We start from the raw sequence: 60,948 nt of genomic DNA on the forward strand, positions 1-60,948 counted from the left end.
CGCAGTTAAATTATGACATTTACAAGAGCAGGTGTATAATACCATGAAATGATGTGGGCGTTTTCTGTTCGTTGCCGACATCCTTGACTTAGATCAATTCAACCGTTACGAACACAGGAAGTAAGATGGCTGACGACTGACGAAAATGTGTTTTCACTCAAAGGAGTTTTACGATTTCTAAATGGATAATGGCATCTTATGCAAAAAGGAACAAACATATAAAGAGACTAAGTAGAAAGTGATAACATGCAATGGATATAACCATTCACAAACGTGAGTAAGAAGTTGAATACATGCTTTAAGGATCAGTGTAATGAAATTTCGCGAGTCGTAATGTTACTTGCAATGAAAAGTCGGAACACAATCAAGCCCAGGATAAAATACATATTAAGCGTAAAATTGTGCTTATAAAATAATAAAATTTTGATAAGCACAGTTTATACGGGCAAAAGCCCGCGAAGCGGGCGTAGACCGTTCATACATATGGAAATTTAGACCATAAAATTACTTAAGAATACCATATAGGGATGCGTCTCAAAAAAATTGCCACGCGACATATATTTTCGCGATGCTAATTATGACCTTTAACAAATCAAAAACACTTTGACATATGCTAAATAACTTTTAAATACATACTTCAGGAAAAATTATATCGATGACATCATAATTGTGTAGCGAATTGCACTAAATATTCTCGCATTATTTGTTTTTCTTCGCAACCGTTCCAGAATTAAGTCATTAATCAATTATCTCCCCTGAATGCTCTTCTTCAATGGGTATAAGCCAAAGACTGGTTCACTACATATAGTGACAGTCTTTACCAAACACAATTTGGGTGAACATAAACCGTCTTTAATATATTGCAGAATCTCAGATTTCTGTCGAATTTATTTGCTTTGATCTTTTCGATATCTTATTGTTATTATTATCCTGACAAATCACAAACGCTTGTTAAAATATTATTTCTTTTAAACATTATAGTTGGCATCTCTATTCTTCCAGTATTCTCGCGGTATTTCAATAACGACACCCTACTGTGTATTTGTTAGAATTTGTGACGCATTTTCCATTCGCTCTCAGAAAGAAGTTTTACGTGTGATCATGAGAAATATTCTGGTAAGTTGTCGTTGTTATCGACCAGAAACACATTTATTCACAAAATTTAAAAATATTCCGATCTAACTTTTTAGTCTTTTAGCTTTAATTTTTAAAGTATTTACATCTCGTCTGCTCGCACTTTACCGATATCCCGAAAGGTAACATATCACTATAATTAGTTTAGGCCTAAAACCACAAAATCCGATACCGTTGGATTTTCGTACCACAATCTTACGTAAAAAATCTTCCAGATTTGAAATCGACAAAAACAAGACATTTATAAATTGTCTGCATTATTGATCAAATTTTAAGATATATGTTGGTTTTCCGTTTTTAGACGCTGTTCTGCCAAGGCAAGAGCTGGGCATCATACAAGCCATTCTATCCAGCAAAACTGACAGTTTTGGTTTACAGAAATCAACAAATGGGGATTCCTTAACAATCAAAATTTCCAGGCTATACACACATTTATTATCTGTGGTGATCTTTATTGGTTCTGTTTGTTTACTTGGATGGAACATGTGTGAACTTTTATAGAACTTTGAAGTCTATATATGTCTATCTATAAACAAAAATCAGCTATGGTATAATAAGATCAGATGTGCAAACAATATCAAAGGTTTGTTAAATTAACAATTTGAAGGCAATTATGCTGAAAATATATGAAAGTTCCCATGCAAATTTTGTCTGTATATCGACAAGTGTCTGCCGATAAATGTCAAACTAGTAATACAAAATTTGCCACAAGTATGTAAAAGCACTAAGTACCTGTGATCATTTTTAGTAAGATAGTGTAATTCTAAACAGTAGCAAATAGCTTGTTTAGTAAATGCATAATGCAATCAATATGATTTCCGTTCTATTGTGTAATTAATAAATTGGTTGTTACTTGTTAATCCATTATAAATGTGTTATGGCTAGTACAAAACCAGCAATGTTAATTTTGTAACAGGTAATACAATAACACCACTTTGTAATTTCATATACGTAAATATTCTTGAAATGTAGGTTGATGACAGTGTTTTAGTTTTACTTATTTTGTAACTATTATTTTATGTGCAAATAAATGATGTGAAGTGTTTTGTATCTCCACACAATCCCACATACCTTTTTATATATGTACTGTGCTATGTGTTATTTGAATGTTTAAATAAAAAAATATGGATGATATAACATGATGCATTCTAATATTTGCATTCAAATTGTAACTATAGAGCTAAGTGTATGCAGTTTAGACTGTGATTATAGAATTGCTACTAAATGGCTAGTTTTTTAGTGGCGACAAAATTTAAACTATTCAACAATAGTTTGCGAAAGAAAATTAGAAACCTGCAAGATACCTGTATTTTTTAAATATTTTAATTGCGAAACAAGTATGTTGTTATGCTGTTACACATTATTATACATTGATAATAAATAAGAAAACAATAAGTGGTGTTAACGTTTCCCAACAGTAGAAATCATTCTTCTGATGAAGTCAGTGATATACAGACGACAGCTCCAGGTATGGCTTTCAATACGTAGTGTGTGTTATTTGACAGTCTAAAACTTATTTGATTAAAGGGGCCTTTTCACAGATTTTGACATTTTTTTAACTTATTCATTAAATGCTTTATATTGATGAATGTAAACATTGGATCGTAAAAGCTCCAGTAAAAAATCAAGAATAAAATTTAAAAAAGGAAACGAACATTGCCCGGAGCAGGTTTCGAACCAGTGACCCCTGGAGTCCTGCCAGAGTCCTGAAGTAAAAACGCTTTAACCTACTGAGCTATTCCGCCGGGTACACATGCTCAACGTATTTTATACGTTATATAAGCAATCTTCGTAGTTTCACAAAATTTAACGACACAAACAGAACTGTCCAAATTATTCAATCGTTTCGCGTTGCAACGCTTTATTATTTTTAGGTTTTAAAATCGTCAAAAAATGCATATAATGGCTATATTAGAGCATGGTAAATGTTCAGTATTACTGTTTCCTCACAAATAACAAAACCAAAACGAAAATTTGCGAATCTGAAACAACTTTTTTTAATTTTGTCAATTTACCAAAGCGTGAAAAGATCCCTTTAAAAAAAATCCTGTCAAATTTGTCATTCAAAATTGATCTGACACATCACATGATTTTGATTATGTTAAATCAGTGTACTGTATGCTAAATGCAACTGCTTTAGCAAGCTGTCAAGTTGAATTGAGACATTTGATGAAACAAACTGTTTCCTGTGTAGGACCAGTACTTATTGTCTATATGACGTACCATGACGTCGAAAGTCTACAAGACCTACTAGGTAGAACGAGAAATGTACTTCGACGTACAATTTTCACCGACCCATGAGTGATAGCCAATCAGAAGACACCTTACGTCTGTTGCTTTTAGAGATATTTGACATTGAACATTATTATTATTTATATCGAATTAAGCGACTATCGACCGCTTACTCATAGATATTGTGCGTATTTATTAAACATTATTATTATTATAATTAATACCAAATTATGCGACTATCGACCGCTAACTCATAGATATTGTGCGTATTTCTTGACCTGGCGTGGCGGAATTAACCTCTGACTTTTGCAAGTTAGAGATATCACAAAATACGACCAACGGGGAGGTTATAATACATTATTTATCCCGTTAATGCTTGGAAACTGTTTGGTTACCGTTGGGAATTTCCTACACAGTAATGCGCTGGACGGTCGTGATACTCCGCCCCGCATGATCCATAAATACTCACAATATGCTGAATAATTTTAATTTTAAAAAGGTAACAATTGAGTCTTCTTCAAGTTTGTATATAATCTATTTACATGCATTAAGTACTTGAAACTTCTATGTGTTGTTTTTTTGCCATTCTGATATTTTTATTCATTTTGTCCTTAATTAAAAAAGAGATTTTAAACATTTATTATGAATAAATCTGAAGGCTCAAGAGACTAGTATTTTGATTGGCTGTTCAGAAAATGTGTACGTAGAAGTACAAACATGTTTGTCGAAGTACAAATTGTACTTTGACGTACAAATATATACTTCGAAGTGTATTTTATATTTATGTCGAGGTACAATTGTTATACTTCGACGTACATTTCTCTTTTTAACTTGTAGGTCTTCTTGACTTTCGACCCAAATGGTACGCCATAGAATGTCTTTAGGGTTATCTAAAAAATGCTCCCACTTAAGGGATCAATACAGATCCCTCCCAGTGACTAAGCCAGTTAGCAGACACCCCATATACTATACCACAGACACCGAACTAGCTATAAATTCCTGTGGCTAGAAAAAAAGTATATAAGATGCTAGATCTTTAGGCTTGGAACATGTAACTCGTTTTAAGATTGATTTTTTTGGATGCATTACTTAATTATTGCAACAATTTTATAATATTTTGAACACAATCATGTCCATATATTTATTAAAAATACATGGTTATGAAAAAAAATAATTAAAAAGCTTTTACCCGTATATTAGGTAGCACCTATAATCATATTACAAAACAACGTTGGACATGACTACTCGCGGTGGGTGCCTGTTTAAGATGACAAAACAACAACATCAAAAAGGTAAGAATTGTTAAAACAAACATCTTCAAAGTCATTCAGAAATGCTGGGGCATTTCAATATTATATTGACGTTATTTATAAAGAATGACCATACGTCCCTGATCTTAGCTTATTAAAATGGTTCAAAAACCTGTTTGTTTACGATTGTTTTTGGCAATAAATAAAAATATGTCGATGTTCTTGAGATCCCTTCTGAAAACGGAAGACATAATTAAGTGTGCTCAAATGAACGGAAGACATAATTAAGTGTGCTCAAATGAACGGAAGACATAATTAAGTGTGCTCAAATGAACAATCGAGACGATCCATTTAGCACCCTAACAAGTGATTGCTAGTTTTATGTGCATTCTGATACAGTTGCGTGTACATGCTGACGCGTAAATCAAACATTGACTATATGATGCGCGTTATGCAAAAATGGGTCTTGTGTTACGTGCGGACAGCTTAGTACCAGACCAGCCTGCGCATTCGCACAGCTAATCAGCGACGACACTCCCGCTTTCAGAGCTCAAGATAAGGTTTTGTGAAATTCTAAACGTTACTACCAGATTTTCGAAATAATGCTTAACTCTGAAATTTTATTCTTAACGTTACTACTAAGTTTTGGAAAATAATTCTTAACTTTTCTAAATGACCTAAAAATAAAAAATAATGCAAAAAATCAAAATAAACATACTATCAACTTAATTTAAACGAGTTCAACAGTGTCTATTCAGTATTATACAATTTTATTATTCAAATACCTTCATATGCCCAAACTGTGCTTAGATTGCATGCCTTCGATGAAATTTTACATATTTCACAATTAAAACGGGTCTCCCCTTCTTTTCAACGATTGGCCACGGGAATGGTCCCTTCGACTCGTTCAATGTTTTTTTGTTTAAGTTTGGACCCGTCGTGTCGCGTTTTTTTAGCTATTGCAACTGTTTCGGCAACTGAACATACAGCTTCGTATAGGATCTTTTCTATAATGTCTGTCTTAACATTCAACTTCGGCTCACTTTGCGTACAATATGTTAAAAGCGTGTTTTTGCACGCTTTGTAGTTTTTTAGGACGCTCTCTGGGCGCCGCCATTGTTTTTTGACAGATAGACTGAACACGCCGCTTTTATTGGAAAAAATGCGCTTTGTTAAACAAACCCGATAACCATTTTATATAAGCACCGAAAAGATCTTTAGTACGCGAAAAGAACTCAATAAAATCAATACGAACCGATGTAAAAATAACTTGGTTTTGTAATTCTTAATGGTACGACAAGATTTTAAAATAAATACATAACGGACTTGAAAATAATTCTTAATTACGAAAAAACGAGCCTTATCTGGAGCTCTGCCGCTTTCATTTTAATTTTCGTTTAAGGAAGACTCTGCTTAGCGAAAATCCAGTGAAAGCGGAAATTGACGTCACTGATAAGGCAGAGCGGACTGCATATGCTAAGCTCGGAGGGCACTTTACCCATATGCATTAAACCCCGTTTTACCAGAAATCTTACCAGAACGAGGCTTAACCACTGTCAGGCTGTCAAGCGGTTATTCTTTTTCATAGTTTTTCCTACTTTTTAATCAGGATCCTACTTTTTCCTTTTTTTTTTACCAAATCTTCCTACTATTCCAAATTTTTATTTTCAATGGAGATTTGTTTAAGAGTTAATTTAGTAAACTTGCAGGATCAATGAATCTATGGCATGACTGTATCCCTATTACGGCGCAATCATCTAGATGAGACGACAACCCATGCTGACTGTCTGCTAGCACCTCTTCGGGAAGCTTAGATATTTATTTTTACGTAACTTTTGAAATTATTGACAAAAGTGTTTTTTTTTTAATTAACAATTGTGCCTTGTTTACTTCCTTAGCATTTTTTCACTGCAGACTTCACTATCTTGCACAGTTCCCAGTGATGCAAGAGCTGAGGGAACCCATTGTTTATTCCAGTTTTATTTTGTTTCCATTGACAACAATTTGACCAAAACTTATGCATGTTTACATGATATTTCTGTTTGGAATGTAGAGATATAGAGATACATGTATTGTATGAGTGGTTATGTAATATGGAATTTATTACACAAGTTATTTGAAAGCTTTGCCGAGTTTTTATCGTATTACATGACAACGGATATGATGTTCTATTGATATCATAGGTACATCATCTTTAGTAATTAAAGATAAATGCACAGAGCCTTAATGCCCTGATACATTTTAAGCTCATCTATTAAAAAAACCATTATGAGCTATTATCATCACATTGGCGTCTGCGTCGGCGTCCGGTTAAGTTTTGTGTTTAGGTCCACTTTTCTCGTAAAGTATCAAAGCTATTGTATTCAAACTCGGTACACTTACTTACAGTTACTATTTTGAGGGGACAGGGCAGGCAAAGTAAGATAACTCTGGCGTGCATTTTGACAGAATTATGTACCCTCTTTTTATTCTTAGAAAATTGAAAATTTGGTTAAGTTTTGTGTTTAGGTCCACTTTACTAGTATTCCTAAAGTACCAAAGCTATCGCTTTCATACTTGCCACACTTACTAACTATCATAAGGGGACTGTGCAGGCAGAGTTATGTAACTCTGACTAGCATTTTGACAGAATTATGGTCCCTTTATACTAAGAAAATTGAAAATTTCGTTAAGTTTTGTGTTTTGGTCCACTTTACTGCTTAAGAATCATAGCTATTGCTTTCAGACTTGAAACACTCGCAGACTATCATAAGGGGACTGTACAAGACAAGTTGCATAACTCTGGTTGTCATTTTGATGGAATTATGGCCTTTTTCACTTAGTAATTTTGAATATATGGTTAAATGGTGTGTTTAAATCCACTTTACTTCTAAAGTATCAAGGCAATTGCTTTCAAACTTCAAATACTTTCATACTAACATGAGGGTACTGTACCTGGCAAGTTGAAATTTACCTTGACCTTTGAATGACCTTGACTCTCAAGTTCAAATATTTTAATTTTGCTTAAATAACCATGTTATTTATTATCAGATTTGATTGATACTTTGATAAAACAACTCTGGACACTCATGCTACAATAGACCCCACCCAAACTATCCCCCATGCCATCCCCCCCCCCCCCCCCGAATCACCCCTCCCCCCAAAAAAAGGGTAATTTTGCTTTTTCATTTTATTTATTTTTGAAAGATCATCTTATAAATGACCACAGCCTCACACATATTGATTAAAAATGGTTAAACGGTGTCAATGGGGATTATGTAACTCGGACAATCGATATCCTGACAGATTAGTTGGTGACATTGAATTTATTTCGCTTCAAAAGCCGAAGTGTAATAGATGGATGAAGGCATGCGGTTGTCACCACGAACAACTGAACATCAACATTGTCAACGACAAATGACATGACGCCGCCTGTCAATCAAGTTCTTATCTAAGAACTGTTCTACCAATCAGCGATCGATTCATCGGGCGCGTAGTTAGCAACGAACTGTCCGCCATTTTCTAAACAATCTATGTATAGGTTCACGTTTATTAAAGCGAGTTTCTTTTGTTTTCCTCTTTAAAAAAAGGAGATTAAAAATGGTAAAACGGTGTCGATGGGGACTATGTAACTCGGACAATCGATATCCTGAAAGATTAGTTGGTGACATTTAATTTATATCGTTTCCAAAGCCGAAAAGAGATCTTGAGAAGTGTAAGAGATGTATAAATGCATGCGGTCGTCACCACGAACAACTGAACGTCAACACTGTCAAAGACAATTATAATATATTTTTATCGGATATACTAGCAGATTTAAATAGTTTATGTTATCGATCTGATTATCACATAATATTTCACGTTTTTTAAAAATAGTTTTATCAGTTACTAGGTCATTAATAAACAGAAGCGAGGTTCATCTACATTACTTAAAGAGAAATAAAACCCAGCATGAAGCCTAATTTGTGCTGTGTTTTATTACTCTGATAGTAATGCACTTTATTGCCATTATACATGTTATTAGAAGGTGACACGTGATATATTTTATTAATAACGGTATCTACACATGTGCCGACATGTGATGTCACCAATGAACGCTTTTAATCCACCTTTGAGATCGAATACCTAGTTCTCATTTTTTTCAACGAGTTTCGTTTGATTTTTTCGGAAAAAAAGCGGAAATGAAATAAGGCAAAAACGGTGTGAATAGGTTTTATGTAACTCTCACATTCATTATCCATAAGTTAGATTAATTAAATATATACCATTTCAAACGCGGAAATGCGGTCTTGACAAGAGCAAGTGGAAGCTTCAATGTGTAGAATTACCGAGATCACCCTTATGGAGCATTTTTTTATTTAAAAAAAACTGGAAATGTTATGTTAGAAATAACTACGCATTATTAAGTATGAATTATATCACGTGTGCTTGTAGAATAATAGAGAAGATTGGTACCAACTTTGCGTAACTTAACGAAATCCCCGTTATAAATCGAGTTTTGTGTGTGTCAGAAACAAGTGAAAACGATTATATGTTTCTATTTAAATAGAATCGAATTGATAAATGCCACATAATAAGATTTATTATTACTGATATAACCAATAAATGCCGAACTTGGGAGAAGTCGGTACCTGCGCCAGCGTCTGATACAGGTAGCTTTACTGAATTCCCCTTCATACAGCGCTACTTTATATATGACAATGACCAAACTTATTGTGCTGTTTTGCACTCTCAATTAAAATGATTGATAAATGTTCCATAAGCAATGTTTAATAGTATTAATATAACTTTTATACGTAATAACAAGTAGGATTTTGGTACACTCGGTGTCAGAAAGCGTGTAAAACTTCACCGAAATCCCAGTTTAAAGAGCTATTTCGTGTCAAATACACGGGTGGAAATGTTTCGTAAATAACATGGGTAAATGCCGTTGAAGAAGTGTTAGTTTATTGCTAATACCAACATCACACGTAATAACACGTTCGATTTCGGTCAGCGCGCAAGCGTTTGAGAGCGTTATTCATGTACCGAAAAACCCGTTATAATTAGCTGATGTTCTCTTTAAACGTATATTTATTGCATTCGCAGAATAACTAAATGACACAAACCCCTTATACAAGTGTCATACTGTGTCAAAAAGTCCATAAAAATAATACGGAATATCGCGTTAATCTACATATGCAGTATATAGGCAATGAAGCCATTTTGGTGTTAGCTTGTCTAGGTTTGCTACCCGCTGAGCCACGTGATTAAGTGGGCGGAGCGATCATGTTCATTTTAATTGCTGATCATTGATCAGAAATAAACATTTTAAAATAATATTATATCAAAAGATATATATACGACATGATGCACATGCTTGATGACGTGAAATCACCCTTTTTTGTCTCCCCTGATTTTTTTTGAAAACCTGACTGGACAGGCGATATTATTACAGCGATCATAGATAAGGCGTCATTTTAATTAGACGGTATTTTTGTTGCTGGTATTGTTTTACCTTTTAAATACCTTTTATGATGATTTATCAAATAAATTATCGGCATAAATAAAAATGCATACAGTGCAAACAACAATTTTATAATATTCATATTGGCTGACAAAACCGCTTTTGAAGGGCGAAAACCGTTTGTTTCATATTGCTTTACAGGGTTCAAGATATAATATAAATGTCTATTAATGATTATATTCAGATAAAGTTCACACTTTTACTTTTGTTAATGTTAAATATGATTTAAACAAAAGCACGTAATGCACGTTGAATCGTAGAATCGAACAACTAATAGTTTAACCTTGCGAACTCAGTCTTATATTCAAAATCGTTATTCCAAGCGATTTTCCTATCATCAAATATACGTTAAAATAAAATATTTATGTAGTTTTAGATCTATATTTATGGCCAGATTGAAGTATAAGAAGCGAATAGCTTGCTATATCAATCATATACATTTTAATTGCTGATCACTGATCAGAAATAGACATTTTAAAATGATATTATATCAAAAGATATATATACGACATGATGCACATGCTCGATGACGTGAAATCATCCCTTTTTGTCTCCCCTGATTTTTTTGAAAACCTGAGAGTGGACAGACGATATTAATACAGCGATATTTTAACAGTACAAATATCGTGCGTCGCCGCGACTGTCAAGAAAAATATCGAGTATCGCTTCGTGTGTCTAGTGTCGCGGTCTAAAATTAGACCGCAATACACGAGATTCGGATAATATGGGAGATATTTGAAAAATAAAATACCGTGCGTCGCCGCGACTGTTAGATATTTTTCTAGACAGTCGCGGCGATACTTGATATTTTTCTTTACAGACGCGGCGACGCACGATATATTTAACACTATATATCGCGTTTTTGGCTACGTACACAAGGGCGATATTTCGTGTTAAATATATCGTGCGTCGCCGCGACTGTCAAGAAAAATATCAAGTATCACCGCGACTGTCAAGAAAAAATATCGTGCGTCGCAGCGACTGTAAAGAAAAAGATCAAGTATCGCTTCGTGTGTCTAGTGTCGCCCTTGATGAAAGAAGTGCGAGATTATAGATGGCACTTTCCGGATTCCGTATGATACAGACTCGTAAATCATCACATTGACTATATAGGCTATGATGCGCGTCATGCAAATTATGTCTTGTGTCACATGCGACCAGCTTAGCACCAGACTAGCCTGCGCATTCGCGTAGCTAATCAGCGACAACGCTCCCGCTTTCATATGAATTTTCTTTTAAGGTTCAAACCGTAGCCAAGTCAATAAATTATACTACCCTTACCTATTCGAAGCTCATTTAATTTATCGCACTATATATTGCATGATGTTGACAGTCAAACGAATATATATGTTGTGGGGAAAACTTTAAAAAGCTAATCACATTCTATATTTCTTCAATATTTTCAAAAACGTTAGGTATTAACGCAACCTCGGAAGTATATTAAAAATCGTTTTTATAGATGCATCTCAATAAGGAGGTGGAGCCAGTGATTAATTGGCCGTATTCTGCGTTTGGCTATCTTATCATGCTCAATTTTATTTTTGAAATGACGTCATATTTGTGATGATATGACGTCACATTTGTGTTCATTTTTAATTTCAAAATGGCGCCCATGTTAAAGTTCTGTATTTTTATGTTCACACTTCAGACAGTAATTTCAAAAGGTAAGAACAACTTGTTAGTTCATTTGCATTACATTTGTAATAAGGCAGATTGTTGTTGCGCTTAAGAATATATTTATCGAAAACATATAAAAGTATTGTAAATGCTGTTATATCTAATATTTTACACAAGTGACAAGGTCAAAACTTACAATTTCACAAATTCATTTATCATAACTCATTTAGACATGTTTATTTGTCATAGATGATTTTCATATGCACAATACATTATAAATTTCTGATTCTTTGTTTAAATGGTGGTATATTTTTACTTTTCCAAATGAATACGGATTTCGATAGAAAGTCAAAATAATTATATTAATTACTGAGTACTGTTCTAAATAATCAGAGTCGACAGAGACAATCATAACTGCATAAGGCATAACAACATTTGTTAAAATACCGTATAAGATATTTCTAATTCATGTAAACTTATCTAATCACATTATCATCATCAAAATTCATCATAATTATGTATTCATGTCATCATCATAAGCAGCAATGAAATAACCGTTATAACGGACATTTTATCTGAAAAATAACTTGCTGATGTTTGGTAGGTTACAAAAACAGCCGTCAATAGCTGTGTCTTTTGCATAAATATTGTACTCACTTGTCATCATAATCCACGATGTGTTTCATTATATATATTATGTAATAATTGATGCTATTGTTTAATACAGACTCAATTCCTATAGCTTATATTCAGGAAATCATGATATCAAAAGTGGGTTTCCCAATTTTAAAAAAGCAAATTCACATAGGTCTCTTTTTTATTTGGGGAAAGGGCCTTCTATTTTGGGAAAAAAATATTAACAAAACTAAATAATGGGAATACATTTCCCAAAGTCAGCTTGAACTTTGGGGAAAATTTCATCATTTTAAAGAAATTTTCTTACAAAAAAATGACATTTCTCGCGGGGAAGGGGCCTAACGGTATATAAGGTTGTCGCTAAAGAAGGAAAAATCCTTGATACAGATAATATTGCTGTTAACTGCATACATGTAAATCAATTTGATTTAAAGTGAATTTAGTCTTGTAAGTGTTTCTGAATTAGAGTATACCTTTGGATGTTTGTATATCAATTTAAAATAGACATATAACTTGGTTTCAATGGCTTTTCAATATTAAAATATTTTTTATTAATTATTCAAATCGATGTCATTAGCATTTTCAGAAATAAAATCAAGTTCAAGAAGTAAGTTTGTTTTTAAATATACATCTCAAATGGAGAAAAATATGCGATACTTACGAACAATTACGTACAATTCAAGGGTATTTGACAAAGAAAAACGCATCATTGAGTAAAACTTAAGAAAAACTGTTTTGTACACTTTTCCAACAAAGGCGAAATATATCCCACCATAGAACAGAAACACATATAAAAAGGTAAATCATTTTCAATTTAAGTTATTCATGCATAATCACAAGCAAACGCGCTTTGTTTAAGATCCACTGAATACTGACGTTGACAGACTCGCACAAGATAGTAATGAAATTCAACACTTAAAATATGAATTGCTGCAATTGGAGAAGGCAAAACGTCGAATCAAAGACGAGATCGCAATGGACAGACGAGACATCATGAACATCAGAAACTCTCAAAGAAATCCTTCTACTAATTTGCATCACAAACACGGCCAGTATCATCAGAAAAGATTTCTGAATACACCACATGAGTTACAAAGATATCGTTCCAGAGAAAATTCTTTTCGTAAGAGACAGGTTCAATCTCGACGAAAAGAAAATCAATCTCGGCGAAAAGAAAATTTTGGCAAATATTCACGAAAAGAAGGTAATGGTGTTAAATGTATATCATTGGAAAAAATTGTGTTTAGAATGTTGTTAAAATGTTTCAGCACTTTATTGTTTTATTAGGGCTGTAAATAACATTTAACTTCATATCGAATCCCGTATATTAAATGTTCAAACATACGAAATTATACAAAACGGAAAAATGTCTAGTTTCTTCTATTTTTATCATAGAAATAACCCATACGATGCACAAATTGTATTTCTTTACATGATAGCTTCGAACAGAGGGAATTGCCTGGACGAGCAGTTTGAGAGCGATGGCAAGTCGGTTCCTTGTTCAATGATGATACTCAATCTCCCCAATATGCCCCACTACCAAAAAAGACACCAGCTGTGCGCACTGCCCTCCACCAAGTGCTGTCAAACTTGCATGAAAGTTGCACAGGTAAGTTGGTTTTATACCCTGATAAGAAGGGCAATAAAAATATGTTCTTATTAAGTTAAAATTAAGTCCTGGCACTATTATGTTGGTCAATCTGCTGGCAATACACGCTTGCTGCCTGAGAATTTTTTTGTTTTATTAATGTGTATCTAACATTTTGGTAAATGGTTCATAAATGTTAGTTACATATTGATTTATTTTGTTGTTTTTTGTCATTACATGTAGTTTTAAGGAAGAATTTTTAATATAACTTCTCAATATATTAATAGATTTTTTAAATAAAGTGGCACAAATATTAAACCTTCATGAAAGGTGCATGCAGCCTTCACTGTCCACAAGGGGCATGGCCATAACTCAAAGATAGTAAATATCATATTATGTAGTAATCAATTAAAACAAAACTACAAAACACAATTAAATTACCTGTTGAGTAAGGCCTAATGGCCATCGCGAACTCACGGGTCCTATGCTTAAATTCAAGATACAATTATCATAAAGCTCATCATAAGTAAACCAATAAATATTACTCATGGATAATGGTTAAAAATTGTTCAATTTGGTTTTATAGTTAGGAAACTGATTTTCTTTTCAGGAATCACAGAGTACTCAACAGAAAGATTCTGCACCCCGAGCTCAGATTGCAACAGGTGAAAGCATGTATATTCTAGTATAGAATTTTATGATTTAAATGATGCTTTAAAATACATGACAATTACATAGCTGGTATTGTAAGTCCCCTACCGGTGAAACCGGAGGGGACTTTTTCACCGATAGGGGACTTATGGTTTGCGCTTTGTGTGTCTGTCAGTCTGTCAGTCTGTCACACTTTTCTTCATATTATTTCATGAAACTTGAAACATGGACAGATGACAATATGGAGATAATGCACGTCATTTCATTGTGTTCCTACGTCAAGAATTATAGTTGATATGGCAACAAATAGACTAGAAAAAATTGCTGAAAATGGTGGAGTTTCACTAGTAGGGGACTTTTATTGCTTGGCAACAGTCTTGTTTGATCTAATCTCAGGATAATATTAATGCGGAGAGAAACAAATCTGATAGAAAAAAATATACTTTAAATATTCATTATGTATTGATTGGTGCAACACTTCGCTTATTACCGAAGTCGAATGTATAGATAGGTAAGATGCTTTGAGCATTATGCATATGTGCTCATCAACTCATATGTATTAATATGCTCGGTTTATGAGTATTACTTATGTTTTTTACAGATACGCCAAGGTGGCTAATAACCGTAATCATAATGAATGGATAGGTAGCTTTTAGTGCATTATTAATATGTATAATATGTATTATTAAGACCGTACTCTGTGAAAAGGGGGTTAAATGCATGTACGTAAGGTGTCGTTCCAGATAAGCATGTGCAGTCCGCACAGGCTAATCAGGGACGACCCTTCCGCTTTTAGGACATTTTTCGTTTCTTCTTAGCAAATATGCAGTTTAAGTGGAAAGTGTGGTCCCTGATAAGCCTATGCGGACTGCACGTGATATTCTGGGCGGCACGTTACGCACACGCATTAAACCCCCTTTTCACAGAGCGCGGCACATTTATAATATACTGACAGGTTAATTACTTGACTGAATATACATAGTGTATTGTCAGGTAAAATAATTTGCTTATTATTTCATAATATATTGTCATATATATACTTGGCTTTTTAGAAGCCAACATAAGAAACTCTCAAAAAAATCCTTCTACTCATTTGCATCACAAGCACGGCCAGTATCATCAGAAAAGATTTCTGAATACACCACATGAGTTACAAAGATATCGTTCCAGAGAAAATTCTTTTCGTAAGAGACAGGTTCAATCTCGACGAAAAGAAAATCAATCTCGGCGAAAAGAAAATTTGGGCAAATCTTTACGAAAAGAAGGTCATGGTGTTAAATGTATATCATTGGACAAAACTGTGTTTAAAATATTGTTAAAATGTTTCAGCACTTTATTGTTTTATTAGGGCTGTAAATAACATTTAACTTCATATCGAATCCCGTATATTAAATGTTCAAACATACGAAATTATACAAAACGGAAAAATGTCTAGTTTCTTCTATTTTTATCATAGAAATAACCCATACGATGCACAAATTGTATTTCTTTACATGATAGCTTCGAACATAGGGAATTGCCTGGACGAGCAGTTTGAGAGCGATGGCAAGTCGGTTCCTTGTTCAATGATGATACTCAATCTCCCCAATATGCCCCACTACCAAAAAAGACACCAGCTGTGCGCACTGCCCTCCACCAAGTGTTGTCAAACTTGCATGAAAGTTGCACAGGTAAGTTGGTTTTATACCCTGATAAGAAGGGAAATAAAAATATTTTCTTATTAAGTTAAAATTATGTCCTGGCACTATTATGTTGGTCAATCTGCTGGCAATACACGCTTGCTGCCTGAGAATTTTTTTTGGCTTTATTAATGTGTATCTAACATTGTGGTAAATGGTTCATAAATGTAAGTTACATATTGATTTAATTTGTTGTTTTTTGTCATTACATGTAGTTTGAAGGAAGAATTTTTAATATAACTTCGCAATATATTAATAGATTTTTTAATAAAGTGGCACAAATATTAAACCTTCATGAAAGATGCATTCAGCCTTCACTGTCCACAAGGGGCATGGCCATAACTTAAAGATAGTAAATATCATATGTAGTTACCAATTAAAACAAAACTACAAAACACAATTAAATTACGTGTTGAGTAAGACCTAATGGCCTTCGCGAACTCACGGGTCCTATGCTTAAATTCAAGATACAATTATCATAAAGCTCTTCATAAGTAAACCAATAAATATTACTCATGGATAATGGTTAAAAATTGTTCAATTTGGTTTTACAGTTAGGACACTGATTTTCTTTTCAGGAATCACAAAGTACTCAACAGAAAGATTCTGCATCCCAAGCTCAGATTGCAACAGGTGAAAAACAGGTCATAAAGAATTTTTAATATAACTTCGCAATATATTAATAGATTTTTAAAATAAAGTGGCACACATATTAAACCTTCATGAAAGATGCATTCAGCCTTCACTGTCCACAAGGGGCATGGCCATAACTCAAAGATAGTAAATATCATATGTAGTTACCAATTAAAACAAAACTACAAAACACAATTAAATTACGTGTTGAGTAAGACCTAATGGCCACCGCGAACTCACGGGTCCTAAGCTTAAATTCAAGATACAATTATCATAAAGCTCTTCATAAGTAAACCAATAAATATTACTCATGGATAATGGTTAAAAATTGTTCAATTTGGTTTTACAGTTAGGACACTGATTTTCTTTTCAGGAATCACAGAGTACTCAACAGAAAGATTCTGCATCCCGAGCTCAGATTGCAACAGGTGAAAACATGTATATTCTAGTATAGAATTTTATGATTCAAATGATGCTTTAAAATACATGACAATTACATAGCTGGTATTGTAAGTCCCCTACCGGTGAAACCGGAGGGGACTTTTTCACCGATAGGGGATTTATGGTTTGCGCTTTGTGTGTCTGTCAGTCTGTCACACTTTTCTTCATATTATTTCATAAAACTTGAAACATGGACAGATGACAATATGGAGATAATGCACGTCATTTCATTGTGTTCCTACGTCAAGAATTATAGTTGATATGGCAACAAATAGACTAGAAAAAATTGCTGAAAATGGTGGAGTTTCACTAGTAGGGGACTTTTATTGCTTGGCAACAGTCTTGTTTGATCTAATCTCAGGATAATATTAATGCGGAGAGAAACAAATCTGATAGAAAAAAATATACTTTAAATATTCATTATGTATTGATTGGTGCAACACTTCGCTTATTACCGAAGTCGAATGTATAGATAGGTAAGATGCTTTGAGCATTATGCATATGTGCTCATCAACTAATATGAATTAATATGCTCGGTTTATGAGTATTACTTATGTTTTTACAGATACGCCAAGGTGGCTAATAACCGTAATCATAATGAATGGATAGGTAGCTTTTAGTGCATTATTAATATGTATAATATGTATTATTTACACCGTACTCTGTGAAAAGGGGGTTAAATGCATGTACGTAAGGTGTCGTTCCAGATAAGCATGTGCAGTCCGCACAGGCTAATCAGGGACGACACTTTCCGCTTTTAGGACATTTTTCGTTTCTTCTTAGCAAATATGCAGTTTTAGTGGAAAGTGTGGTCCCTGATAAGCCTATGCGGACTGCACATGATATTCTGGGCGACACGTTACGCACATGCATTAAACCCTCTTTTCACAAAGCGCAGCTCATTTATAATGTACTGACAGGTTAATTACTTGACTGAATATACATAGTGTATTGTCAGGTAAGATTATTTGCTTATTATTACATAATATATTGACATATATATACTTGGCTTTTTATTCATACTTTGGCTCATAATTTATAGTGCATTGTCAGGAAAGATGCTTGATATTAAGAAATGAAAGCATTATATTATTAAAACATTGTTTATAAACTTCTTTCACCGGGTGCTCCACAAATCACAAATCTATACCAATTTAAGAATTGTTTTAATCACACGTAAATTTTGTAACATTAATCATGTCCGGAAACTGTGTCTTAATGGAAACTAAATAACTCAAAGTAATGGATTCTTTTTTAAAAAAACTGCAATAATGTGTATACTGATTTAAAATATCCAACCCATGTGTTTATGTGTATAGAGTATCCGCCATTGGATCTCAGCGATTGTGAGGACCAAACCTTGGATTTTAATGAGCATATGTGGCCCTGCGAGTTTCTGATCGAAAACGTTACTGGAAAGAACGCCTATAAAAGGAGACACGAGCTCTGTAATCAGCCCACAACCAAATGCTGTAATACATGCAGGGTAATCGAACAGGTATGTCAATGTTTTATGCAATGTGTGTCTCTGACATTGATTGTTTTACTTTGGTTCTACCATATCCTAAATACAGTCTAATAAGACTTGTTTTATTTCAGAAACATCGACTGAAACCACAGGCGGAAGAAAAGGGTAATTGCTTAAGACTTTTATATTTGATAATAGTTGGCTTATTATTGATAATGCATTGAGAGGTAGATTCTTGGCTTATTATTCATAATGTATGGATAGTTAATATTTGGCTTATTATTCATACTGTATGGATAGTTATTATTTGGCTTATTATTCATAATTAATGAATTGATATTTATTTTTTGGCTTATTGGCTTTTTATTCATAATGTATGGATAGTTATTATTTGGCCTATTATTCATAATGTATGGATAGTTAATATTTGGCTTATTATTCATAATGTATGGATAGTTATTATTTGGCTTATTATTCATAATGTATGGATAGTTATTATTTTGCTTAGTATTCATAATGAATTGATATTTAATATTTGGCTTATTATTCATAATATATTGATAGTTAATAATTGGCTTATAATTTATAATGTATTGATAGTTATTTATATGTATATTTAAATGCTGCAAAATACCGATACATGATAAACAAGAAAATGTGGTAGAAACACAGTACACATTAAGTACAGGGCGACAATCTATCTACACGTTGAACTTATACCACACAAAAAGCTCATTTCTGATTAATGGAAAGAATGCGCAGAAGTTCACTGACGTTCACCTTTCAATCATGTTCAAGAACATAGAAGACATGTTATTGCCTGAACAAATAACACCAACAGATATAGACAAGTCTTGAAAACAACTTCTTATGTCGGTAAATAACAAAAAGGAAGCAAAACCGTCGAGTGACCACCATGAGTCTGGTGTCCATGACAATGAGTTGCGCCAATTGAATGAGACTATTCTTACAGTTCGCAAAGAGAAACAAATTCGTCATTCCACTCAGAGACAGGAATCAAATATTAAGGGTATTTTGGTCGACTTTATGAAATCTGTTTCCGAACAAATACTCGAACTTAAATATGAATTTAAAAAAATCATAAGAAAAACGTCGACTCAAATAGAAGAACTTGAAGACATCACATAAGGCCTCAAAAGCACGATAGTCTTTGCTGTAACGATATTTCTTCAAAAGTGCATGACGTTGCTAAAAAATCAGAGGCGATTAAAACCAAATGAGTGTACTAAATGCAGGACTTCTCAAAATATGGCAATCGTGTACCGACTCTATCAAAACTCAGTTGTCTGCTATTATAGATCACAAGAAAGAAAATCATCATTCAGTAGAGTCACAAACTACAAACCAATTACCATCAAATGCAAACAGAGAAACTAGTCTTCGTGCAGATCTTTCAGCAAACATAGTTCAATCCCCTGCTAGCATCGAACCATGGAGAAAACTCAGCATTGGAGACTGCATTTTGAAAGGAATCCAAAAGCTCGGGTTAAAACGCGACGTTGATGTACGCACCTGTCCTGGGAACACTCCTTACGGTATTCAGTCACAACTAAATTAACTGAATGATTCTCAGTACAAAAAATAATGGAGCTGCACATTTTGAGTGGTGAAAAGTCAAGGTCATCCTTCAAGGTCAAAGGTCAAATGTATGGGTCAAAATTGTTCATTTAATGTACACTTGCAATTTTGAAGATAGCAACTTGATATTTGGCGTGCATGTGTATCTCATTCAGCTGCACATTTTAAGTGGTGAAAGGTCAAGGTCATCCTTCAAGGTCAAAGGTCAAATATATGGGGACATAGTGTTTCACAAACACATCGCTTGTTGAAAACTGAAATATTAGATAGTGATATACAAAATCCAAATTATAATAGTATTCAGCCGTGACAGAAACAATCGAAAGGATGGAGGCATATTAATTTATATTAAAGATAACATACCTTTCCAACATAGATTGGACTTGAACGTTAATTCTTTAGAATCAGTTTGGATTGAAATAATGTTTCCTCAAACAAAATCTTTCTCAATAATCTTTGTATATAGACCACCGGATTCTACAATTGAATAGATATCGACATATGAATCGTTTTTTAACGCTAATAACTTATTTGATAAAGAATTATATATATTAAAAGATTTTAACATCAATTTTCTTTCTGACAAAGATGTGTTCAGTAATAATAAATGGTCTTCTTTTGTGATGGCAAATTGACTCCAACAAATTGTCAGGCAACCAACACGAATAACAAAAACATCAAACACCATAATTGATCATTTATATACTAATCGAAATCAAAATTCGCGATTGGTTAAAAAACATCATAAAATAGATGAATCCAAGAAACAGCGAAATCATGTAACATTCCTAATAAGTAAAAGGCAGTTTTATAACCAATCGGTGAAGGAAACTGCATCAGTTCAGCATCTATGGAATACTCTTAATGCCTTAACAAAGCCACAAACTTCACTAACTCTTCAAACAAGAATAAGAATAAATAATAAAGATATAAAAATTGTTAAAGAAATCTTAGAAGAGTTTTTAACAATCATTTCATCAACATTTCCCATATAGTTTCGAAAAAAATATGACCCAAACTTTTTAGACAATGAATGTATTTGACATTCCTCAGATTACGATATTTGACGTTAATAATAAGAGACTCTCTCAAAATATCAAAAGCTGCCGGTATAGACAATATTAGCGCTAAAATTCTCAAATATTGTGGGGAACTGGGGATACCATTGTAGGTCCGATTACTTCTATTATAATTAACCAGGTTTTCCGAAGGAAAAACTGGGTATTAGATTGGCGATGTCGGCGGGCGGTCTGGTGCGCTGGCGGAACAAGCTTGTCCGGGCCATAACTTTGTCGTTCATGGTCAGATTTTAACATCATTTGGCACATTTGTTCACCATCATTAGACGGAAAGATTTACGTCGATATCTCCAAGGTCAAGGTCACAATTTGAGTTTGAAGGTCAAAAATGACCATAAATTAGCTTGTCCGGGCCATTACTTTGTTATTCATTGTGAGATTTTAAAATCATTTGGCACATTTGTTCACCATGATCATTAGACGGTGTGTCGCGCGAAAGAATCACGTCGATATCTCCAAGGTCAAGGTCTCAATTTGAGTTTGAAGGTAAAAAATGGCCATAAATGAGATTGTCTGGGCCATCACTATGTCATTCATTATGACATTTTAAATCATTTGGCACATTTGTTCACCATTATTGGACGGTGAGTCGCGCGAAAGAATTACGTCAATATCTCCAAGGTCAAGGTCGCCACAACTAAAAATAGATTGATTTTGAAACAACTATATAACTATGCACATTTTGATTTTGAGTTGTCCCTCTTTATCAGACTTTTTGTTCTAATTAAAATCAAGGTCAATTTTACACAAGGGGGTTAACAAGGGGGTTAACAATACACATTTTGAATTGTCTCCCTTTATCAGACTTTTTTTCAACTGAAAACCTGGTTTTGTGACAATTTTGTCCCTTGTTAATTGTATAAATGCTGGATTTTTTTCTGACCAGCTTAAAGCTGCACATGTTTTGCCAATACATAAAGGAGCAGATAAAAGTGATCTTAACAATTATAGACCAATTTCTATTCTCCCAAAAATTTCGAAGAAATTTGAGCGACACATTACGAATCAACTTAACGCATATCTTGAAAATCATGAACAACTCCACAGTTACCAATCTGGTTTCCGCCTAAATCATTCCTGTCAAACATCCTTGATTCGCCTTGTAGATTCTTGGTTACAGTAAATTGATTCTGGTCGCATGGTGGGATCAATTTTCCTGGATCTCCGGAAGCATTTGATTTTGTAGATCATGATATTTTACTTGAAAAACTCAGCATGTACCATTTTTCTAACAATGCTTGTGCTTTGATGAAATCTTATCTTTCTAATAGAAGACAGTGTATAAAAATAGGTTCCAGAAAATCGTCGTTTCAATATATCAAAACCGGTGTACCACAAGGCTCTATAATGGGGCCTATTTTATTTCTTATTTACATTAATGACATCCCATCCATCGTTAAAAACTAAACAATTTATCTTTACGCAGACGATTTAACATTACACGTATCGGATTATAACATTCAAAATATACAATTAAATTTGAAAAACGATTTGGGCAGTGTAGCAACATGGTGCTCCTTTAATAACATGTGAATTCATCCAAACAAAACTAAAATGTATGATTTTATCAAAAGTTCGTAGTTCTACTGAAAATCTTAAACTTAATATTAATGGCATTATCCTTGAACAAATAAAAGAATTTAATTAACTAGGAGTTACGATTGATGAGCATCTTACATGGCAATCGCACATAAACAGTGTATGTCGTAAACTTAACTTTAAACTGGTCTTATTAAAACGAAAAAACTCTTTTATTAACTATGAAACAAAAAAAAACTAATTTACAACTCAAATATATTAACGACTATGGACTATTGTTGCGCATTGTGGTGTTCAGCAACACAGTCACACTTAGGTAAAATACATTTGATACAAAAACGAGCTGCTCAAATAATCCTGAATAAACCATATTCAACTCCTTCAGCTCCCTTATTCAAAGAACTTGATTGGTTGACATTTAATAACAAATGTACTTTCCTAATTGGATCTATTGTTCATAAGTTTGTAATAGGCGCAATGCCCTCTTATTTGACTAATGTTATTCATATCTTAAAAAAACATTCTTACGTTCTTATATCCACTACCTACGCTGATATATCATCTATTCCGTTTAGAACAAATTATGGAAAACCAGCGTTTTCGTTTCGTGCACGAACCGTATGGAATTTCATTCCAATACGCATCCGACAAGTGTCTTTGAATACGACATTCAAAATAAAATTTAAAGAATACCTACAAACAAATCATTACTATACATGAAATGCTTACGCGATAGTTTTTTATTGTTTTTTTTTCTATGTTAATACTTTGTGGAGATGTGTCTGATGTGATTTATTTTGAAAGATTGATTGTTTTATCATATTTTGAATATTTTGTATTATCATAATCATCATCGTCTTCGTCGTCGTCCACGTCGTCGTCCACGTCGTCGGAATTGATGAGGAAATTATTATGACATTTAACTGTATAGTTCATTTTTTCCCTTGTATGTTCGCATGCATGTTTCAAAATATATACTTGTGTAATGTTACTGAAGACCACATTGTAAAAATGAAATTATGTCTTAATGTGAATTCTTCATGAAATTAAGTTATTATAATAATTAGAATAACGTTAGCGTTACCGATCGCCGAAATTGCCATTGGCGATTACAATTCCTAGCTGGCGATTATAAATAAAATTTTCATGAAATTGGCGATTGAAAAAATAGACCCTATGCTTTACAAATGCACACTCTAAATGCCTGTTTTCAGGCCGTACAAATCGCCAGAAACATCGCTGAGATTACACAGATAACACCCTTACCGGAAAGGCCCCCAAGCGATAATGACCACCGCCTAGGTCGATAATCCACATTGCTTATGTCTTAATTGACATGACGCCTTATCAGTGATCGCTCCGCCCACTTAATCACGTGGCTCAGCGGGAAGAAAACCTAGACAAGCTAACACGAAAATGGCTTCTTTGCCTATAGACTGCATATAGATTTACGCGATATTCCGGATGATTTTATGGACTTGTTTAACACCATATTACACTTGTAAAGGGTTGATGCCATTTAGTTATTCTGCAAATGCAAAAAATATACGATTAAAGAGAACATCAGTTATTTATAACGGGTAAATCGGTACATTAAACACGCTTTCAAACGCTTGCGCGCTTACCGAAATCGAACCCGTTATTACGTGTAATGGTGGTATTTGCAATAAATTAACACTTCACCGGTATTTACCCGTGTTATTTACAAAATTATTACCGAAATATTCCCCCCCTACCCGTGTATTTGACACGAAATAGCGCTTTATAACTGGGAATTCGGTGAAGTTTACGCGCTTTCTGACGCCGGGTGGGTTCCTCAATCCCACATGTTATTGCGTATAAAAGTGATATTAATCATATTAAACATTGCTTATGGGGCATTTATCAATCACTATAATTTAAAGCGCAAAAACAACACAGTAAGTTTGGACATTGTCTGATATAAATTAGCGTTGTACGAAATGGAATACGGTCAGGCTATTATAAATTAATAAGGCTACCAATATCAGACGTTCGCGCAGGTACCGACTTCCCCGAAGTTACCGCATTTATTAGTTAGCTCATATCAGTAATAATAACTCTTTTACTATAGCATTCATCGATACGTCTTTATTAAAATAATAACAAAATGGTTTTCACTTGTTTCTGACACACACAGAAACGCGATTTTTAACGGGGATTTCGTAAAGTTACACGAATTGGGTACCAAAATTCTCAATTATTTTACATGCACACGTGACATAATACATACTAAATAATGCTTAGTTATTGCTTATATTATATTGTCAACCCGAATAAATCTTCTACAGACTTTCAATGCATGCATTATGTGACACGCCTCGTTGTTTTAATTGAAAAGGACGCAAGCTATCGAATAAGGGGAGAAAAGTCAAAAATATTGTTTGAAAGTCTGTAGAAGATTTATTCGGGTTGACAAACGGACTCGAAATATTGCTCGGTTTTCGACTGACTGTGCGTTAACGGTTGGACCGATATTTTTGAAGTTAACTTTTTTGGAAAGGTTGTCCAATTACCCATAGGAGGATCAAGGGATGCTTTGGATTAAAGCTATTTTTGACATTTTTGCGGCCCGCGAAGACAGGTCTATAATAGAGTCTAGTTAATGACCTTGTTATGATTCCAATATCAGATGGTGGGTATTTTTTTCATGGCTCTTTGTCAATTTTTTCTCATTAAACATGATTTAATATATTTATTTGAATATATTGGGCTCCTAAAAAATACTATCCAAGGTACGTTACTTCCACCTGTGGTTTTGAGCATCTAAGTATAGATATGGGTATTGAAATCAGAAATTTGCTTGTATATAGATGCATATAGATTTAAAAGTATCAGTATCAAAATGGGTATGATAAATGTCATTCTTGTATATAAATCGGTATCAAAAAGAAAAGTTCAATAGCGGGAAAGATGCTAGAGGAGACTTGACTGTTTTTATCTGTTTCTTGATCGACCAAAATGATACTGTGACGTCATATATTAACATACGTCATATATTAAGTGACGAAATCGTTACATAAATTAATCTTAAACAGAACAGAACAGAACAGACAGTTTATTAGACTTATACATAAGTACATCGTCTTTAATGCATATAATCATAAATAAAGTAATGTCACGTGTCATTATACTATAGTAAGTAACTAAATTAATAATACATTATATATTTATAAATATGACAATTCAATGAAATTTCGACACAAAATAAGAACAGAGAACAACAACGATTTCGCAAAGAAAAAACATAATAATTTTAAAGGTAGTAAGGACAAACTACATTTCATTTACTATGGTACACATATATATGATACAAAGGAAAAATAAAGAACAAAACAATAATACACATACTATCATGACTGCAAAGTGATACATAAACTTCGCGCATGCGAAGTTGAGAACATTATTAATTCAATTAGTGGTATTTAAAATAGTATTTCGTACAATTAGGGCTTCCTTAACATATTTACATACATTAAGTATTTCAATTTTACATGTTGATATTAATAAATTATGAAACTTGACAACAGATGGGTGCATGTAATAAAAACGTTTAATATATTTTTGTCGTAGTAAACGGTAACATGAACAGACACAAATAAAATGGAACTCATCCTCTATGTCCCGTTGATTACAACAAAGGCAATAACGTTCTTCACGGGGAATATTGTTGCGTGTATATCTCCCGGTCTGTATTCTCAAGGGATGGGCAGAAGCCCTTAATTTTACAAAGTATAAACGTAGACTCTTCGGCAATAAATCTAAGTAATGTTCATATTCAAAAGTAGTTTTAAACATTCTATACATATCTAAAATTGAAATTCCGTTCATATTACCAAACCATTCTTGCTTAAAGGTGTCAATAATTCTGCATTTAAGTTCACATACAAAAGCATGGCTATTAGTTATATTCGCAGACTCAAAACAATAGGAAAAACCGTAATCGTTTAACAATTGTTTAACATTTGCAACCCAATTTTTGCATCCTTTATTACAATCATTTAATGCTTGAATATACACAGTTCGTATAATAATATTATTACTGTTAATAATTTTTAACCAATACTTAACAATTCGTACATATCTATTTACATATAAAGGGTATCTGCCTAGCTCACCATAAACTGTAGCATTACATGTGTTTATTTTCACATTTAACAATCTTTTGCAAAATTTTAAATGAATGCGTTCGATCTCTTTTGATTTATTAAAACCCCATATTTCAGAGGCATAGCAACAAATAGACCCAACAAAAGAATCAAACAACTGACAAAATAATTTCGGCTTAAGATCGTACTGCTTACATTTATAAAGTAAAATATTCATAGCCTTAAGGGCTTTTCCAACAAGGTGTTCTTGATTAAGGTTGAAACTACCAGTGTAATTAAAAACAGTGCCGAGATAATTAAAATTGTCGACGATTTCTATAGTTTGGCCATTATATGTCCATTTTTCATCTTGTCGAATTTTACCCCTTTTGCGAAAAACCATTATTTTTGTTTTTGAAGTGTTCACATTTAGCCCCCAAGAATTACAATACAGATAAAGGTTATTTAAATGGTTCTGTAGTTCTTCTGGTGATTTACCTACAATAGCCATGTCATCCGCAAATAACAATAAAATTAAAGTTATGTCGTTTATATTTAAGCCAGACAAGGTGCTATCTTGTAAAAAAAGTTCCAAATCTTCTACAAACAGTTAAAGTGCCGGGTAAAGTGCAGTTACTGCCAATGATTTATGAAAATTGTGTCCGAATTAGACGACTGTCAAAATAACCGACTTTACGCTACATGTGTACACGGAATTATACTCTGTCAATCCCGGCTGTCATTGTGACATCTTGGATAATAATATAATTATGTTACGTAGAAATTTGTGATTATGTGTGGAATCAAGAAATCGTTATCACAGGCTTTGAAAGTAAATTAAGAAAACATATTTAATTTCCGGTCATACTTAAATATAGGATTTTATTAAAAGTTGAAAACATATTTAAAATGGAGATTTCTATTACCATAGACGAATTGGTAAGTGACCAATCTGTTTTCGTAGACAGTTTAGATATATCTCTGGCTCAACTAAGGTCCAGTTTTAAATATCAGAATTCTTGTATTGAATGGGTCCACTCTCTCAATGGTATCGTATACAATTCAAATGGGTATGCTTTTTCAAAAATCTTGTAACAAAATGGGTCTACTTTATCAGAATTCCAGTATCAAAATGGGTCACATTTCGGAAGTCTCAGCGGGACACTCCTATCCTAAAATTTGGGAAGTTACCCCCCCCCCCCCCCCCCCCGGGCAGCTACCTCACGCAAAGTGACAGAAGGGTAAATGACCGCCGTGTCATATCTGAAACACTGTCGTACACGGAAACAAATTGTAGTACAATAACGTCCCTTACGAAAGCTTTGCTGATTATTTGGCGACACGGTTAGAATGGCTGGTGACCTCTCGGTAGACTTCGCTCAACCCCGTTGGAGCAGGGCTTGCGCTGCCATTCGCTAAATTAGCCCAAAACTACAAATTAGCAAATTTGGCTCAAGAAAAGTTTATTTGGCTTGGTCGTTTTCATCATAAAACCTCTTATTACCACCATACTGAAAATATTTTTTATGTTTCAAAGTAATTTTGGCTCCAGAAAATGTTCAGCCAGGAGGAGCCCAGTGGTGCTCAGGATTTTTCACTTTAAATCCAACAACAAACCAATTAACCGTTTGTCTTACAAGCAAATAACAATTTTAGTTTCACAATCTTAATTTCATTACATTTCATTTGGCTATACTAACTAATAAACTGAAACCATTAATTCAAACGTGAAAGTGAATTAGTGGTTGTTATAATTTGTCAAATGTTTGTATGAAATGACCTTTTTTATTGATCGACTCCCATACAACTTGAACGCGAAACCTTGCGCTAAAACTGGATTTTAGGTTAGAACAGACTTTCATTAAAAGAAAAATTCATTATAAAACAAAAAGTGGCGTCCCTGATTAGGACTTCACAGATTAATCTGGGACAACACTTTACACACATGAATTAAGGTAATCTTTACCATAACAATTCTCATGTACACATGTATTTTTCCAGAAAGTAGTACTGAAGCACAGACTGTGATTCCGGAGCAGAAAGGTGGGTTCTAATATCAGGAAAATTACGTAGCTATCAATAAGCTTTGTTAATGAAATAATCTTACATGAACATATTACACATCTTGTTTTGTCACGTTTGTACAGAATGTAGGTTTAATTTGCGTGCATGTGTATATGGAAAATAGTTATAGTTTATTTTATTGTATAGTTTATTTTATTTTATTTACGACTATAGCATGTACAGCTCATCGTCAAAATTACAATTTAGCAATAATAAATGCACATGCGTCAAAATAACAACAATTTTGTTATAATACTTTTTGTTGATTTGAGGTTTGTTTGGAGTGGATAATATTGATTTAAAATTCTAAAGATGATTAGAACAAATATTGATTTCATAATAAACCTATAATTCCAGTTTGATTTTGTTTGTATTTAATTGAAAAACAAGCTTCGATTTAACTCTCAACTTCATCTCTCACCATTATAACAGGAAACATGTGGGAATAAGTGTGAGATTGTGATACGTGGAAAAATTATGACAAAGGATCATTTTTTAACTTGGTTTGAGCGGTTTTTAATATCCTATCTTCAAAACATAAAAACAACTAATTCATGTAACTTGCAATACGGCGGAGAGACGTTTCGCATATATTTAAGAATTTAAATTTTGTCTAACATAGCTTATTTCTTGAATAATGTGCAGTATCATTCTATAATAAATAAATCTCGTTAAAAAATGTTATTTTTAAAGATATGAAACGTTATTTTCTGACTTTCTCAGTTTGTATATTGTCTTATTGTCATGTATGGGTCATTCACCTTTATGCCCTTAGGAGACTTACGGATGGTTATAACTTAAGGGAGAGACTGTCAGATGCTTACCATAACCTCTATTAATATTGATTTTTAACGTTCATTACCACTTTATTTATTATTCCTTCTTTCAACATTCAGATCCATGTGCTGCAAATCCATGCAAAAATGGGGGCATTTGCAGAGCTGACAAACGCCGAAAAACCAATGGAGGTTTCGAGTGCGCATGCAAAGTCAACTACCGCGGGAAATTATGTCACCAAGGTTCTTAGCTGCATTTTTCTGTTCAGAACGAAAAATAATACAGTAATTCAGTCAATCATGTGTACATTCAAATGAAATAGGATTGTAGCGTTTTGCTCTGAAACGCATCTGTTGCTGATTTGACTTTTTAGGTCACCGATCAAAAATATAAAAGAACAATGGAGCGAAATAACACTGCTGACAAATGCAATATTGAAACCCCTATTCGAAATAGAGACAGTTTAAAAGCTTTCACACGCGAAACTATTACATAATTTACATTGTCTATGATGTGTTACTTAAAAGTTCTGATAACACGCAAAAGATGTATGATGTTATATAACAGCTAGGATGGTTGAGCGGTTTAAGTGAGAGTCCTTAACCTATGGCAGCTGGTTCAATTCCATGTGGACCAACTTCTTTGCTGTTTATTTGTTAAGTTTGGATACAGGAAATAAAAATAAGTCCTAAATAACGATTCATAACAGAATTGGCAGACAGCTAATTTTTTATATGCTCATTGTGGATTTGAAGTTGGAAATAACGTTTAAACATCGTTGCAAAATGTGTGCCGTGTCTTCTTATACCGACGAATAATTAAAATGGACCTTTTCATTTTTTTCTTACATATCCCATGAAGCATACTGCTGACACAATTTCATCCTGTACTACCTTTAGAAATGGAGAACTGCAACAAGTTACGTTGTCTGGCCATCAAAGGATGTGTAGTCGCCCCTTCTGGTTCTGTGTGCCTCTGCTCTGGAGCACTGAGCGGCCGGTTGTGCCATGGCGATAAGGAATCGCAGCTTGGTGAGTGGGTGTATGAAAACTGGGCATAATGCTTGTGCGTAAAAGTCGTCCCAGATTAGCCTGTGCTGTCCGCACAGACTAATCAGGGACGACCCTTCCGCCTAATTGGATTTTTGCTAAGAAGAGACTTCGGAAAGTGTCGTCCTTGATTAGCCTGTGCGGACTACACAGGCTAATCTGGGACGACACTTTACGCACATGCATTTTGCAATTTTTACAGAACAAGACACATCATCTTTACAATTAGAACTGATAAAACAAGGGCAGCCAATTGTGAGTGTATCATCCAATTGTGAGTGTATATCCTTACCTTCATCCCCGATGGGCTCATCCCGCACATGTAAACTCCATGACCGGATTGTATTACGCGTGTGTTCAAATGCCACGTGCATGAGCCCAATACAAACTGTCAGCTAACTTGATTGTAGCTGATGTGAAACAGGTTGCTGCCTCATGCACAGAACACTCCGTAACTCTAGCACTACCATTTGAGCAATACACATAGAAAGATCTCGAAAAAAAGAAAGTCTTTGTACCACACTATGAACGTTTAATTTTGCTACAAGATATTTTTGCCATTACTGTAACCCTGCCCGAAAAATCCCCGACAACAACGGGGTCTCCGGTTCCTAATCATGCAGACACTACCGCGTCGCCATAAAAGCTAGCTCATATAGCAATGCAGTGGAAGTTCTCCTTAAACCGATCCCTCTACATTACTAATAAAAAAACACATGTTGATTTATAGCATTTACAATAAAATAGCCCTTAGTACAAACTTTAACAAATACTGTGAATAAGCGGCTTATATTTAACATTTTGGGGAAAGTATGATGTATTTAAAGTACATGTTTTGCTATTTACATAATGTTGACGGTTACAAGAGGCGTATTTTATATCTGTTTACGAAGAAATCAAATTAGTCAGACTGAATTCAATTAAATCATGCAAGGGCCTATTCAATAATGTATATTGTGTATAGGTCGCTGACCCTATTGTGCGCATTTGATACGTCATGTGTGGAAAAAGTTTGCTGCTTTAGGCTAGAAAAAAGGCACCGACAAGTTTTAAATCTCACTCATCCAGAGCGATTTGACTTTTTCTTTTAAAAGTCGTATATAAAATTGTGTTTTTTCTGTTTTTTCAGTGAAAGTGAAAATGATAGTTTCGAAGCATACAATCATACTAGGGGAGATCACACTCGGCACCATCGCTGTAATCACCCTGCTCGTCTCCCTTTGTTTGTGTGTCCACTGTAAACGTGTCGACAAAAAGCGGTACTTGTCTTTGTTTTAATTGCAAAAAATATAATAGGGATACGCTATCATTTCAATACAAAATATAGTCATTTGATTAAATACTTTTGTCCTTTTGAAATGGTTTATGCTCCAACAAAGAAGGCATTAAAGGGATCTTTTCACGGTTTGGTAAATTGACAAAATTGAAAAAGTTGTTTCAGATTCGCAAATTTTCGTTTTAGTTATGATATTTGTGGGGAAACAGTATAACTGAACATTTACCATAGTCCAATATAGCCATTATAAATTTATATGTATCTTTTGACGATTTGAAAACCTAAAAATTATAAAGCGTTGCAACGCGAAACGATTGAATTATTTGGAGAGTTCTGTTGTTGTCGTTTAAATTTACGAAACTACGAAGATTGCTTATATAAGGTATAAAATACTTAACCTGTGTCTACCCGGCGGAATACCGAGAGGGCTAATGCGTTTTTACTTCAGACTTACCCCAGGACTCCGGGGGTCACTGGTTCGAGCCCTGGTACCGGCTACTGTTTTTCCTTTTTTTAATTTTATTCTTGATTTTTTTAAGCATTAATCCGCAGCGGATATTCGTGTCAAATGATAATGAGTACGCCTTTCCAACCAAGTCTCGCTTTTTCAAACATTGAAATCAATGCCTTTACAGACACGTATTTAGCTAACTCATCAAATAGTTTAAAACTATATCAGAAAACACTCTATCGCAAAAAATGAAAATGTCCTGAACATGTCATTGACTTTGCCGATAAACTGTACTAAGATACGTTGCATATTAAATCGATTCGATATCAGTTATTACCAATTCATTTCACTTCATATATTTGTCAATATTCAACAGAACGAAATTGCGCAAACATTACAAGAATGCGCTGGACGACGGTTACATCCCGGAAGTGCCTCCGCCAGACTGGCTAACCGTCAGTAATGACGTCATTAAGACCTGTCTATGCTGCTGCGCGGCAAAGTCGTCCCTCCCGAGCTCGTACAAACCTAGCAAGCGGAAGTCGCGAGAGAAACTGGCGGATAAGGAAGGTAACGGTGCGTTTTTCCGTTTATATCAACAAACTACATTGGGGAAAACAATAGTGTTTTTAAACAAAGCTAATATATTGAACGATCTGATTGTTTTTGAACACAGATACTATTGGATATTAGCCATATAGTACGCTCTGGTTGTTATTAAATACAGCGTGTATATGAGAAACCGTTTAACGCTTGACTTAATCACGAGTATTAAAATTAAAAAAACTTGTACAAGATTACAGGCTTGCTGAAAATTCCCCTTTTGTTTTAAATGCACTCTTATCTATATACTAGAGATTGCATTACATTATGAAGAGCTACAGTTATGTTTTCGTAATTTATCTCCATAGAAGAGGAAATGACCTATCTTTTGAAATCCAACACTCGCGTCGACCTGAAGAGAGCGGGTAGAAGTCATCCTGCGCCTCTGAAGCGCCCCTCGATATTCGGGTACAATGAAAACGCCTACATCGCGCATCCCCAATCGGTGCCTATACGCCAACCCCGTTCCGAGGCTAGACACATTTCTGAAAAAGACGCTAGGGGCGCTGAATTTACGAAACTAGTTCATGTAAATCAAAATGCCCGTACCGGAAGACAGAAAAGTGGTATAAGTCGCTCCGGTGAAAATGGTTTAAAGTTACCTGATGGGGCAATAGATACAAAGGCATCAAACAATTACGCGAGCACTTTTAGGAGAGGTGATAATATTTTGCGTATAAGAGGTAACTCGGCAACGCATATACACAGGAAAGTGCGACTTGGTAACGTGGATCGCAGGGGGAAATTGGTCAATCCTCACATTGTTGAGGGTAATAAGCATCTAAGATATATTGAGCCCGGAAAACGTTCCATCAATTACCGTCCCACGAAAAGGTCGACATATCGTGATAAAGTTTCTAGCGACTCCTGTGCCGCTTCTTATATGTCGGAGGTGCCATATTTGAATGCGTTTGAACTTGTACGAGAAAATATGAACATGAATATGAACGATGACAGAGTGTTCCAAAAGGAAAGCAGATTGTGTTGCTATAAGAACAGTGAAACCCTCAGCAGTATAACTCAGGCAGCGTTGGTAGGAACAGAGATGTTCGAAAATCCAAAGAGAAATAAGAATGCATTAAGTAAAGAAGCGACGCCGGTAAAATCAACAAGTGAACCAAGTTACACCGAGATGCGTGAAAAGGGATTTAAAGACAACGTTGATATCACTAATACAGAAAACTACGGAGAGTATAATGATGCAGAACACGTTCCAAATGTGATGCCGAGAACTGAAGAAACTAACTTAAATATGAATGAAAACTCCTTCAACGCTGGTTGCACTTATCTGCATTTCTCACAAAGCAAGTATGTGCACGTCAGTGGAGTGGATGAACAGTGCCAGAAGCTTCCATTCATAACTGGGGACACCCTCGGAGACAAGCAACATCCGATAACTGATCCAAGTGCTGACTTGACTCGCTGCAGTGAAAACCTAATCAAAAGCAAGCGGGATAAAGGGCGCGGGGATGGGGAGAAGCTATTGTATGAAAAACAAACACGGAATAAATTACATGACGATAGGCAAGCGCTGTCGTATGAAAGACAAACAACTTTGAAAGATAATTCTGTGGTTTTGGAAGAAGCCTTGAGTGATGACTTGACGTGCTTAAGTGAAACCCTTATTGAAGGACAGCGGGATAACGAGTACGACGATAGACAAGCGCTGTCGTATGAAAGAAAAGCAACTACGAAGGACGAGATCGTTGCTTTGAAAGAAGGCGCGAGTGATTACTTGACTCGCTTTATTGGAAAGCGTATTGAAAGAAAGCGGAATACTGTATGCGTTGATATGCCAGGGCAGTCGTATGAAAGACAAAAATCTATGACAGATGATATCGTGGCTTTGGACGAGGGCGTAAGTGATGAAGAATTAACGGGTATATGGAAGACGACAGTTACTGTCCCTGCTAGTGAAGAACGCGACGAGACAATTGATAACTCGGGAGAAAGCTTGAGTTCAGAAAGGATGTCAGACGAAAACGATTTGGGTGAATTTTGAACTCGTTTTTGGATAATTACGTTTTCACAAACGCTTATCACATTCGGCGATCATATTTTCGAAAATTGTATCGTATCTTAACAGGGTTTAATTCAAATATGAAAAGTGTTTACTTACGTTCGACATTTCGAAAATAATGTTTGTTTCATAACATTCTTTGAATTGACGTTGCAATGTTTTTTTAATATTTTGTTCACACAATTGATATTATCGAATGAATGGTATAAAATCATATAAATGTTATGCCAGAATTGGGATAGTAGATAATTACATGATCCAACGAGATACAAACTACCCCCAAATGTTGCTTTAGAAAAGATGATAATTATCGTTGTTAAACAATAACAGAAACAAAATGTTAAATTTTGACAGATAAGTTCTGTATAGCAAAACGTACTTGTAAGTACACGTCCGAAAATGAACAAATGATTGATGCATACTTCGTTGTTTATCGGCTCATAATCAACGGCCTGATTTTCTGGTGTTTCAATGAACTAATAGCTCATAAGTCTTCATGTATTATTACTATTTATTTGCAGATACACAATGGAACATCGATTAAAATAATGCTACCATGACGAACTGATCCATTAAATTAGTTAAGGTGTATCGACCTTAACCCATTTATGCCTAGTGGACTCTCCAATCCTTCTAAATTGGATCAATTTATTTCCAAAATTAGGGATGTCTTGTACATTTATTTCTATATTTAGAATATTTCTCAGAACAAGTTTTGTTCGTCATTAATGAATGTTTATAATGTTGAGCCTGTTATTATCTGTGAAACGTAAATTGTTTTGAAAAAAAATCAACATTCATGTTTGATTTCACTAATGTATCATTTTTAATCGTGTACAATCTAACACATTGTTTAAGCGGAGCCCTTTCCTTTTTTACAATCTTGAGATTATTGCTTGTTTTCTTATCGGAGAACTCGTTTCGGTTCTTAGAAAAAAGGCTGCCACTTTCAAGCTTACAATATAGCCGCGCTAAAATAATTTAAGTTCATGTCAAAAAGCAAGTGTTTCAATTCTGTCTTGAGTAAAACCCAATCTGTTTAATAAATACATATGCTCGATTGGTCGTTATTGTCTTAGGTACGACTTTAGTAACTAAGTAATTAGGGCACTCTTAAGTAGCTAAAAAGTACCCCGAATGAATGCCGGATGCCTTTCGGCATAGTTTCCGTATCTGTGGTACATTTGTGCATTGCAATTTACTTAAGAGGACCTGGTGTACTTTAAAGCAGTCCACAGCCGACGACCATTTGAGCAGATGTTAGTTTTCTGATATTGGTGACCCGAAGGTATATACTCTTGCAATTTTTGAAAAAGGGAAATTATTACAAATTATTATTCAGCAAATTATAAAGTTGCTCAAGTATTTCGTTTCCGATACTTTAAAGGTTTGTTTTGATTTTATAAAAGCTTCTTGCGCCGTTAGCTAAATGTTAGTGTCTGGTGACAGTATTTTAAACAAGGAATTCGTATGAATTTTTCTAATGCTTCAAATAATATTGTTCTAAAGCCGAGGACGACCACAGCGGTTTTGAGAAAAGCATTTGCTGTATTTTTTGTTAATAAGATTTTAAACCAAACATAATGAAGCTTGGCATTTCTAGTGACACTGCAGACTTTATCCTTACCTAAACCATGTGTGTATACGTACAACAAAGGCATTGAACAATATGTGCACAGTGCCATATTATACGGCCAAATCAAGATGAGCGCAATTTCATTTGAGCCTTTCCCTGCGAAAACAGGGCTTAATGCATGTGCGTAAAATGTCATCCCAGATTCCATGTGCAGACCACACATGCTAATCAACGGCGACACTTTCCGCCTAGAATAGATTTGCGTTTAGAAGAGACTTTCTTTAAACAAAAAATCCGTAAACGCTGAAATTGTCGTTTTAATTAGAATGTACGGACTGCGCAAGCTAATATAGGATGACACTCTTGACGCACATGTATTATGCCCGTTTTTCCCAGAGCGGGTATCATTGGAGTCGCGTTCTGAGAAAACTGGGCATAATGCATGTGCGTAAAGTGTCGTCCCAGATTAGCCTGTGCAGTCTGTACAGGCTACTCAGGGACGACACTTTCCGCCTAAATTGGACTTTTGCTAAGAAAAGACTTCATTCAAACGAACAATGTCATAAAAGCGGAAAGTGTCGTCCCTGAAATCTGCACAGGCTAATCTGGGTCGACACTTTACGCACATGCATTATGCCCAGTTTTCTCGGAACACGACTCATGGTATTCGGCCTGCAGATATGATGATCGTTTTGGTGTCATTAGACATATCATATGCATACCGTACATAACACGAATAACAATTTCAATAAATTGTGTGTGAGTTCGATCGGATCTTTTTCTTGTCACATATTTATGGGCCGGAACTTCATGCAATTCATGTGCATTTCTCAATACTTTATTGCAAAATATTGTAAATACCGAATTATTTGACATAAAAAGATACAATACTGTCTTTTTTGATAAAAAAATAGTATTTGAATGTTATTTGTAATGATGTGGTAAAATGTAAATGTCATAGATTTTTACACAATTAAACGATACAAATTTACCCGTATATGGATATATATAAACCACTAGCGCTTTCAAGCTGATACTTTGCATTATTCAAATACACGTTTAATAAATTGACCATATGCATTTATCATAATAGACTCAGAACAGTGAAATGCTATTGAACCAAACGTTAATACATAAAAAGGGAAATAAATAAAAATGATGACAAATGTCAAAATATTTCAAATAATACTTGAAGACAATTTTAACAAATTTGAAAGTTAACGTGCACCCTGACGACGATGTCCGCTTTTTATGGCTTCAGCTTGCAAACCAAACAGTCTATACTCGGAGAGATTTTTCGCTGAAATTACAAATAAATCAAGCACTGGTTTTCATAGCAAAACAATCGACAATGCGCCATGCAGTCGGCTGTCCGGCTCGAGCAGTGGTAGGTACACGCGCTTCTCACCGCCGCGCCCCTCGCCCCCCCCCCCCCCCCCCCGCCATCACACAGCACAAGAACACTCCAAACTTAAATGCCTTTAATTTAGCAAATATAGCTGGATTCGGAGCATTGTTCAAGATTCGTCTCGTCTTTCGGAAGTCTAGTCAGTTAGTGGGTAGACAGTGCATGATCACACTCCGAGTCCTCATATTATGCAGCCTCAGGCGCGGAAGCACCTCATAAGCCCGAATCCACACATTCCCTGTTCCATGCAGCTTCTGCATTCGGACGCATTCGAGTTGAATAAATTAAATTAATTAGACGGAGATCAACACGGTTTCGAGGTAACGTCACCACAAAAACAAAATGGCTTCAATTCTTTCACATGCATGCAATGGGAAGTGTTTCCGTACCTGTTAATGCGGACTATTTCCCCAATACGCTGTATATTGACCCTGTTCCGCATCTCGTATGTGGCTTCGAAAATCCCGCATCCCGGATAAGTCACAAGCGTCACTTCGAGTCTATCCAGCCGAGATTTTTCCGGCGCTCTCAGATTGAAGAAAGTTGCGCGACCGTACAGCGTCGATTCGACGTGTTTTAAGCCATCGGAAATCTTTCGTACTTCTTGAACCTTGTGTAAATTTAATTCAATACATTTTGGTTGACCGGATTTTAATTGGTTTATTTCCCTCAGCATGTGTGCCGCGAGGAGCTGGGAATCGGTTGTGTCTGTGCCAACCTGCACCGACTCGTAGCACGCACAAAAGTTTTCGGGAATCCATGCATCGTAACACGAGCGAGCGGCTGGAATTTCATTAAACAAACTAATGCCCTTGGTCCTTCCGTTTTCCATTTGAATCGTAGGATTGCGAAAACTTTGGTTCATGATATCAATCAATGTTTGGTGAAAATCGAAAAACGTTATCAGTCTGTCTTGGTTTACGCGTAACGCTCTGTCTAATGACGGATACCGTTCCTTGATATGTTCGGGAACCAGCAACTCCATAACTGGCATCCGGTCCTCCAGGCGCCCAACAAGAGTGTTCCGGATGCGCTCGAGCCGACTCCCATGGTCCGCGAACAACACAAACACCGTGTTCTCAAGGTGACCGCCATATTTAAGCCATCTCAGAAACTCCAAAGTGAAATCGTCGCCGTATGACAGTAAATTGTCTGCTTCGTGACACAGTGTATTCGTAAACGATAGCGCAAACTTTCGCTTATTTGTGTAACTCGTCAAAAACTGTTTTAAAAACTTGTTCTGATGAACGTACTGTGGTAAGTCCTTGTAACACATTCTCTGGAACGTTGTAGCGCTCTGTCCAATTATATTCTTCAACTCCAACTGGTATTTGAGGAAGCTGCCAATCTTATTCAGCTTGTTCTCCTTAGCTAGCTGTTCGATGGCCAGATAGAAAGGTCGCATGAAGTGGTCAGTGGGCGGATCCCGCCAGCCGCCCTTGTGGTTTTCGAACGTGCTCTCGCCTGTCCAGTCTTCCGCAAAGAACGTGGCGTAGCCTTTTGCCGAGAAGTTTTTCCAAATGAAGGGTAGATCGTCACATGGGGTGGTGTCGCAGAAACCATGGAAGACATTTCCGGCTAAGAGGGCCATGATATTGGGGAACGTGTTCTCGCCGACCTGAGGTGAGTAGAATAAAATTAAATGAGTCGCGTTCTAGGAAAACTGGGCTTAAAGCATGCGTAAATGGTCGTAGCATGCGTAAAATGTCCTCCCAGATAAGCCTCAGCAATGTGCACAGGCTTTTAAGGAAAGACGCATTTCTTTTTATGGAAGTCTCTTATCAACATTATTAAGCGGAAAGTACCCAGTGGACACCCAACGTTGCTGCAACCTTGTATTTAGGTTGCATTCAAACGTTGCAGTTTGGTTGTAACAATGGTTTTTATGAAAGTTTTCCTGGCGTTTTTTTCCCAACGTTGCTGCAACGGTGTATATAGGTTGCATTTAAACGTTGTAGTATTAAAAAAAAACTGTTATATTTACTATCAAGTATGTAAAAACAAACAAATTTATAACTCTATCTCTCTCTGTTTAATGCCAACCGCTCTTTCGAGTATTGTAGGCAGATATGGACACTGTCAAGTCCGTTTCCTTGAAAGAACCAGTACTTGGTGTCTATGGAGGAGATAATGAGAACGCTCCACGAGTAAGAATCGAACCCACGAACTCCCGAGTGTTAGGCGGACTTCTATTCCACTACACCACCGCGACATTTGAAAAATTCAGCAAATTTTGTTGACTTATATTTTGTCGTTGAAACTTTGAAACTATAGAATCTACCATTTTAATGCATATCACAACTTAAACAATTAATTTTATCCAGCGATTTTGAGTAAAAGCTCATCTTAAGCATCTTTAAGTTTTAGCGGCGACACTGAATTCAAGGGGAAAAAAAACTACCGGCGATACTGAATTCAAATGAGAAAACGACAGAAAAACTGCAGACGCTAAAAGAGTGCACAATTACCTAGAAGCAACGTTGTTGCAACATCCTTCTCAAACGTTCGACTGACGTTTCGCGTGCAAAATTGCAGAAACATTCGGAAGTGATTACTAATGTCGCGATAAGAATTCAATGTTTCTAGAACGTCATTGCAACGTTATGAAGAAACGTCATGGTAACGTTTTGTATGCAACGTTATGGCAACGTTGGTAATGGTTGTCGACGTTGCAACATAAATATTACGTTTCAGCAACGTTCGTAAAACGTTTGATGCTCATTGGGTATCGTCCCTGATTAGCCAGTGCGGATTGCACACGCTTATCTGTGGCGACACTTTTCGTTATTGCATTAAGCCCCATTTTCCCAGGGCTTGGCTCATTTTCTTTTAATAATTGACTCACCTAAACTCAAACCAGTTTTCGCAAACTATTTCAAAGTAAAAAAGAGCTATAAGGAGTCGGACACAATGCACATGTGTCAGTTGTCCATTTGGAAGAAAGGGAAGAAACGAAGACAGATAAGAAAGTTATGAAAAATAAGAAGGCTTATTCAGCTTAATCTAGTTTCTTATTTCAAATGTAAGCAACAAGTAAATGCATATCAGATATTATTTAGGAAATAAATTTTCTTTGAAAACAAGAGATGGTTATAGTAACTCAAGATATTCAGGGTTTCGAAGTTTAAGTATTGCTTGATATATTTTTAGACTGTTCCAAAGACTGTAGTTTTATTAGTGAAAACGTGGAAAGACTCTTTTAAAATCTACAATCAAGTGAAGTGTCTCTTTAAACCTGAACAAATTGCTATCCGTAAGTTACACTCAACTACCGTATACGAAGAAAGTTCACAAATATTAATATTCGAATTTAGATAAGGCCGGCATTTTTTATTATCTGTTTTACGGGAGCGACCGACCCTATTTTTCGACAAATACAAACAAAAATAAAAGTCACTTTCTTTTTTTTTTTTTACATTTTACCCGCCGACCTAGTATTTTATCCAAAACTAGAAAAAATATGCGCAGATTGTCGAAAGTGTTGTTCAAAATTTGTTTATAATACGGGTTGTTTCGTTGTTCCAATTCGACTTGTAAAGCGTCAGCGATTTTCATTGGCTATTGCAGCTAATACCACACGCTATTAGCCAATCAATGAGTATTTAACAAATGATTTACATATTGCATTTCCGAAATGGCGGACATTAACATCAACGAGACAAATGTAGCATATTTTAAAATCAAATTAATTAAAAACGGAGCAGAAACAATTTCAATTAGAAAAGATAATCTTCAGAACACCATTGTTGACATCATGCCCATATTATGTGATACGAAATTCAAAATAATAATGAGTTTTTGAAGATGATGCAGAGGTGTCACCATCGATAACTTTCAGTGTGTTAAGAAGTTTTGGGTAGGTTTGATAAATATGCGTATTTATTCAAATGCATATCCTGTAATATTTTTATAGATAAAAATCAACATCCCGAAAATGTCCAATAAGTACTACTTTACGTTTCTTTATAATGAACATGAGGACTGAACCACAGGTACTTGCATCAATAATCCCATTCCCCACCAACCCATATATATTCTTTATTTAGAAAAAAAGTATGCAACACAGCTTTTGAAGAAAATAACATTGGGTCCCGATGTTCGTATGTCCGTCAAAGTCACAAGAAAGTTTTATTTATTTTTCTTGACATTATTTTTCAAAAATGAGTTATTATTTAGCCGAAAAATGACGTTCTATCAACAGTAAATAATGTTTTCATACTGCGAGATTTGTACTGCAAGGAATGCAAATAAATTTATCACACCTCAGGCTCTGTTGATAAATGTGCTCAGGGCCCTCGTTTGGCTGTTTTTTGGGCCGAAATTCGGCCCCATTCCCACCTTAAAATAGTATACTTTTTTTCCCCTATTTCACCTAAAAATTCCCCCCTCCAAAACAAAAAAAAATTAATTATTTTTTTACTTTTATACCTATGTTGCCAGCTGGTATCTTGCTATAAACCTTTAAGTAAATGTATATTTATGTAAATTAAATTAAAAAACAGCAATATTGAGTGTTTAATGATTGGTGAAAAGATCTTGTAAAATTCCCCCTTTTCGCCGGAAACGACGTGAAATTCCCCCCTCTAAGGGCCCCGGCCACAATCCCCCTAAGTATAGCAAGAGCCCTGGTGCTCAATCGGCTCTACGTATTTGTTCCAAGGTTTATTATTATCTTCACATTTATATAGCCATCTCTGTTTATTATATATCCAAAACATGTTATTGCTGTTTCTCCTTAAAACAATACAGACAACACATTCCATAGAAATTTTCATTTGAACTTAAACTGTGAATAAGAGAGGAACAAAATAATATGTGCAAAGGTTTACACTCTTTTATTTTGACAATACTGTGAGTCTTTTACGAAATTTTTAAAATAAAATACTGTTTTAAAATATACAATTACATAGTTCAAAAGTTGTGTTCTATATATAATTAATCTTGCGAGTAAGTTATATACAGTCAACAGAGTAATTCTACTAGAACAATTTAAATCCTTGCTACATGTGCTATTTAATTCTTTATACGGCTTTAACTTAAGAAAATGTTCAATGAAATAAATCTAGGTTTCTAGGTATATTGTGTCTTTTACCTCAATATTTTGTTGGGGCTAATGTGAAGCCAATGGACATGATATAAAACCTACGAAGATTACCGCCATACAATGTCACATACAAAATAATAATCACCTAACCCATGCGTTTTGAGAGAATAATATTGTTTAACTCGTTATTATATAAGTAAATATTAAGCATGTGAAACAAGGACGGGTTATTTTTAACTCCAAATGTATGATTTGATCAAACCTAGAAGAAGAAAACACTAACATGTTACACACCAAATATTGAACCCCTGACCCTTGCGGTGTCTGTGTTGTTATGGATTATCAAAGACATTAATCTGTATAAATCAGTTGACCCCTGAAGCGCAAACAGTTTTGACCACGGACACATGCTTTGAGGAAACTTAGCAAAGAACCACTATATGGTTGGCATGCAACGCAACAAACCAAAGGGCCTTGCGGTTACAGAGAATGATTATATTATTTATATTTATAAGTAAAACAGTAACCCCTAGGGAGGGCAAATTTTCTGCATGATTTGAACAAACTTCAAAGAGGACCTCATAACGATGTTACACACCAAATATTGTAGTCATGCCTCTTGTGTTCACTTTACATATATAAACACTATAATTCTCTCTGAATATAAAATGAAATGCAGCATATGTTTTTATAAGTCTTTAACTCACGGTTTCTTAAATAAAATATTCACATTTTATGTACTAGAACTTTCACTACATAAAGTTTGGATCAAGATCAATTCAAGCGCAGTCTGATCAGGATCCAAAGTGTTCGCTTAACATCTTTAGAAGTACTGACTGAATGACAATTATGTTGAACAGTTTGGATCCTGGTCAGACTGCTCTTTTGGAGCCAAAATGGTCGCAATCGCCCTAAGGTCCAATTTCCTGTTATGTGGCTCATTTTTTCTTATGATTGATACAAATTATCATGATATAAAGCAAGTCTGTTGTATATTAAATAGTATTTTTAGTGCGCATATTCCACCCATGGATGAAAGTTACAAAGTTGGTTGTTATTTAAAGCTATTAAACAATTTAAAAAGTTTTCAATTCTTTTTTAATCAAGTCAAATGCATGCTATATTTGTTATAAACATACTTATGATTAACACTCAACAAAAGTTTAACGATCGCTATAATACACTACACACCCGGCGTGGTTAATGGTCTCTATTGAAGCAATATGGTATAATTCATGCGAAAGGTGCTTTTACATATAAATATATATAAACATATGTTTACTATTATTATAAAAAGCTTCTACAACAGTGCAATAAGATATATAAAACACTTAAAGGTTAATGCAAGTATACATAAGGTTAAATTGGCTTAGTTTTAAATTTTCAAAATGAAAAAAAAATCAGTTGAGACAGTTTTATTTTTATTTATTTTTTTGGTAGAGTGCTCACTTTTTATGATTTTAATTTTATTTACCCCCCCCCCCCCCCCCGACTCAATTTTTTTTTAATTTCCCGTAAAACAAATTTAAAAAAATGCTGGCCTAACATCAAGAATCCTTGTCATTTAAAACCGTCTACATGTACATACCGACTATTTCAACACGGTATCTACACATTTAACGCATGATTCATTAAACGATGACGACACGGAGATCAACTGTCATATACAGCGATATTTATCAGTTCTGATGTTTTCACCTCAACGATAGAGAGAAAGTTTGCTCAATAAGATTTGTCTTATACATAAACAATTAAATACAGTGTATATTCAATTATGCTTGCTATTTACATGCAAGTGCACTACCATGATTGCTGTTAGTTTTGGGGTTTTGTTAAAAATTAGAACAAATGAACAAATGAAAAAATTAAAGAACTTTTCTCAGAGCCGCGCTCTGGGAAAACGGGACTTAAATGCATGTGTGTTAAGTGTCGTTCCAAATAAGCCTGTGCAGGCGATCAGCGACGACACTTTCTATACTGGAGTGTTGTTTAGTAGAAACTTCTTTTAAATGAACAATTCCGTTGAAGAGGAAAGTGTCTTCACTGATTAGCCTGTGTGGACTGCAAAGGCTAATCTGGGACGACACTTTACGCAAGTCCATTAAGCCCCGTTTACAAAGAGCGCGGTCCATATACACTAAATATAAAAGTACGCGAGTAATGTTAATACCTTCATCAAGCCCCGCAAGTCATACGAATTCAGGTCCTCCTTCAAATACTTCATAGACTTTGGAAGCTTCCGGAATGCCGCCGACCTAGATACGGAATCAATACCGAGGAACACTACGCTCAGCTGATCCCGCGTCTCATCCATCACCGAGACCTCACGCGTGACGTCACCAACGTTGACGCTTGTAAGAACTTTCTCAAATATGACGTCACCGTTTCTGTCTCTACATATCACCTGATAAACGTCTGCTTTTACGGAATACTCAGGAACGAAATGTGTTTCTTCACCGAATTTTACCGTTGCGTCGTCTCTGTTCCTCGTCACAATCCTAAAGACGCAGTGGACTTGGTCCTTTTGGAGGTTTAACAGCTCCATTAACGTCGTATTGAATCTGAGCACACCAGTGTCATCCTGGTGGATCAGCTGGGGAGTTTTGTCGCATGCAAGCGGCCCAGGTTCCCAGACGTAGGGCATAATCGACGGGTCGAACGGGTCCAGTATTGGTATCACACATGTGTTCCGGATGTTTATATTCAAGTAGGTCTGCCGCACTATCACGTGAAAATATATCGCGAGTGAAATAATCAACACTACACACGAAATTAATGCTATTCTACGAATATATCGTCTTCTACAATATTTAGATGTCATATTTATGGAAATATCCGTTTGTTTCATCACACGAACCATATCGAAACCCGCCATAAACGGGTGGTAACAGGCAATCGTATCCAAACGAGTAGTAGATACACGTATTTGCAATTTGATATCTTAAGCTTAACATTCACCACCGTTTGCGTACTTGATTTGCTTCAAGTGTGTATTGTGTCTACTACATTTTACAAAAAGCTTTGAAACGTTGATAGCAAAATTAATGGTAACAAGATATTCATGTTCAATAATCTATCTTAACATTAACTGTATAAACCGTTCCAATAATCCAATAATCCTTGCTGAAGCATGAATCCAACGCGAATAAAATCGTTTCTAATAAACACGTAAACGCAATTCTTCAAACACGAAACAAAGCAGTATGCTAGGTCTTTTTTCAAATCTTTTTCACTATAACAGGACGAAAAATGTCGACAATTGATGTGCTTATTTTTTCAGAGAAATCGGTACAATGACCCAATTATATCAACCATAATAAGAACCAGCAAAGCGTATCAACCTGAATACCACCGTCACAAGTCACTCTTTTGTTGGACAAGCTGTCGATTGGAGTTATCTTGTATTGCTTTTAAAGGGATCTTTTCACGGTTTGGTAAATTGACAAAATTGAAACAAGAAATATCTTTAAAAAAGATATACGGCGTTGATTGTGGTTTGAGTTTGTGAAAGGTAAAGAGTTCAAAAAATGAGACCAAGGATAGCGAATGTCTTTTTCTGTGCAGTTCTTAGCTGGATCACACGCAATACGGGATGTTACGCGGAGTTTTCGCGGCTTATTTTACATAATTACATATTGCTGGTCATAAACCTATAGATACAAAACAGAAAACCAAATGAAGACTGGAAGTGAAATTTAAACATATGAGTCAACCGGCCACACGCGAAGTATCCGTACATATTTTAAATATTTATACGCGCGGTCTTCGAACAAACCTGTTTTAGTGGTTTGTCGGGCATTGCTTTTTGATTCGATTATTAACAGTATCGAGAATCATCGCGCTCATGCTTAATACATTAGGCAATATGGTGGAATAATTCTTGTTAAATTAATTAAAAATAATATTTATCATGGTATTGTTGAAAACACATAAAGAATCTATTATTGACATACCATAATTATATCGCTGAATATCTTCATTTAACATCTTTTGTGGTCTAAAGAAAATCTCAGTTCACCTAGTTCACGGATAGGGTCTATATTATATAACAAACTGGCCACGAACTCAGGTCAGCACATAAGCGTCTTCGGACGCAGCGATGACCTGTAAATAAACCCTGATAACTCGCGGGTTGAAATGCAATGCATTAAAGTGAGGCCACGCTTCCACTGCTTTTTATACTTTTACATGTTAACATGTTGATAGGAATATGAAAGTCAGTACTAAAATGAGAACATAGCCTTTAAGTAAAAACGCTGTTGCCTCTGAAAATAAAAGGTGGACGCACAAACTGTATTGATGTCGAGATTGAGTGTAAAATTGTTCTATCTATTAAGCCTTTTCATTAGAGATAAAATTGTTTCATGCTGAACACGCAGTAAAACAGTGTTACAAAGACGCGGACATGTTTCCAATGTTCTGATGGTATGCTCATATCAGCCTATGGGATAACTGAAGTGTATTCATTCTGAACTAGCCGCGGGAAATTTTATTTGAATTTTATTGGACAGTTACAAAGGTCAGGTAAGGTGAAAAGCTGGCGTATACAGCTAACGCCGAAAAAGTTGTTTCAGATTCGCAAATTTTCGGTTACGTTATGATATTTGTGAGGAAACCGTATTACTGAACATTTGCCATGGTCTAATATAGCCATTACATGCATCTTTTGACGATTCAAAAACTTAAAAATTATAAAGCGTTGCAACGCGAGATGATTAAATAATTTGGAGAGTTCTGTTGTCGTTTAAATTTGTGAAACTACGAAGATTGCTTATATAAAGTATAAAATACGCATTTAGTGATTGCTTGGCAGGATAGCTCAGTTGGCTAATGCGCTTTTACTTCAGGTTTCCGGGGGTCGATCACTGGTTCGAGCCCTGCTGCGGGCTACCTTTTTTTCCCTTTTTAAATTATATATTTGATTTTTTACTGGAGCTTTTAAAATTGAATGTTTACATTTATCAATATAGAGCATTTAATGACAAACTTCAAAACATGCCAAAATCTGTGAAAAGGCCCCTTTAAAGGAACCTTTTCACGTTTTGGTAAATTTACAAAATTGAAAAAATTCAGATTCGCACAATTTCGTTGTAGTTATGATATTTGTGAGTAAACAGTAATACTGAACATTTACCACGCTCTTAAATATCCATTTTATTCACATTTTGACGATTTAAAAACATGAACATAAAAAAGCTTTGCAACGCCAAAACGATTGAGTAATATTAAGAGCTATGTTGCTTTCGTTATATTTCATGACACTACGAGGAATGCTTCCATAAAGTATAAAATGCATTACTAATTGTCTGAGCACGGATGGCGGAGTGGTCTAGTGGTTAAACTTGTATTCCGGGGTTCAGTGCTTCGAGCCCAGTTGAGGGTTACATGTTTTCTTTCTTTAATTGTATTCTTGTTTTTTACCGGAGCTTTTTAGATCCAATGTTTTTATATTTATCAATATAAATCATGGCAAATTTCAATATGTGCCAAAATCTGAGAAAAGGTCCCTTTAAATACATTGCGTAAATTGTATACATAAAATGTAAGATTATGAGTACCACAAGGTCGGATAAGATGTTTAATCAACATTCTCAATCGACACTTTCCATGCACCGATTTGTTTCAATGTGTATGCTATGGCATATGTTAAAGTATGTGATTTTGTTGACGTACATGCTATTGACATAATATGAGCCTTGTTCTAAGTAAACTGGGCTTAATGCATGTGCGTAACGTGTCGTCCCAGATTAGCCTGTGCAGTCCGCACAGGCTAATCAGGGACGACCCTTTCCGCCTAAACTTGATTTTCGGTAAGGAGGGACTTTCTTGAATTTAAAAATACCATAAAAACAGAAAGTGTCGTCCCTGATTAGCCAGTACAGAATGCACAGGCTAATCAGGGACGACCCTTTCCGCCTAAACTTGATTTTCGATAAAGAGGGACTTCCTTGAATTTAAAAATACCATAAAAACAGAAAGTGTCGTCCCTGATTAGCCAGTACAGAATGCACAGGCTAATCTGGGACGACACTTGACGCACTAAGCCCAGTTTTCTCAGAACGGCTCATCTATAACGTATGGACACGTATATCAGGAATATCTGATACAGTACACAAGATAGTCTTAAATATAAATGGACAGGCATGTAAAGGATATTTCATTTGTCTTAAAGTGTGTATAAAAGCATATAATTATATGTGTATTAAAGTGCATTAATAATTATGTTTTAAAAATCCGCATTGACATTTTGCAGCATAAAGTAAACCGTTTATATGGCGATACAATTAAAAACTTAGATCGATAGTTAACCCATTTATGCCTAGTGGACTCTCCCATCCTTGGATCAATTTATTTCCAAAATTAGGGATGTCTAGTTTATTTATTTCTATATTTAGAATATTTCGTACGGAAATTCCTTTAAGCAAACAGCGCAGACCCTGATGAGACGCCGCATCATGCGGCGTCTCATCAGGGTCTACGCTGTTGGCCAAGGCGTTTTTGCTAGACGCTAGGCATAAATGGGTTAATGCTAATGGGTTACAATAAAACAAAAATACAATTAAATAAATATAAACTGTATTTAGGAGAGTTAAATTGATGTTACATTATTCGTTAAACAGGGCGTTTTCCCTTATTTAGCATGGTCTTATAAAGGCCCCTTTACCCAATAGAAAGGACCCTTCCCTAAACAGATTTTTTTTAAATAATGCATTTTCTCTCAATTTCAAGCTTACTTTGGAAACTTGTTTACTTCTTTCTCAGTATTGTTGATATTTTTCTCAGTTGTTTCGATATTTTTTATCCTTTCTCAGTTTTTCCCAAATCAAGAAAAAAGCATTGTGAAGTATTTACGATAAACAGTCAACAAGAGTGATTTGTGTATAGAAAAAGCTCAAAACCATTCATGTCACACGGTTTGCGGGCCCCACGTTGATATAGGGAAGAGGACAATTACAACGAGCGAGGCATGGTATAGGGGAGATAACCCTGGGTTATGGTTTGGTTAGGGTTAGGGGTCGGGTAAGGGTTTAGGTATGGGTTAAGGCTAATCCTAACCCAAACCCGACCCCTATCCCTAACCCTAACCCTTACCCTAACCCTCTAACCCCCCCCCCCCCCCCATGCGCATTACAATACCATGCCTCGCTCGTTGTCGTTGTCCGCTTCCCGTTGATATATGGCACCACTGCAGTGTGGGGCAATGACAAATGCAAACTGTGTATTGATGTCCTAGTTGTCCTCCTTTTCCCTCAAAACAGTTTCGAATGATGGGCGACAATTAATGAGGGACAGTTCAAATATATATATATCGCGTAAGTACATTTGTATACATGTATGTTTATTTCCCATCTTATTATCATAATGCCCCTCGTTTAATGCATTCACTGACAAATGTTTGCGCATAAATTGCTGTGTAAGAAGCAAACACAAGTATGTGCTTAAGGCAATTAAGTAAAAAATAATAATCTAGGAGTTCTTTTCTTACGGTTATGGCGCTTCACGTATGGGGCCCGTCCGTATCGTCTTTCTGTTCTGAATGTCGAGTTGATCAAAATAATAACTGTATATTTACAGTTCTCCTTGTTGTGTGCGTCTTCTTGAATAATTTACGTTGCAAATCTATGCTACACAATTAAATATACACATATTGAGTATCGTCATTCAATAAAAACGTTTTTTTCCAAACTGTTTTTTCTTCTTCTCAAAGAACATTGATCCGAGCAAGTATCGGCCCAGACCAACCATTCAAGGAGCATTGGGGTCAAGTGTTAGGGTCGAGGTCTAGGGCTGGGATGAACTGGAGGCACTCCTTTTCGAAATAATCTTTCAGTATGATACCACTGTCTGGCTACAAAAATTGTGAATAAAATGAGACGAAAAAAACAATTTCAAAATAATCGATATATCTTTTAAAGGGACCTTTTCACAGATTTTGACATGTATCGAAGTTTGTCATTAAATGCTGTATATTGATAAATGTAAACATTGGATCTAAAAAGCTCCAGTAAAATAACAAGAATTAAGTTAAAGAAAGAACAAATGTAACCCTCAACTAGGCGCTGACCCTGAAATAAAAGTATATCGCCTAGACAACTCAGCCATCCGTGCTCATACAATGAGTGCAGTATTTTATGTTTTATATAAGCAATCCTCGTTGTATACCAAAATATAAAGACAACAACAGAACTCTCAAAATTATTCAATCGTTTCGCATTGCAACGCTTTATACTTTTCAGGTGTTTAACTCGTGAAAATATGCATATAATGAATATTTTAGAGAATGTAAATGTTCAGTATTACTGTTTCTTCACAAATGTCAATACTATAACGAAAATTTGCGAATCTAAAACATTTTTTTTCCATTTATGCCAATTTACCAAATCGTGAAAGGCCCTTTAATATTGGAAAAACTTGGCTTTATTAAGCGCGTAAAGTGGCGTCCTAGATAAGCATGTGCAGTCAGGGACAACACTTACCGCTTTAATGGTATTTTTCGTTGAAAGAAAGTCTCTTCCATACGAAAATCCATTCCCTGTGGCAAGTGTCTGTTTGCTTTGTCTGTGCGACTCATTAAATATTTAAAGCGAGCATGTGAATGGTACGCGAATGGAAATCAAGTATTATCATATCTTATCAGTATTGCATCGGAATATTTTCAGTTATCATGCACGCACATGCAAGACGACTTTTATTTCGTTTTATCTATAAAATATTATAGATTTGAAGTGAAGTGTTTCAACTGAATATTTGAACAAACACAAACAAACCACATTGTTAGGTATAATGTGTATTTTTACACTTTATGAAATGTGGTATTAAATAAATCAATACAGTGAACTTTAATTTAATACTTTAATAATTTCAACTATATCTACAGCAAATGTAACACAATACCTCCCGCCAGACCACCATAGTCAAATCTTAAAGATAAGATTCCAAGCTTTGTTGAAAACCACTTGAAAACATACTTAGCTTAATAGGTTATTATTTGTCGTGTTCAATATATATTCATAGTCCTTGCTTTTCATCTATGTCTAAATATACAAGATGAATCGAATCTGTATTGCAACAGGTCTAGAAAAATCTATATTTATCGATTTACATTTTCAAGCGTTTATTTCATCGCATTGTAGGACAAACACATAGAATACAGCGCTGATTACTTCCCTGAGAATGATGTAATCCCAAGTGTACAGTGTGAAGTTTTAAGGGATTACTGGCAATCTTGCTAACGTGATGGTTCTATTCGAATTTCATTTTATAAAGCAGGGACATAAATGCAATCAACAACACTGAATAATTAGAAAAGCACTGCACTTGTTACGGTAGTATGTACATACTGTACTGTCATACAGATATCCGTGTAGGCAATGAAATTATAGAAAATCACGAAATAAAAATCTCTCTAGCAGCTCTTTAACTTCAAAATACACAAGCACACACACCTTTGTAATGAAACTTACTACAGCACATAGTTTCAGATAATCTGTTTTGGACAAATGACTTGATTGTTACAATACGCTGCATATTATATTAAAGTAACAGTTAATTATTTTTGCGTTAAAGTTCTCCATAGTCAATACTACTTCTCAGATCAAAGATCTAAAATACAAAGTTTCATGATAGATCTTTGATAGATCTTTGCTAAGACGCACAGCTAGACGTTTGGAAGTATCATAAATTGCGTCAAATAAGCAGCCATTCATTTTCTACCATGTTCGCCATCATCATCATCATCACCATCTTTATCATTACCATCTTTATCATCATCATCATCATCATCATCATCATCATCATCATCATCATCATCATCATCATCATCATCATCATCATCATCATCATCATCATCATCATCATCATCATCATCATCATCATCATCATCACCATCATCATCATCATCAGCAGCAGCAGCATCATCATCATCATCATCATCATCATCATCATCATCAACATCATCATCATCATCATCATCATCATCATCATCATCATCATCATCATCATCATCATCATCATCCTCCTCCTCCTCCTCCTCCTCCTCATCATCATCATCATCATCATCATCATCATGGGTCTTAGGGCGTTTCGGCCAGCGTAGCTCAGGCCCAGCTTGCGCAATTGTCTGGTCAGGAGCTGAGCTGTCCGCTTAACAATCACTCAAGGTTTCGTGTAGCTCCTGGCTAGACCGCGAGATGTGCAAGCTGGGCTATAGCTAAGCTGGTCGCATATGGCAAGTCAGGAACGTAACATGTATGGTACTTCAACACTCCAACCAATACTCACGGGTGTTTAAAAAGGCGAGAACTGGATCGCGGAGACGTTTCTTGAATTGCTATTCTCCTTGAAAATGCTTAACTGATCCTCTTTCTGGAAAAAATGGCTTAATGCATGTTTAAAACGTTTCGTCCACGATTAGCCTGTGAAGTCCACTAAGGCTAACCTTTCATGACACTATCCGCTTGAACTCGAATTGTCATAAGAAGAGACTCTCTTACCATAAAAACGGAAAGTATCGTCCCATCGGCGGACTGCAAGGGCTAATCTGGGATGACACTTTACGCACAGGCATAAAGCCCACTTCTTCCAGAGAGAAACTCAAATGATTGTTAGTTTTAGTGGCACAAGTTTTGCCGATGCCGGTCACATAGTTGACTGGCAATTGCTTGTTATAGAAACAATAACATTTATAAAAACATTTCAAACCACTGCGCTGAGATCCGAGTGCATAGTATTTTAATTCAACGCGATGTACAATATTATTATTCATGAATTTATAAATTCATTGCGATATATAATATTATTATTATTCAATGTTCTTAAAATGTAGGGGAGATAACCGCTTCTTGCTGGACAGTTATGATGGCTTAGACTATATGCATGTCGAAAAACGCCCAGCGATATCTCAATGCGCATGTGTTTCCTAGTAGCGGAAGTAAACAACTTTTTGACAGAACAAAACATGTGCGTTCGCGTATCGAGCAAGTTTCGGTAAATGTGCGAAAAACAGATTAAAATATAGTAGAAAACATTGCAGCGTATATAGCTTCGAACGCCTTCATATAACAGAACTTGAGCAAGTTCTAGTAACAATTGAGCAGGAACCGAGTTAGTTCACACGATGTCTGGCCAGCAGGAACTCTCACTGGGTGGGGAGTGTGTGTTTACAGACGAGGAGTTTGCGGAGGCCTGTCGAGAGTTGGAGCAGCCACAGATAGAAGGATGGGAGTTCTTTACAGAGTCGCACGGGGTCACTATATATAGGATGTACAACGAGGTACGTGGTTAAATGTGAAATATGAATAATTATTAGGGTTTAATTAAATTGTAATGTATTCTTCTTGATTGCACCTGAACCCTTTCACACTTAGATGCAATGTGAAAATGGCTATTTCAATAAAACCAGAACAGCCTGGGAGTAATGCTTAACTTTGTAAGGAACTACAAATGTATCAAAATACGTATCTAAGTGGTAAAGGGTTAAACTTGTAGTCCCAAGGCAGAGATGAAACATGTGGACTGTAGAGCCTCAAGCCATATGTAGACAGTACAGATTCTGCAGCAGGCAAACAGGTTTGGCAAAACATGCTTCCTCAGGGTTTATTGTCTTGAACTTAACTGTATTGTTTGGCTGTGTTGCGTGGCAACATGGTTCATAAACTTTAAAGAGTCCGCTGTGCAGCCTTGTACCGCTATCTTCATTACTCAGATTATCTCTTAGTGTTTTATCACCCTATCTCATGGTCAAAGTACTTTTTTTGCGACATTTGTTAGTGATAACTGACATTTGGGGTATTTCCATTGGGTTGTTAGTGATAACTGTTCATAACCCCACATTGTGGTAGGAACATATCCAGATGTCAAGGTATATTGGTGGCATATTTCATGTCTAGCCCCGATATTAGAAGGTTGTCTCCAGACCCTATCCGCCTATTGCGGATATCCTTGTTTGGTGATGGTCGCCTCTCTAACCACAGGACTTTTTCACACTTGTTACATTTCTGAGCTGTGCTTGAACAATATCAGTGTCTTACTTTGTCCAAGGTATATATAAAATTTCCTGGTTCAGATTTATCTATAGATATCTACAGACTCTTTCACACACATAAATAAACAATGTGGAAATCAATACATTTACATTCTCTTTGATGGCATCAGCAAATCTTCTGTTTTATTTTTCAGACCTCTGGTTTATATGAATATAAAATCTATGGTGTCCTGGACGATGTATTGCCTGATGTTTGTGCTCAAGTATACATGGACCTTGAATACAGAAAACAGTGGGATTCTTACGTGAAAGGTATAACTTTAAGATTGTTATAATATATACATTTGTGCTATTAAAGTAAAAATGGGTCTTATGCTATAGGCTCAAGCAGCCTGGTACGCTCTCTGCTTTGTTATGTTTCATGGTCTGACTATATGACAGTGTAGATCCTGACCAGACTTCAGTTGTGCATTTACATGTATATTACATTTCAGTTATTTAATTGTATAACGTTTTTGGCAAGCACGCTTTGAAAAATTAAACTGTCATGTAAACGCATCGCAGCATCAGTTTAAGGACCTTATTGTTCTGAATTATTAAGGCATCTGATATCATACATGTGTTCCATATGAAATGCATTTCTCAAATTCGTATGTTCAGGTTATAAACTTATCTTTTTACCCAACACACTTGGGCATGTGGTAATTTGTCTATTGATCAATGCATACTTAAATTTTTCGTCGGTCATTTTATATTTTACAAATGTGTAGAATTGTTTTTGATGGAAAATGTATTTGTGAGAAGTTACTAGTCCTGTTATGAATATGCAATGTCTTACATGTCCCACTTAGAGAACAATGCTATACTTGTACAAATCATTTTTCTGGCAGATCAAGTTTTGTGTCTGTTTAGATTTGAGCATTGTTTAGATTTGAGCATTTTACTATCTTATATGTAAATTATGAATTGAAAGTATTTTAAATCAATACTGATGAAGATAAAATTACATAAAACCTGCCAGTCAATGACCTCTTTATATTTGGCAAGTGAATCTGGTTTTAGACAAATCATTTTGTTCATATCATTTGCTTGGTGGGGCAAGTTTTCTGACAGAGAGAAATTTTTTGGAGACTAGTACATGTAATAAGAGTTCATAGATAGCCAGTTAAAAACAAACTCACAAAAAAAAACATGTGTAAGAATATTCTTTATTAACATTAACAATTCACTGCACTATTCACTGCGTGTCATTTCAGAGCTGTACGAGAAAGATGCAGATGGGAAGAAAGTCATATACTGGAATGTCAACTACCCCTGGCCCTTGTCTAACAGAGACGTATCCTTCACTAATAACAAGATAATGAGCTGCGCTCTGTGAAAACTGGGCTTAATGCATGTGCATAAAGTGTCCGCCCAGATTAACATGTGCAGTCTGCACAGGCTAATCAGGGACAACACTTTCTGCCTAAATTGGATTTTTGCTAAGAAGAGACTTCATTTAAAAGAAAAATGTCATAAAAGCAGAAAGTGTTGTCCCTGATAAGCCTGTGTGGATTGCACAGGCTAATCTTGGATGACACTTTACACACATGTATTAAGCCCAGTTTTCCCAGAACATGGTTAAGATCTTTATTGGGTTCCAATGGCATATTTCTGGATCTGATTTTAATTTTACTGTAAAAGACCTTGAGCAAATTTATTTTGTTCCTACTGCATATTTTGGGATCTGATTTCAATTAGACTAATTAAGACCTTGGCACGAGCTAGTATGTGTTTGCTCGAGTCTCAATGACATATTTTGGCGTCTGAATTCAATTTGACTGATTTAGACCTTGACCCATGCCAGTATGTGTATGCTAGAACTTTACGAGAGCTGGACAGCAATGGTCAGAAGGTGTACGTAGTTCTGGCGCGCAGTGAGACCGTGCCGTCCATTCCGGAGGTGGACGGTGTGATACGTGTTGACGACTATGTTCAGAGCTGTGCACTCACCACGGACGGGAAAGTGGGCTCAAAAGGTATACTGTGTTTTTTCTCAAATTTGAGAATGGGGCTGTAGCACTTTGGGTTGGGAAAAATTGTGTCAGTTTTTAGAATGAAGGTGTTTAATTAAATATTTATTTACTTAAGTTCAACTTGAAGAGCTTGATAGGGAGATGAATCAAATGTTTGAATTAAATTTTTATTATGCCCCCCTCGAAGAAGAGGGGGTATATTGCTTTGCACATGTCGGTCGGTCTGTCGGTCGGTCCGTCCACCAGGTGGTTTCCGGATGATAACTCGAGAACGCATATGCCTAGGATCATGAAACTTCATGGGTAGATTGATCATGACTCGTAGATGACCCCTATCGATTTTGAGGTCACTAGGTCAAAGGTCAGGGTCACGGTGACCCGAAATAGTAAAATGGTTTCCGGATGATAACTCAAGAACGCATACGCCTAGGATCATGAAACTTCATGGGTAGATCGATCATGACTCGCAGATGACCCCTATTGATTTTTAGGTCACTAGGTCAAGGTCACGGTGACCCGAAATGGTAAAATAGTTTCCGGATGGTAAGTCAAGAACGCTTATGCTTAGGATCATTAAAATTGATAGGTAGAGTGACCATGACTCGCAGATGACCCCTATTGATTTTCAGGTCACTAGGTCAAAGGTCAAGGTCACAGTGACCCGAAATAGTAAAATGGTTCCGGATGATAACTCAAGAACGCTTATGCCTAGGATCATGAAACTTTATAGGTAGATTGATCATGACTCGCAGATGACCCCTATTGATTTTCAGGTCACTAGGTCAAAGGTCAAGGTCACGGTGACCCGAAATAGTAAAATGGTTTCCGGATGATAACTCAAGAACGCTTATGCCTAGGATCATGAAACTTTATAGGTACATTGATCATGACTCGCAGATGACCCCTATTGATTTTGAGGTCACTAGGTCAAAGGTCAAGGTCACGGTGTCCCGAAATAGTAAAATGGTTTCGGGATGATAACTTAAGAACGCTTATGCCTAGGATCATGAAACTTCATAGGTACATTGATCATGACTGGCAGATGACCCCTATTTATTTTCAGGTCACTAGGTCAAAGGTCAAGGTCACAGTGACCCGAAATAGTAAAATGGTTTCCCGATGATAACTCAAGAAAGCTTATGGCTAGGATCATGAAACTTCATAGGTACATTGATCATGACTCGCAGATGACCCCTATTGATTTTCAGGTCACTAGGTCAAAGGTATAGGTCACAGTGACAAAAAACACATTCACACAATGGCTGTCACTACAACTGATAGCCCATATGGGGGGCATGCATGTTTTACAAACAGCCCTTGTTTTTGGTCAAATTTGACCAAAAAACTTTGGTAGCAGTGGTTTACATGGCGTTTGCAAGTTAAAATATTGCCACTTAAAAATACCTCTTTTAAAATTGTCTGACCTGTAAGGTCTATACATGGCTGAATTTTTTTGGGTAACACTTTTTTTTTACAATATTTACTAATACTTGGAAATGTGCTTTGTTTTGGCTCTGGTTTATTTGGCAGGTTTTAAAATTAAAAGAGCTAGTGTTCTTGACTCTCTGATGTTTCGAAAGTGCTGCTATTCTTGTACAATGCTGGTACATTTAAGCTACCTGAAGGGAAAACTGGGCTAAATTCATGTGCTCAAAGTGTCAGCCCAGATAAACATTTGCCCCCTAGACTGGATTTATGTTAAGCAGAGATTTCCTTGAAACAAAATATATGTAATTATCCGTGCTTGTAATGGAGGAGCTAATAAAAGTAAAGAAATAAAATAATACAATTATTAAAGATGTTTTTATTTTCAGCATATATGCGTTACTATGACAATCCAAAGGGTTCCATACCAACGTGGCTTATCAATTGGGGAGCTAAGGTAAATTATACAAGACAATAGATGTCAAAAGATATAAATGTATTGTTAAAAAACCATAATTTTATTAAATGTTATAATTTGGTTGTGCTATTTGGTAAAGTTTCCTTCTTTTTTGTTCAAGTTCTGAAAAAAGTATTATATTTTACTAGAAGGGGACCTCAAAATTCCCAATTAAGATTTCCATTATTTTTGTATTAAGTTTTAACATTTAATTCATCTCAAATCAAGCTATATAGGTTTGAGTCTTAACAACGCGATTTTCTGTATCCAAAAGGATCCAATCCCATTCTCAAAATGGTGAAAAAATCACTGGTTTATAAAAATATTGCATAAAACAGATTTGTTAATATACATCTTTCAGAGTTCTTCTGTGTCAATAGATTTATATAGAATATATAATCATATAATTGGAATCGGACGACATAAACTTGACATACTGATATGTTACATATGTAAACAGAATACAAGCAAAATATATAAGCCTTGTCTGGGTAAATGGGGCCTAATTCACTTGCTAAGTTGTCCCAGATAAGCCTGTGCATTTTGTGCTTTCATGTAATTTTTGTTTAAAGGAAGTGTTCTAAACGATCATCAAGTCATAGCGGAAACATTAAGTGTCATCCTTGAATACCCTGTGTGAATTATCAGGGGAGCACAAATTCCACTTTATCTGGAATTAAAAGGGAGAGACTTCGTTTAAACAAAATATATCATTTAAGCGTAGTGTTGTCCCGGACTAGCCTTTATGGACTGCATAGGCTTATCTTGGGCGACACAACGGGCAGAAATTAAACCCTGTTTTTCCTCAGCGAGGCTTATACGGTTTATTGTTTGTTTTGCAGACTGGCGTGCCAGGATTCCTAACCATGATGCAGAAAGCATGCAGAACTTATCCAGAATATTTGAGTAAAAAGTCCTAGCATTACCAGCAATTTATGAGTGTGTTCAACTACTTTTATGTCAGCATTGGTCATTAATACTGAATATTACGTGTTTTATATTTTTCACAGTGAACTTAATTCAATTGATGTGCAATTTTAGAGAAACATTTCAAGTTATGCCTGCATATTTGTGATCAAAACAAATGTTTTTGACATGAAGTTTGAAGACTATTTATTTTAAATGTTTGAATGATTGATCATTAAGTACAAATAAGCCTGTCAATAATGGTTCCATGTTCATGTTCTTTTTACATTTTACCATATTATATTAATGTATATGCTGGTGTCTCAATTTATTGTATTTATCTTGAAACATTCTTATTTCTTTTCTGTGATATTTACTGGGCAATTTATTTCCTTTTTGCAATGTTTTTTAAGTTCTATTAATATAACGTTATTATGGTAAAAATAAAAGTACTTTTATGCGTTCTTTCTTCATGGAAATTTGTCTTACTTCATTAGCTCGTATTCAATTTAAGTCTCGTTCTTGAAGACTGGGCTTAATGCATGTGTGTAATATGATGGGTGTCATCCCAGACTAGTCCGTGCAGTCTTCACAAACTAATCATGGATGACACTTTCAGCTGAAACTGAGAAGATACTTAATTCAAAGAAAATACCATCAAGGTGGACAATGTCTATCCTGCTGATTCAGTGCAAGCTGCTCAGGCAAATCTGGGAAGACTCTTTACAGTTATGCATAGAGCAAATTTTCATCAGAA

General features: G+C 35.4%; 3 protein-coding genes across 8 annotated transcripts; 2 read left to right on the top strand and 1 right to left on the bottom strand.

The window, feature by feature from the left end:
- Window positions 1-11,668: 11,668 nt before the first annotated feature.
- Window positions 11,669-36,437, top strand: LOC127859439 (uncharacterized). Of its 6 annotated transcripts, none has more exons than XM_052396816.1 (15): window positions 11,669-11,765; window positions 13,214-13,558; window positions 13,794-13,963; window positions 14,553-14,607; window positions 16,094-16,263; window positions 16,851-16,916; window positions 17,279-17,333; window positions 18,666-18,844; window positions 18,946-18,979; window positions 29,139-29,180; window positions 30,098-30,220; window positions 30,878-31,009; window positions 32,157-32,286; window positions 33,131-33,330; window positions 33,666-36,437. In XM_052396816.1, the coding sequence occupies exons 1-15, from the start codon at window positions 11,705-11,707 to the stop codon at window positions 35,357-35,359; spliced, it is 3,456 nt and encodes a 1,151-aa protein (XP_052252776.1). In that variant the 5' UTR covers window positions 11,669-11,704; the 3' UTR covers window positions 35,360-36,437. The 6 variants fall into 6 exon arrangements, with proteins under 6 accessions (XP_052252776.1, XP_052252777.1, XP_052252778.1 ...); XM_052396817.1 differs by having other exon boundaries at window positions 33,131-33,324; XM_052396818.1 differs by lacking the exon at window positions 17,279-17,333 and having other exon boundaries at window positions 16,851-16,905.
- Window positions 36,438-37,777: 1,340 nt separating this feature from the next.
- Window positions 37,778-46,790, bottom strand: LOC127859440 (uncharacterized). Its single transcript, XM_052396823.1, has 2 exons — window positions 45,576-46,790; window positions 37,778-39,979 (listed from the first exon to the last, which is right to left on the bottom strand). Exons 1-2 carry the CDS (start codon window positions 46,278-46,280, stop codon window positions 38,666-38,668), a joined length of 2,019 nt encoding a protein of 672 aa, XP_052252783.1. The 5' UTR covers window positions 46,281-46,790; the 3' UTR covers window positions 37,778-38,665.
- A 7,509-nt stretch (window positions 46,791-54,299) lies between these two features.
- On the top strand, window positions 54,300-60,655 carry LOC127859451 (phosphatidylcholine transfer protein-like). Its single transcript, XM_052396841.1, has 6 exons — window positions 54,300-54,677; window positions 55,583-55,700; window positions 56,645-56,724; window positions 57,235-57,406; window positions 59,218-59,285; window positions 60,128-60,655. The coding sequence occupies exons 1-6, from the start codon at window positions 54,522-54,524 to the stop codon at window positions 60,203-60,205; spliced, it is 672 nt and encodes a 223-aa protein (XP_052252801.1). The 5' UTR covers window positions 54,300-54,521; the 3' UTR covers window positions 60,206-60,655.
- The last annotated feature ends 293 nt before the right edge of the window (window positions 60,656-60,948 follow it).

The sequence above is a fragment of the Dreissena polymorpha genome, chromosome 15 (genome assembly GCF_020536995.1).
Source record: "Dreissena polymorpha isolate Duluth1 chromosome 15, UMN_Dpol_1.0, whole genome shotgun sequence".
Lineage (NCBI taxonomy): Eukaryota > Metazoa > Mollusca > Bivalvia > Myida > Dreissenidae > Dreissena > Dreissena polymorpha.

Excerpts from the sequence above, each read along its gene's own strand:
- LOC127859451 (XM_052396841.1), top strand. The coding sequence starts at position 54,522 with ATGTCTGGCCAGCAGGAACTCTCACTGGGTGGGGAGTGTGTGTTTACA. Across the intron at positions 54,678-55,582 it reads TATATAGGATGTACAACGAG|ACCTCTGGTTTATATGAATA; the intron begins GTACGTGGTTAA and ends TTTATTTTTCAG. Across the intron at positions 56,725-57,234 it reads GGCCCTTGTCTAACAGAGAC|TATGTGTATGCTAGAACTTT; the intron begins GTATCCTTCACT and ends GACCCATGCCAG.
- LOC127859439 (XM_052396816.1), top strand. The coding sequence starts at position 11,705 with ATGGCGCCCATGTTAAAGTTCTGTATTTTTATGTTCACACTTCAGACA. Across the intron at positions 13,964-14,552 it reads CTTGCATGAAAGTTGCACAG|GAATCACAGAGTACTCAACA; the intron begins GTAAGTTGGTTT and ends TTTTCTTTTCAG. Across the intron at positions 29,181-30,097 it reads TGTGATTCCGGAGCAGAAAG|ATCCATGTGCTGCAAATCCA; the intron begins GTGGGTTCTAAT and ends TTCAACATTCAG.
- LOC127859440 (XM_052396823.1), bottom strand. The coding sequence starts at position 46,280 with ATGGCGGGTTTCGATATGGTTCGTGTGATGAAACAAACGGATATTTCC. Across the intron at positions 39,980-45,575 it reads ACTTGCGGGGCTTGATGAAG|GTCGGCGAGAACACGTTCCC; the intron begins GTATTAACATTA and ends TACTCACCTCAG.